This window comes from Notolepis coatsorum (assembly GCF_963971535.1).
Source record: "Notolepis coatsorum genome assembly, chromosome: 6".
NCBI classification, from domain to species: domain Eukaryota; kingdom Metazoa; phylum Chordata; class Actinopteri; order Aulopiformes; family Paralepididae; genus Notolepis; species Notolepis coatsorum.
Window position 1 is genome coordinate 178292477 of NC_140170.1, and position 72089 is coordinate 178364565.

The 72089-nt window shown below is 44.5% G+C and overlaps 2 protein-coding genes across 2 annotated transcripts; both read right to left on the reverse strand.

Moving 5' to 3' along the window:
• Window positions 1-5536: 5536 nt before the first annotated feature.
• Window positions 5537-26633, reverse strand: isy1 (ISY1 splicing factor homolog). Its single transcript, XM_084316677.1, has 11 exons — window positions 26524-26633; window positions 25507-25529; window positions 24710-24761; window positions 23973-24038; window positions 22436-22478; window positions 20670-20782; window positions 19795-19912; window positions 19412-19534; window positions 17397-17512; window positions 14486-14575; window positions 5537-6551 (listed from the first exon to the last, which is right to left on the reverse strand). The coding sequence occupies exons 1-11, from the start codon at window positions 26524-26526 to the stop codon at window positions 6444-6446; spliced, it is 855 nt and encodes a 284-aa protein (XP_084172803.1). The 5' UTR covers window positions 26527-26633; the 3' UTR covers window positions 5537-6443.
• Window positions 26634-42122: 15489 nt separating this feature from the next.
• LOC311231210 (CCHC-type zinc finger nucleic acid binding protein-like) lies at window positions 42123-60172 on the reverse strand. Its single transcript, XM_084317751.1, has 5 exons — window positions 60059-60172; window positions 50692-50838; window positions 50510-50575; window positions 48319-48517; window positions 42123-43413 (listed from the first exon to the last, which is right to left on the reverse strand). Exons 2-5 carry the CDS (start codon window positions 50798-50800, stop codon window positions 43287-43289), a joined length of 501 nt encoding a protein of 166 aa, XP_084173877.1. The 5' UTR covers window positions 50801-50838; window positions 60059-60172; the 3' UTR covers window positions 42123-43286.
• Window positions 60173-72089: the final 11917 nt, after the last annotated feature.

Consider the following 72089-nt stretch of genomic DNA (forward strand, 5'->3'; position numbering starts at 1 on the left):
ACCTTATACAGAAACTCATGTGTCTTATACAGACACATGCACAGTTACAATTTGGCTGCATTTCCATCCGTTTGGTCCCATCGCTCCACCAGCGCAATCTGAGCATGCTCCATACCCCCATCTCCTATTGGCTGGCTGTCTGGTGACTCAGTATACATTTATTAGCCTTGTTTGGAGATGTTTGACAGTGGAACGCAAGTCATTCGGATGTGATTCGGAAATAGAGGCCTTTTAGATTGGGTAATTTGTAGACCAATGAGAAGGCCTGATGAGGCTTGCGCTCCTCCTGTAGACAGGATTTCATTGCATTTTGCCCATTACATTACATCCATTTTTCTCGTTGGAACTGTACATAGCCATTTTGTTATTTATATATGATATAGTGTAATATCTGCATACTGCGCATCCTGTTATCTGCACTGCACACTTTGTTAGAATTGTATATAGTCATCTTGCTGTTATTTAATTTTATATTATATTGGATGCGGGGGACCCTGATGGAAACAAGACAAACGTCTTTCTCAGGTCTGCATCCCCTTAACAATTGTATGTATTGAGCCTTACTGTATTGTACCCATTCTGCAATCTGTTAAATAAAGTTTTCATTCATTCATTCATTCATGCTGCTATGGTCGAGGAACCCCAATAAAGCGAATTTCCCAAAATAATTGCTGTAAAAGGTACTGAATGACGTGACAAAAGGAATCTGAATCTGAGGAATCTGAATCTGTGTTTGCAACATGTCCTGCGTGGCCTGTGATGGGTGATGAGAGAACGAATGGCCACAGCTGTGTAGTGAAACCGAGTGTAAAACATGACCCGTGTGGCTCTATTACCTGAGCGTGTGAAGTAAGTACAACAGCAGACGTACAATCCACCTTTATGGAGGACGGTGCTTTACGCCTTTGTTTGTACAAGTTGCCGTTTGGTATTGAAACTGTGTGTGTAGTACGTGCCGGCATTTTGGCATGGCGACTGTGTGGACGTCTCTGGCTCAGCGCTGGTACTGTAGATCAGGGCACTGCCCCATTCCTCCTGATAGGCTGCTGTGCCCGCATCATGCTTTATGAGAAGGTTGGTTGGTCCTCTCTGACAGAGAGGCGCAACAAACACTGCTGTTTGTTCATCTTTAAGGCCCTTACTGGTAAGCTGCCTCCTACCTCCTTGCAATGGAACGTTGGAACCCTTTCTAGTGATTTTGCTCCGAACAGGGTAAATCTACATTCTGCTACGATGCCCCTCTAGCTCATAGAATGAACTCCAACAGTCCTTAAAGCTAGAGATTCTCCCCTCTGTTGCAGAGTTTAGAACCTTAATTAATATGAATAATTACTTGCATTTATATAGCGCTTTTCTAGACACTCAAAGCGCTTTACAATGTAGGGTGGAAATTGCCTCCTTCGCCACCACTGGTAGCACCCAACCTTGGGCTACGCAGGCTCAATGGCTGCCATACACTGGCACCAGGCACACATCACACTACTACACAATGGCTGAACGGCTCAGGAGACAGGGATTGATATCAGTCAATTAAGGGGAAGGGATGATTAGGTGGCCTTGATGTCAGAGACCTGATTGGGAATTTGGCCAGGAACGTCGGGGAACCCCCTACTCTTTACGATAGACGTCCTGGGTTCTTTTAATGACCAAATTCAGTCAGGACCTCGGTTTAGCGTCTCATCTGAAGGACGACACTCGCAGCTGTTCTAAGCACAGTGGACAGAGTCTGGGGGCGCTTAGTTCTGTTCCTGAGTCTCTCGAAGCACAGAGGAGGACAGAGTCTGGGGGCGCTTAGTTCTGTTCCTGAGTCTCTCTAAGCTCAGTGGAGGACAGAGTCTGGGGGCGCTTAGTTCTGTTCCTGAGTCTCTCGAAGCACAGTGGAGGACAGAGTCTGGGGGCGCTTAGTTCTGTTCCTGAGTCTCTCTAAGCTCAGTGGAGGACAGAGTCTGGGGGCGCTTAGTTCAGTTTGCACGCGTCCGCGAGGTGAAAGGTCACACTCACACGACGCACCATAAATAACAACATAATGTACAACAGGGTTGAAGTCAGAAATACCAGCCATTTTAACAAGGGGTTTCCCAAATCCTTTCACAAAATGCGCCTCAAATAGATACACATTATACAATGAATACCCAAGGTCTGACCTCTGGGACCCCTCTCTCATTTCCTGATCAGCGCGCACACACACACACACACGGGGCAAACACCGATATCTCTGTGAAAATAGATCCGATTACCCCAAGACTGGTAAAATAAATTGCTTACCTCAGATCAGATGTTCTCCAAAAAGATTATTCAAATTCCTGATCGCCATTCCAAATATCGATCGCGTTTATTGATTCAGCGTTGGGTACTGTAAATATGTATTCCACATTGTTTTGCGGCTCTACGATCACTTCGGTCTCTTCAGATGGCTTGACGGAAAAGTTAAATGAGGAGGCTTGAACTGAAAGAGTGACTAGAGAGGGTTTGAACTGAAAGAGTGACTAGAGAGGGCTTGAACTGAAAGAGTGACTAGAGAGGGCTTGAACTGAAAGAGTGACTAGAGAGGGCTTGAACTGAAAGAGTGACTAGAGAGGGTTTGAACTGAAAGAGTGACTAGAGGGTTTGAACTGAAAGAGTGACTAGAGAGGGTTTGAACTGAAAGAGTGACTAGAGGGTTTGAACTGAAAGAGTGACTAGAGAGGGTTTGAACTGAAAGAGTGACTAGAGGGTTTGAACTGAAAGAGTGACTAGAGAGGGTTTGAACTGAAAGAGTGACTAGAGAGGGTTTGAACTGAAAGAGTGACTAGAGAGGGTTTGAACTGAAAGAGTGACTAGAGAGGGTTTGAACTGAAATAGTGACTAGAGAGGGTTTGAACTGAAAGAGTGACTAGAGAGGGTTTGAACTGAAAGAGTGACTAGAGAGGGTTTGAACTGAAAGAGTGACTAAAGAGGGTTTGAACTGAAAGAGTGACTAGAGGGTTTGAACTGAAAGAGTGACTAGAGAGGGTTTGAACTGAAAGAGTGACTAGAGAGGGTTTGAACTGAAAGAGTGACTAGAGGGTTTGAACTGAAAGAGTGACTAGAGGGTTTGAACTGAAAGAGTGACTAGAGGGTTTGAACTGAAAGAGTGACTAGAGAGGGTTTGAACTGAAAGAGTGACTAGAGGGTTTGAACTGAAAGAGTGACTAGAGAGGGTTTGAACTGAAAGAGTGACTAGAGGGTTTGAACTGAAAGAGTGACTAGAGGGGGTTTGAACTGAAAGAGTGACTAGAGGGGGTTTGAACTGAAAGAGTGACTAGAGAGGGTTTGAACTGAAAGAGTGACTAGAGGGTTTGAACTGAAAGAGTGACTAGAGGGGGTTTGAACTGAAAGAGTGACTAGAGAGGGTTTGAACTGAAAGAGTGACTAGAGGGTTTGAACTGAAAGAGTGACTAGAGGGTTTGAACTGAAAGAGTGACTAGAGAGAGTTTGAACTGAAAGAGTGACTAGAGGGTTTGAACTGAAAGAGTGACTAGAGAGGGTTTGAACTGAAAGAGTGACTAGAGGGTTTGAACTGAAAGAGTGACTAGAGAGGGTTTGAACTGAAAGAGTGACTAGAGAGGGTTTGAACTGAAAGAGTGACTAGAGAGGGTTTGAACTGAAAGAGTGACTAGAGGGTTTGAACTGAAAGTGTGACTAGAGAGGGTTTGAACTGAAAGAGTGACTAGAGAGGGTTTGAACTGAAAGAGTGACTAGAGGGTTTGAACTGAAAGAGTGACTAGAGAGGGTTTGAACTGAAAGAGTGACTAGAGAGGGTTTGAACTGAAAGAGTGACTAGAGAGGGTTTGAACTGAAAGAGTGACTAGAGGGTTTGAACTGAAAGAGTGACTAGAGAGGGTTTGAACTGAAAGAGTGACTAGTGAGGGTTTGAACTGAAAGAGTGACTAGAGAGGGTTTGAACTGAAAGAGTGACTAGAGGGGGTTTGAACTGAAAGAGTGACTAGAGGGTTTGAACTGAGAGTGACTAGAGAGGGTTTGAACTGAAAGAGTGACTAGAGAGGGTTTGAACTGAAAGAGTGACTAGAGAGGGTTTGAACTGAAAGAGTGACTAGAGAGGGTTTGAACTGAAAGAGTGACTAGAGAGGGTTTGAACTGAAAGAGTGACTAGAGGGTTTGAACTGAAAGTGTGACTAGAGAGGGTTTGAACTGAAAGAGTGACTAGAGAGGGTTTGAACTGAAAGAGTGACTAGAGAGGGTTTGAACTGAAAGAGTGACTAGAGAGGGTTTGAACTGAAAGAGTGACTAGAGAGTTTGAACTGAAAGAGTGACTAGAGGGTTTGAACTGAAAGAGTGACTAGAGGGTTTGAACTGAAAGAGTGACTAGAGAGGGTTTGAACTGAAAGAGTGACTAGAGAGGGTTTGAACTGAAAGAGTGACTAGAGAGGGTTTGAACTGAAAGAGTGACTAGAGAGGGTTTGAACTGAAAGAGTGACTAGAGGGTTTGAACTGAAAGAGTGACTAGAGGGTTTGAACTGAAAGAGTGACTAGAGAGGGTTTGAACTGAAAGAGTGACTAGAGGGTTTGAACTGAAAGAGTGACTAGAGAGGGTTTGAACTGAAAGAGTGACTAGAGGGTTTGAACTGAAAGAGTGACTAGATGGTTTGAAATGAAAGAGTGACTAGAGAGGGTTTGAACTGAAAGAGTGACTAGAGAGGGTTTGAACTGAAAGAGTGACTAGAGGGTTTGAACTGAAAGAGTGACTAGAGGGGGTTTGAACTGAAAGAGTGACTAGAGGGTTTGAACTGAAAGAGTGACTAGAGGGTTTGAACTGAAAGAGTGACTAGAGAGGGTTTGAGCTGAAAGAGTGACTAGAGAGGGTTTGAACTGAAAGAGTGACTAGAGGGTTTGAACTGAAAGAGTGACTAGAGAGGGTTTGAACTGAAAGAGTGACTAGAGAGGGTTTGAACTGAAAGAGTGACTAGAGAGGGTTTGAACTGAAAGAGTGACTAGAGAGGGTTTGAACTGAAAGAGTGACTAGAGAGGGTTTGAACTGAAAGAGTGACTAGAGGGTTTGAACTGAAAGAGTGACTAGAGAGGGTTTGAACTGAAAGAGTGACTAGAGAGGGTTTGAACTGAAAGAGTGACTAGAGGGTTTGAACTGAAAGAGTGACTAGAGGGTTTGAACTGAAAGAGTGACTAGAGGGTTTGAACTGAAAGAGTGACTAGAGGGTTTGAACTGAAAGAGTGACTAGAGAGGGTTTGAACTGAAAGAGTGACTAGAGGGTTTGAACTGAAAGAGTGACTAGAGAGGGTTTGAACTGAAGGAGTGACTAGAGAGGGTTTGAACTGAAAGAGTGACTAGAGAGGGTTTGAACTGAAAGAGTGACTAGAGAGGGTTTGAACTGAAAGAGTGACTAGAGGGTTTGAACTGAAAGAGTGACTAGAGAGGGTTTGAACTGAAAGAGTGACTAGAGGGTTTGAACTGAAAGAGTGACTAGAGGGTTTGAACTGAAAGAGTGACTAGAGAGGGTTTGAACTGCCAGCTGTTCAGTCACCAAAATCAACGGACAAGTTTGGATGGAAAGTTTTAATATAAAGTTGGGAAACAGATGAAGTTCATGTATAAAAATACAGACATTATTTACATTAACAGAACATAAATCAGACGCTGGGTGTAGGGGGCGCTCACACAGCAGGCCCTGGGGCCTTACAGAGCCAGACATCAAGAGTCTGTCCAGGCTGCGTCTATGCTTTAAGCAACGGGTTCGTGTTTCCGGGTTCCCGTTTTGCGCTCCAATCGTGGGATGGCAAGTTCTGCGCCTATTTCCGGGCCGAACAGCCTGCAAACTACCTAACGCCTAGTTTATCACTGGTTAAGCTTAGGCGACTCTTTCGCAGTTGGTTAAGGTTAGAGTTTGGAATCAGGGCAGGCGGTCTATCGTCACGCTCTAAGACAAACTCTAACCTTAACCAACTTCGAAAGAGCGCCTAAGCTTAACCAGTGTAGAAACTTGCGGTCCCACGATTGGGCGTACATGTCACATGACCTGGCCAATCAGAGACGCGGAAACACGAACGCGTTGGTAAAAGCAATCAGGCGTCCAGGCTGGGACTATGGACACCATGTTGCCATCTCCTCTCTAGAACTAGCAAATATTCACACCCTCTTTAAAGCTGCAACCATTGAAAAGTCAAAACAAGATAATGATGTATCTTTAGGTGCAGCTTTAAGTTTTCCACGAGGATAACAAAGAAAAATCGACTCCAGCCAAGAGACCTACGGCGTAATACTCTTCAGTCCAGATGTGTCCTGCCAGGCCGTGCAGGGAATCTAAGAGAGAGTGAGACTAACAGGCAGACTGGTCAGAGGGTCTCCGCAGACTAGAGAGAGTGCGACTAACAGGCAGACTGGTCAGAGGGTCTCTGCAGACTAGAGAGAGAGAGACTAACAGGCAGACTGGTCAGAGGGTCTCCGCAGACTACAGCCCCAGCAGGGCCTTGGCCTCCTCACTCTGGGCCATCAGAGTCTCACTGGCGTATTTCTGAAGTAACTCCATCTTCTTCCTCCGAACCAACGCTTCCTCCACCTGAGGACACGAGGACACACACACACACACACACACACACACACACACACACATTAATGTCATGTAATTCATTACCAGTGGTTCTAATAAGAGGCACTAGTTGTAAGTTAAGCAGCATCTGGAAGGGATTTTGTGTGTCACCTCTTTCCGAGAGGGTATGGGGATGTGTGTTTAGTGTGTGTTAGCGGTGTAACAATGCATAGATGCATCGCAACGCATCGATCCTAAGGTGACGATTCAACTGCATCGATTTGAAAATGTTAGAATCGCAGTTTGGTGAGCTAGAGTTCCTGTCTCGGGCCCGCCCTGCAAATGTGACGCTGAAGAGAGCACCTTCGGTGCCGACAGCATTGAATGAACGTAATGTATCACGTCGGCTGCTGGCTGCTAAGGCAGCCTGCTAATAATGTTTGCGTTGGTGTATATGCTCCGTTAACGGTTGTCTCGTTGCATTGTGTGGGTGTGTGCGTCTTGTATGTATGGGACTCGTTGTGGGTCGAGTGATGGCTCCTGTGAACGGCACCTAGATGCTACGGACATTGCATGTTGCATTCTGGGAAGTGTAGGTGTTACATCCCAATGTATATATTCCCCAGTGTGTGTCTCCATGTGTGTGTGTTCTCCATTTTGTTTCCTCCCTCCAGCCATTGTTCCCTTCCCCATTGGTCCCTGCCAGGCCAATCCTTCCATTATTGCAACACAGCAGTGATTGGTGGATGGCTTTTCAGACTCCAACACTCAATCCACACCACCCAATCATGGATCACCCCACACCTGTTAAAACATGGCTTCTCACTTCAGTCTTTCTCTCTCTCTGGCATGAGGCTAGGCCTAGTGTTATTTTGTGGCATTGTACTTTGATAATATCCCTTTTTGTTTATAGGCCTTTGTAATAGTGAAAGTGCCTTTGTGATTGTATGGCCGCAGAGAGAGCATTGTTACCTATAGATTGTTTTGTTATGTTTCCATTTTGTTGTATGTATCATTAATGTGTTTTTCTCCTCCTTTCTCAGGAAGCACAGATGGGGTGAGCTGCCATTTCCTTTGGATATTGTTTTCTCCTGTTTTGGTTAGGTAAGAGTAGTTTAGGTAATGTAATTTCTTTTACCATAGATTAGATTGGGTTTATTTGGAGTATAGTGGTGTTTGTTTGTTGTTTTGGCCTGGGCTCACCCCTGAGCTACATGTGCTTCCTTTGCATTTACCAATAAATATCATTGTTGTTTACAAACGTGGTCCATCTTTTCTGTCAACCAACTGTTATGTTACAGCCCTTTACCCTTAGACTCACAGGGGTCGTAACATAAATGGGGGCTCGTCCGGGATTTTGTAACCCGTGTTCAATTGTTGGTTGATGGATTTGGTGAACTGTGTTTGTTTACACTTGTATAGTTATTAATTACTTTGTGTAAAAATGGCATTTGTGTAAGAAAAAAATAATGGCAGTTAGTACTTTTGATCTGGGGAAATTCTTGAGCAATCCTACTTGGGAAGCGCTAGATAGCTGCCGCAAGGCAGACTTAGTGGAGATTGCCACACATTTTCAACTCTCGGTTCAACAAAAGCATCTTAAGCAGGATATCAGGTGTCTTGTGGTAGATAAGCTGTTGGAGCAGGGGACGCTTGTTTTACCTGCGGTCTCTGATGAACATGCAAGTCCTCCTGGTGAACCTACGGAAGCACCGCCTTCTGAGGAGCAAGCCCATGGTGCTGAAAAGGCAGGTGTGAACGTCACATTGCCACATTTTCACTTGACCTCTCCTGTGTCAACTGGGTCTCGAGAAGGGGCCCAGGTCAAGGTTAGAATAGCCCGTCTCCAGATGGAGGCTCAGGAGAAGGCACAAGCACGTGAGGCGGAGTATCGGCTTCGTAGAATGGAGCTTGACGCAGAAAATGAAAGGGCTGTTAACATTCGTAGGTTGGAGCTTGAGCATGAAGTGGAAAAAGAGCTCAGACTGCGGAGGTTGGAGCTGGAAGTCCTAAGGAGTGAATCCAACTATGCTACACCGACTCCTCCACAAGGCCCGGGTATGTCCTCCTCCACAGCTTATTCATCACACACTTTTGATATAAGTAAACACATTGCTTTGGTGCCTCCGTTCCGAGAGACAGAAGTTGATACTTATTTTAATGTGTTTGAGCGTATTGCTGCCTCATTGCGCTGGCCAAGAGAGGTCTGGCCTTTGTTGCTTCAATGCAAATTGACTGGTAAAGCCCAAGAGGTTTGTTTAACACTTTCCCTAGAAGATAGTCTATTGTATGATACTGTGAAGGCTGCCATCCTTCGTGCATATGAGCTTGTGCCCGAAGCTTATAGGCAGAGGTTTCGCAGTCACAAGAGAGCTGTCAACCAGACCTTTGTAGAGTTTGCTAGAGAGAAGGGAACTCTCTTTGATAAATGGTGTGCAGCAAGCAAGGCCTCAGATCTTAACTCTCTCAGAGAACTCATTCTATTAGAAGAGTTTAAGAATCGTTTGCCAGAGCGTATTGTAATTTACCTGAGTGAGCAGAAAGTGTCCACTCTGCAGCAAGCTGCTGTATTAGCTGATGAGTTTGCGCTAACCCATAAAACTGTGTTTGTAGATAGGCGTGACTCGTTTCCCCCCCATGATTTCTCTCAGAGACCTTCTGTCCCCAACCATTCAGAATTCACACACCCCCGACCAAAAATGTCACCTCCACGCTCAAAAGATGAGCGGACATGTTACTACTGTCATAAATCTGGTCATGTTATTTCTGACTGTTTAACATTGAAACGTAAGCAGCAACCGTCCTCTCAGAACTTTAGACAACCCAAAGGGGTTGGTCTGATTAAAATGGCACCTGATTCCGATCAACAGATGCACAATGATCAGGATGTTCTCGATCCTTGTTTCAGGCCATTTACTTCCAAGGGTTTAGTTTCCTTGACAGGGGATCCAAAAGATCAGTGTACAGTTCAGATCTTACGAGATACTGGAGCCTCACAATCCTTTATCCTCTCTGATGTACTACCTCTGTCTGAGAAATCTTCCTGTGGTTCTAGTGTCCTAGTTCAAGGTATTGAGATGGGTTTCGTGCCAGCCCCGTTACACTGTATTCATGTACAATCTGATTTGGTCACTGGTTTCTTTAAAATAGGGGTGAGACCTTCCTTGCCAGTGAAAGGCATTTCCTTTATCATGGGAAATGATTTAGCTGGAGGACAGGTGAACGCTGTGCTGGAAGTGTTGGATCACCCAGACACAGATTCTCTGCCTGATGACTTGTCACAGAACTTCCCTGAAGTTTTTTCTGCAAGTGTTGTCACTCGGGCTCAATTGAAAAAGAGAGGTGATGAAATTAATTTGTCTGACTCTGTTTTTGCTTCAGCCTTTGTCAGGGAGGAGTTGCTGGCTCCAACTTCTGATACCGCTGACAAACCACCGACTCATAGTAAGGTACCCCCACAGACAACTGTAACTAGTTCCGACGCTTTGAAGTTACCCGTTACCCGTGAAATGCTAATTACTGCCCAGAAGGCTGACCCTTCTCTTGCAAAATGTTTCTCTTCTCTTGAAACAGAACAGAGGAGAGAGTTGCATTCTTATTTTGTGGATGAAGGAGTTTTGATGCGTACCTGGAGGTCCCATGGTACTAGACTGGCAGAGCATGCACAATCGGAGATAGGGCTACCAGATCAGGTACCAGACTGGAGCACTGTTTATCAGATTGTTGTCCCTGCAGTTTATCGTCAGCATGTACTGTTCTTGGCCCATGACCACCCTTGGTCTGGACACTTGGGAGTCACTAAAACATACAACAGAATACTTCAACATTTCTTTTGGCCCGGTTTGAAGTCCGATGTAGCACAGTACTGTCGTACCTGTAGTACTTGTCAGATCACCGGAAAGCCAAACCAGGTAATTCCACCTGCTCCCCTCTGTCCTATACCAGCGGTCGGTGAACCATTTGAACATGTCATAGTTGACTGTGTTGGTCCGTTGCCAAGGACCAAAGCCGGCAATCAGTTTTTGTTGACAATAATGTGTACCGCCACCCGTTTCCCTGAGGCTATCCCTCTTCGCAGAATTACAGCGCCTGTAATAATTAAGGCTTTGATGAAGTTCTTCTCCACGTTTGGACTGCCTAAGGTAGTACAAACGGACCAAGGCACCAACTTCCTGTCTAGGTTATTTGAGCAAGTGTTACAGTCCCTGGGTATCCGACATATAGTGTCCAGTGCCTACCACCCTGAAACTCAGGGGGCTCTAGAACGTTGGCATCAAACCTTAAAGTCCATGCTGCGTAAATATTGCTTAGACACAGAGAAAGATTGGGATGAGGGTGTCCCCCTTGTTCTATTTGCTGCGCGAGAGACCATACAGGAGTCTCTTGGTTTCAGTCCTGCTGAGCTCGTTTTTGGGCACACTGTTAGAGGGCCTCTGAAAGTTCTTAAAGAACGGTTCATGTCAAAGGGTGCCAGCACACCCACTAATGTGCTAGATTTTGTTAGCCAGTTTCGAGAGCGACTGCATCAGGCGTGCTCTCTCGCAAAAGAAGCGCTCTCTTCTTCCCAGAGAACTATGAAACGGCACTATGACGAGAAAGCTGTTTCTCGATCTTTCCAGCCAGGTGATAAGGTTCTAGTCCTGTTACCTATCCTTGGTTCTGCTCTTTCCGCTCGTTTTTCCGGACCGTATGCAATAGACAAGAAGATAAGTGATACAGACTATGTGGTTCGCACCCCTGATCGTAAACGTCACTCTCGTGTTTGCCACATCAATATGCTTAAACCATATTTTTCCAGAGATAGCGTGCAGGTGAAGACCTCAGACCAGACAGCCGGACTGGCCGTCTCTGCTGTTGCCTCAACTCCAATAGTTCCGGACTCTCCTGACGTTAGTGGTGAGGACGTAGATGGCTTGGAGTTGCGCAATGCAGCCCATCAGGGTGCTAGATTGTCCAACACTGAGATGTTATTGAACCTGCCCACTCACTTAGCACACTTACCTGAGGAGCAGCGAGAGGACATCACAAATTTGATTCAGGCCTACATGGCTCTGTTTGGTGATGTTCCCTCCTGTACTTCTGTATTGGCCCATGATATTAAAGTTAACAATGCTGTGCCTATCAAGCAACATGCATACCGTGTTAACATCACCAAGAGGGCCATGATGCAACAGGAGGTTGACTATTTGTTAAAACATGGTTTAACCAAGCCAAGTTGCAGTCCCTGGAGTTCACCTTGCTTGTTAGCTCCCAAATCGGATGGAACTCCTAGATTTTGTACTGATTTCCGAAAGGTAAATGCTGTCACCGTGCCTGATTCCTTCCCACTGCCCCGCATGGAAGATTGTATTGACAACCTTGGATCTGCCACCTATGTTAGCAAACTAGATTTGTTAAAGGGTTACTGGCAGGTCCCTTTGACCCCCCGTGCCTCGGAAATCTCGGCGTTTGTTACTCCTGACAATTTTTTGCAATATACTGTAATGCCTTTTGGAATGCGTAATGCCCCGGCCACTTTCCAGCGACTGGTGACCCTAGTCCTGGCTGGTGTTCCAAATTGTAATGCCTATCTCGATGACCTGGTTGTCTATTCGACCAACTGGCGTGACCACATGACAACCTTGCAAACTGTCTTTGACCGCTTAGCTGGAGCCTCCCTGACCCTTAACCTTGCCAAGTGTGAGTTCGGCAAGGCTACGGTTACCTATCTTGGTAAGCAGGTAGGACAAGGCCAAGTGCGTCCGGTGGATGCAAAAATATCTGCAATCACAACTTTTCCAGTGCCTACTACTAGGCGGGAATTGCGTAGATTCCTTGGGATGGCTGGGTATTACCGTGGTTTTTGCCGGAACTTTTCTTCTGTCGTCACTTCTCTCACTAGCCTGTGTAGCCCGTCCAAACCATTCATTTGGACAGCTGATTGTCAAAATGCATTTGATAGTGTTAAAGCTCTCTTATGCAGTTCCCCTGTTCTCTCTGCTCCAGATTTCTCCCTGCCGTTCCAGCTGGAGGTGGATGCCAGCGGGGTGGGAGCTGGAGGGGTGTTATTACAGGAAGATCACGATGGTGTCAGTCACCCGGTTTGTTATTTCTCCCGGAAATTTAACAAACATCAACTAAACTATTCCACTATTGAAAAGGAGACTTTGGCTATGTTGTATGCGTTGCAACATTTTGAGGTGTATGTCGGTTCGAGCGTATTACCAGTGGTAGTATACACCGACCACAACCCATTGGTTTTTCTGTCGCGGATGTACAACCACAATCAGCGCCTCATGCGTTGGGCGCTCATAGTGCAAAATTATAACCTCAGCATAAAGCATAAGAAGGGGTCTGATAATGTGTTGGCGGATGCTCTGTCTCGTAGTTGAAATCTCTGTTGCTGTCGACTCGTTCTACTGTATATTGCTGTCGACTTGTTCTATTTTGCTGTCTACTCGGTCTATGTTGCTGTGGACTCGTTTTATGTTGCTGCTAGTTTTTTTATAGCTCTTTGTTTTGGAGTGCATGTTAACTCGGAGATGTTGAAAAACATGTTTAGTTGGTGTTAAGTGTCAAACATGTTTTTGTCTTATGTATGGGGGTGTTACATCCCAATGTATATATTCCCCAGTGTGTGTCTCCATGTGTGTGTGTTCTCCATTTTGTTTCCTCCCTCCAGCCATTGTTCCCTTCCCCATTGGTCCCTGCCAGGCCAATCCTTCCATTATTGCAACACAGCAGTGATTGGTGGATGGCTTTTCAGACTCCAACACTCAATCCACACCACCCAATCATGGATCACCCCACACCTGTTAAAACATGGCTTCTCACTTCAGTCTTTCTCTCTCTCTGGCATGAGGCTAGGCCTAGTGTTATTTTGTGGCATTGTACTTTGATAATATCCCTTTTTGTTTATAGGCCTTTGTAATAGTGAAAGTGCCTTTGTGATTGTATGGCCGCAGAGAGAGCATTGTTACCTATAGATTGTTTTGTTATGTTTCCATTTTGTTGTATGTATCATTAATGTGTTTTTCTCCTCCTTTCTCAGGAAGCACAGATGGGGTGAGCTGCCATTTCCTTTGGATATTGTTTTCTCCTGTTTTGGTTAGGTAAGAGTAGTTTAGGTAATGTAATTTCTTTTACCATAGATTAGATTGGGTTTATTTGGAGTATAGTGGTGTTTGTTTGTTGTTTTGGCCTGGGCTCACCCCTGAGCTACATGTGCTTCCTTTGCATTTACCAATAAATATCATTGTTGTTTACAAACGTGGTCCATCTTTTCTGTCAACCAACTGTTATGTTACAGCCCTTTACCCTTAGACTCACAGGGGTCGTAACAGTAGGCGATAGCTATTTCTCATTTACCCGTTGGTGGAAGGGACATTACATGCTGCTTTATTGTTTAACATGTATAACATGAATAGTATATTCAATTAATATATACTATTGTACGTTTATGTTCTTTTATTTTGCAGGTTTATGACCCGTGGTCATTTGAAATAAAAACAAACAAACGACTAAACACGAGTCATCCATTGTGTGGTGCCTGTCGAGCCCTTTCAGAGGCTTTCAAATATTAAAATATTGAAAGATCCGAACAGTCACTGATAGAAAATGTATCGAATCGCATCGAATCTTGGTCAAATGAAGAGATTTCATGATGCATTGAATCGTTGCCTGAAGAATCGTAATCGAATCTCTAACTAACCTTACTGTCAGTCATGCACTTGTCCTAATATACTAACCTACACTGTAGCACTCAACACTTTGATGAACATTGTTACTCTGCCATCTTGTTGTTCAAAACTTGTAAGTCGCTTTGGATAAAAGCGTCAGCTAAATGACTAAATGTAAATGAATCTAATCGTTGTGGGGTCAAATATTTACACCCCTAGTGTGTGTGTTTAGTGTTTGTGTGTGTTTAGTGTTTTTGTGTGTGCGTTTAGTGTTTGTGCGTGTGTTTGTGTGTGTGTGTATATTACCTCTTTCTGAGAGGGTACCGGGACGTGTGCGATGAAGGTCTGCGCTCCCTCCTCTCCCTCCATCTGGTCCCTGGACTCATCATCTGACCGCTGGGAGAAACAAACACAACCGGCCAATCAGAGAGCGCCGTGCCTGCAAGGTCCACGGTCCAATCAGAAGGTTAGGGGCGGGACAGTGGCTCGGGAGGTAGAGCATCGTCTGGTAATCCGGAGGTTCCCGGCTTGATTCTCGCTCCTCCCGGGCAGCGTGTCGAAGTGTCCTTGAGCAAGACACTTAACCCCTAACTGCTCCCGATAAGCACGTCGGCACCTTGCATGGTCGCCTCCGCCGTCGGTGTGTGAATGTGTGAGTGAATGGGTCAAATGTGAAGAACAAATTGTAAAGCGCTTTGGATAAAAGTGTTATATTAATGCACCATTTACCATTTTATGTGCCATCTGTCAGTCAGTCAAATTACATTATTAGTCATTACACCGGCCTATTATCAGACACGCCCACTGCTCTCACATGTCCCCCTCAAGACACGCCCACTGCTCTCACATGTCACCCTCAAGACACGCCCACTGCTCTCACATGTCACCCTCAAGACACGCCCACTGCTCTCACATGTCCCCCTCAAGACACGCCCACTGCTCTCACATGTCACCCTCAAGACACGCCCACTGCTCTCACATGTCACCCTCAAGACACGCCCACTGCTCTCACATGTCACCCTCAAGACACGCCCACTGCTCTCACATGTCACCCTCAAGACACGCCCACTGCTCTCACATGTCACCCTCAATACACGCCCACTGCTCTCACATGTCACCCTCAAGACACGCCCACTGCTCTCACATGTCACCCTCCTCAAGACACGCCCACATCAAGACACGCCCACTGCTCACATGTCACCCTCAAGACACATCAAGACACACCCACTGCTCACATCAAGACACGCCCACTGCTCACATCAAGACACGCCCACTGCTCACATGTCACCCTCAAGACACATCAAGACACGCCCACTGCTCACATCAAGACACGCCCACTGCTCACATCAAGACACGCCCACTGCTCACATGTCACCCTCCTTGAGGACAAATATAACTGTTTTGTGATGATAGATATTGTTTACAATGTATCAAATGTGCTCCTCTGAAAACACTTCCTTCTTGGAGGATCTGTGAAATGGCCACCAGGGGGCACCACTGGACAATAGATAAAATACTGAATCCAACTAGTAAATACTGCGTGATTTCGAAACCTAGCCGCATTTCTGGCAGACGCTCTCTGATTGGCACTGGCTGACGCTCTCTGATTGGCCACTGACATGTTTGCCCAATCGCGTGACGAGCTGTGTCTTTGCCCATTTCCGCGTCAAACAGCCTGCAAACTACCTGGCGTTCTATCGCCATGCTCTAAGACAAACTCTAACCTTAACCAACTTCGAAAGAGTGCCTAAGCTTAACCAGTGTAGAAACAGGCGTCGGCCAATCAGAGAGCGTCTTGCCAGAAATGCGGCTAGATTTCGAAATCACACGTAAATACTGCGGCTCAGCAGCCATCTTGCCCCCATCCTACGCTATGGAGCGCTAGCTTTTACTAAAGATCACCACAATACATCACAATTAATTCATCAACACATTAACTCATTGATCGCCACGCTGGGAACGGGATATGACTATGTGCTGCCACGCTATGTGTGTATGGAGTCGCTCACCTTGTTTGCAGGGCTATAAATATTATAGCTATGGATGCAATACTATGGCCCATTTGGCATCGAGTATCTATCGTTCAATATGTGAAAAAGAAATAATTTTTCCATCCATACATTCCCGTTTTTATACCGTGGTGAATAGAAGTATGGTTTTAGAGCGGTTTAGGGTAATTCCTGGGAGGCTAGTAATAGGCCGCGACGCATATTATACTTAATCCATTGGCATTTCGTCCCTATACAAAATCAAATGCATATGATTGGTATATTAAGTTCCATCATGAATGCATGAAGGGGGGGGGGGTCGTTTCTGATTAATTGATTGTCAATAACGGCATTTGTTAGTACAACAGTATACGCTTATCAGAACGTCTCTGCTCACATCGCAGCGACAACCAGAACCTGCAGATTCCTCCTGAGCAACGTCAGAAGGATCCGCCCCTTCCTGACAAAAGAAGCCACCCAACTCCTCGTCCAATCAACAGTCATCTCCTGCAACGCACTGCTCGCTGGCCTCCCGGCCACTGCCACTAAGCCTCTTCAACTCATTCAGAACGCAGCGGCCCGCCTGATCTCAAACCTACCGAAGTCGGCCCATGTCACCCCACTTCTTAGGGACCTGCACTGGCTCCCCATTGCTGCACGAATCCGCTTCAAGGCCCTCGACCTGGCATACCGTGCGGCAAAGGGAACCGCTCCCGCCTACCTCCGGTCAATGGTCTCTAACTACACACCCTCAAGACCCCTACACTCTGCATCTTCTGGCCGCCTCAGACCTACTCCTATCCAAGCTCCGGGAGGGTCATCAAAGAGAAGCCGCCTATTCTCAGTCCTTGCCCCACAATGGTGGAATGAACTACCCACCCCAGTTAGGACAGCCGAAACCCTGTCCAATCTTTCGCCGTCGACTAAAGACATTATCTGAATTAAAAAGAAAAAAGAGAAGAAAAAAATATATCTAACCCTAACTAACCTTACTGTCATGCACTTGTCCTAATAAACTAACCTACACTGTAGCACTCAACACTTTGATGAACATTGTTACTCAGCTGATAGAGTTGTACCCTTCCTGATGACTTGTCGTACAGAACTTGTAAGTCGCTTTGGATAAAAGCGTCAGCTAAATGACTAAATGTAAATGTTAACCGACATACATGGGGGGGCTCATTGTTGTCCATCTGTCCATCTATCTACTGTGTCTATAATGATCTTACCTCTTCATCCTGAACAGCATAAATACTCTCCTCTTCCTCCTCCTCCTCCTTCTCTCCTCCTTCTGCCAGCCGCGCCTCCCTCGCTGCTTTCCACTTCTCCACTGCCTCCGCTATGGCTGCACGCACACACACACAGAATTATGAGTGAATGATAAGCATTGTGCTGTTCTTAATAGGGATGCAGGATATTGATTTTTTTTGACACCGATATCGATACCGATAACTTTATGCTCCCCAAGCCGATATTTATTGTATTATAATTTTTTTTTTAATGTATATATATATTTGGATACATTTTTTTTTTTTTTTTGTATTTATAAGCTCCGACGTCATCGGTACTGCTATCGGTACTCGAGAAATTATGGAGTTTCTTTTTGAGGAATTTAAACGTCGCAAACTAATCTTGTTGGCCGTTTTCTATATCTCTCCTGCCTCGGTGTCTCTGCCTGCGCGAGGAGCGGGCTGTGCTGTGCTGTGCTCACACACACACACACTCACTCACACACACACGGGTGCTGCCGAGTACAGACAGCTCTGCTCTCATAATGGCGGACAGAACGAAACGTTCAAAAGTCTGGGTCTATTTTACTAAAGTCGATGCTGACAACGCTCGTTGCCACAAGTGCAACAAGACATTTGCCAGTAATGTATAAGCGCTGGTACTTGTCAATGTGGCTGGCGGGGAGATAACGTTATTAGCCTGAGCTCCGAGTAGAATAATTGCTGACAATCCAGAAGTAAATAAACGAACGAGAGCTTCCGATTGGTGGTAAGAAGAAGAGGTGGGTGCAAGCGGTGGGACGTAATTGGCAGATCGACTGTCTGCCTCCGAATGTAACGTGACTACGTCACAGCCAAGAAAGGGAGCGCTGGATTTGTGAAAAACTCCCTGTTCCTAAACCACACGCTATCAGTCATACCACAGTACTGGCAAAACGGGAGGAGGCTATAATAAAAACAAGCGCCTTTCATCCAAATCCACCCACACCGGATTTCTTTTAACCAAAAAATTTATTATATATTATCGGAGCTATCAATAACGTTATCGGGTTTATCGGGATGACGTCATAATTGCTGATATCGGCCCGATAATTATCGTGCATCCCTAGTTCTTAACCTGGGTCTCTGAGGTACAGACCCTGTAGTCTTGTACTCCTGTTATATACCTTTAATCTTGTACTCCTGTTATATACCTTTAATCGTATACTCTATTCTATACCTTTAATCTTGTACTCCTGTTATATACCTTTAATCTTGTACTCCTGTTATATACCTTTAATCGTATACTCTATTCTATACCTTTAATCTTGTACTCCTGTTATATACCTTTAATCGTATACTCTATTCTATACCTTTAATCTTGTACTCCTGTTATATACCTTTAATATTGTACTCCTGTTATATACATTTAATCGTGTACTCCTGTTATATACCTTTAATCGTGTACTCCTGTTATATACATTTAATCGTGTATTCCTGTTATATACCTTTAATCTTGTACTCCTGTTATATACCTTTAATCGTGTACTCCTGTTATATACATTTAATCGTGTATTCCTGTTATATACCTTTAATCTTGTACTCCTGTTATATACATTTAATCGTGTACTCCTGTTATATACCTTTAATCTTGTACTCCTGTTATATACATTTAATCTTGTACTCCTGTTATATACCTTTAATCTTGTACTCCTGTTATATACCTTTAATGTGTATTATATGTTGTACCACTGTATTTTTATTGGATTCTATTATATGTTGTACCACTGTATTGCACATCGTCGCGGGCAAGACCACCCGCATTTCATTGTATACTTGTATGCCGTGACAATTAAAACTCTTGACTCTTGACTTGACTAATCTTGTACTCCTGTTATATACATTTAATCTTGTACTCCTGTTATATACATTTAATCGTGTACTCCTGTTATATACATTTAATCGTGTACTCCTGTTATATACATTTAATCGTGTACTCCTGTTATATACCTTTAATCTTGTACTCTGTTATATACCTTTTGCCTCATACTCCTGTTCGAGAGGAACCAACGCCCCGTCATCTTCGTCTCGGTAGCCATAATACTCTGCATCGATGTCCTTCATCAACTCAGCTCGAGTCTTCCTAGGAGGAGGTATTGCTGAGGGGTGAGAGAGAGAGAGAGAGAGAGAGAGAGAGGGGGGGGGGAGTGTAAGTCAGTCCATCCGTTCAAATCCTTGTATTTAGTAATCTCGCCATATATTTTTTTTATGTGAAACGGTCATATTACGGGTATAAGAAGTGAAGGTCAGAGTGAAGGTATAAGAAGTGAAGGTATAAGAAGTGAAGGTCAGAGTGAATGTATAAGAAGTGAAGGTCAGAGTGAATGTATAAGAAGTGAAGGTCAGAGGTCGTACTTACGCTCCTTCTCAAACAGCTCTCTGACTCCAGGCAGGTCTCTGGCAGCTCCAAAATATTTATAACCTCTGTTACCAGGAACCTCTTTACCCTCATGGTCCAACATCTTAGGACCAACACGCTGAGACAGAGAGAGAGAGAGAGAGAGAGAGAGAGAGAGAGAGAGAGAGAGAGAGAGAGAGAGAGAGAGACGGGACAGATAGACAGAACGTTAGATAGACAGTATTTCTCTAACGATTCAGGATCTCTTTTCTTTCCAACATTGTAAGACCTAGTGGAATAATACTATTAATATAGTATAGCCTAGCATCTTAAATACATACTATAGTACAGCCTAGCACCTTAAATACATACTATAGTACAGCCTAGCACCTTAAATAAATACTATAGTACAGCCTAGCACCTTAAATAAATACTATAGTACAGCCTAGCACCTTAAATAAATACTATAGTACAGCCTAGCACCTTAAATAAATACTATAGTATAGCCTATCATCTTAAATAAATACTATAGTATAGCATCTTAAATAAATACTATAGTATAGCATCTTAAATCAATACTATAGTATAGCCCAGCTGCGCATCTTAAATAAATACTATAGTATAGCCTAGCATAAATACTATAGTATAGCCTAGCATAAATACTATAGTATAGCCTAGCATAAATACTATAGTATAGCCTAGCATAAATACTATAGTATAGCCTAGCATAAATACTATAGTATAGCCTAGCATAAATACTATAGTATAGCCTAGCATAGTATAAATACTATAGTATAGCCTAGCATCTTATAAATAATAAATACTATAGTATAGCCTAGCATCTTATAAATAATAAATACTATAGTGGTAATAATCAGTAGTATAGTAGTACTTACTCCATAGTCAGGTCCTCCCAGTTCTTTGATTCTGACCTCCCAGTGACCCTTCTCTCTCAGCAGCTTGTTTATCTCATCATTCAGGTCCCGGATCTTAAACTCCCCCAAACCAGCTACACACAGACAAACACAGACCTCATTATAGCTTAAACTCCCCCAGACCAGCTACACACAGACAAACACAGACCTCATTATAGCTTAAACTCCCCCAGACCAGCTACACACAGACAAACACAGACCTCATTATAGCTTAAACTCCCCCAGACCAGCTACACACAGACAAACACAGACCTCATTATAGCTTAAACTCCCCCAAAACCAGCTACACACAGACAAACAGTCTCATTATATCTTAAACTCCCCCAAAACCAGCTACACACAGACAAACACAGACCTCATTATAGCTTAAACTCCCCCAAACCAGCTACACACAGACAAACACAGACCTCATTATATCTTAAACTCCCCCAAAACCAGCTACACACAGACAAACACAGACCTCATTATAGCTTAAACTCCCCCAAACCAGCTACACACAGACAAACACAGACCTCATTATATCTTAAACTCCCCCAAAACCAGCTACACACAGACAAACACAGACCTCATTATATCTTAAACTCCCCCAAAACCAGCTACACACAGACAAACACAGACCTCATTATATCTTAAACTCCCCCAAAACCAGCTACACACACATAGCCCTTTCACACCGCCAGGGCTCCGGTTCAAGCTCCAGCTCCGTTCTGGAGCCTCTGAACCTTGGTGCTCTCTGGCAAACCAGCCCACGTTTACACCCATTTAAGCAGAACCAACATTCCACCGTGTCCGTCATCAACGGGGGCGTTACTCAGGCGGAGGTAAAAATAATGCGTGGAGAAAGGCTTAGCGAGCCTCAACGGCGCGCGAGCACACACACAAAAGCACACACGTGCACTGTATACGTTTGAAATGAATCGTTCCAGCAAAGTAGGCTTCTATTATTCTAATTACTTAATGGGTATCATAGTAGTAAGTCCTACTGTAGAACATGACATATTAGCATGACATCTGATTTATTAATGCCAATACTGGACGACAAGCGCAATTGGCACTTTTTTTTTTATATTTGATGCGGCCCAGCCTCACCCAGACTCTACCTCCAGCGGCCCCCAGGTAAATTGAGTTTGAGACCCCTGGTTTAAACAGAATGAATAGACAAAAAAAATAAATAAAAAATTTAAATTGAATAAAAAATAAAAGTTTTGAATTTCGATTTAGAATTCGAATGCCAATGTAACAAACAAACGTTCGAACATTGAGGCTCAGCCTTACGCGGTTTACAACGACCAGATTACCACCCATCGACTCCCCTCCCGCTGACTCTGCCAATTGAGTCAGTATGACGGCCGGCCCAAGCCGGAGGCAACGCTGACAGCCGGATTCGATACCGGTGTCTCACGCGTTGGTGACGAGCGCTTAGACCGCTGTGCCACCCAGCCACCTAGACCTCATTATATCTTAAACTCCCACAGACCAGCTACACACAGACCTCATTATATCTTAACTCCCCCAGACCAGCTACACACACCAACATACCTCATTATATCTTTCCCCTTCCCCCGGACCAGCTACAGACACAAAGACAGACAAACCTCATTATATCTTAAACTCCCCCAGACCAGCTAGACACAGACAGACCTCATTATACCTTAAACTCCCCCAGACCAGCTCCTCCTCTCTCATACCCTCCTCTCCTCTCCGCCTCTCTCCCCTCTCCAACTCACCGTTCTGGATCTGAGCCACTTTCTTGGAGATCTCACTGATGATCTGAAACAGACAGAATAATGATTCATGGTCAACAGTGAGTCAATCAACTATGAAGGATTCAAAGTAACACCAGGTCAGGTTAAACGAACAATGAACCTCATTCTCAAAACATTTCTTAAGTGTCTTCTTCGTAAGACCAACCCTAAGAAAGATCCCCGCCGGATTCGTGAACGCATGGAAATGTGTTCTTAAACAGCCCAAGTGTTCTCAGCTGCACAGCTCCATTAGGACAGGTCTTGGGTTTGATTGATTGATTGAACATTTTATTAACAGATTGCAGAATGGGTAATTTAATGGGTAATTTAAATCCCCGCCAAGAACAATCCCAGATAAGAAACCATTCAGGAATGCCAGGATTGTCCTGGGAACTTCGTAAGTGGAGTTAAGTGGAAAGAATGAGGTCCAGTGTGATTCAGGTAGATCCAGATTAAAACCTACCCTAGGAATCACGAATATCTACACAGTAGGGGTGGGGGGGGAAATCGATACGTAGTAGTATCGCGATACTTTACGTGGCAATACTGTATCGATACAGGGACACGAAGTATCGATATTTAAAAAAAAATTGTATAAGGAAGTTGCATTGTTCATTTCAATACCTGTAATAGTACAGTAGTCCACAAACACGCACACATGTGCATTCAGTTAAATTGGAATATGACTGTAATACAAACAGTTCAGTTTGTCAGGTACATGCAACACAGATTACAGTGTTTACATCTGTCTGCTTGAGAAAATACCATGTTCTGCAATAAAAATTATTAGGGATGTCCGATATTATCGGCCGACCGATATTATCGGCCGATATCGGCAGTAAAATGTGATATCGGAAAATATCGGTATCGGTTTAAAAAAACAAAAAAACAATAACAATATTTGTTATATATATATCCAGTGAAATTATTAGTTACCTGAAATTATTCCGTTTTTTGGGGGGGGGGGAAACCCTGCATATATCGGTATCGGTTGATATCGGTTGATATCGGTATCGGAAATTAAGAGTTGGACAATATCGGAATATCGGTATCGGTAAAAAAGCCAATATCGAGCATCCCTAAAAATTATTGAAGTGAGATGAACAGACTGAACTTTATTTTATTAGATAAAACACGTTGACAAAGTTTTACTTTGCAGTTGAAAAAAGGTACTAAATCGCAATATTGATATCGCAATACTCAGCATATCGCAATATATTTAGTATCGCAATACTATCGTATCGTGACTCAAGTATCGTGATAGTATCGTATCGTGAGCCCCTACCACACAGCCTTAAGGCCGCAGTACACAGAAACAGAACCACAGTAGAACACAGTAGACTCCACGTGGCTCCACGCCAGCTGTAGGGGTCGGACTAGTCCAGCTGGCAAGCAGAGACCCACTGTGGTGTTTCTCCAACAAGTAACTGTGGCCTTTAACCGTGTTTCTCCAACAAGTAACTGTGTTTAATCGTGTGTTGCATTGCGTTGTGTTGCATTGCGGCGGTAATTCTCTTACCTGTCTCCTCCACTTCTCAGCTTTGGGAAGCTCACTGCACTCTGAGGCCAGAAACGGCCTGCGCTCCTACAGGAGACACATACTGTACGTTAGACAGACAGAGAAACGGCCTGCGCTCCTACAGGAGACACATACTGTACGTTAGACAGACAGAGACACAGCCTGCGCTCCTACAGGAGACACATACTGTACGTTAGACAGACAGAGACACAGCCTGCGCTCCTACAGGAGACACATACTGTACGTTAGACAGACAGACACGGCCTGCGCTCCTACAGGAGACACATACTGTATGTTAGACAGACAGACACAGCCTGCGCTCCTACAGGAGACACATACTGTATGTTAGACAGACAGACACAGCCTGCGCTCCTACAGGAGACACATACTGTATGTTAGACAGACAGACACAGCCTGCGCTCCTACAGGAGACACATACTGTATGTTAGACAGACAGACAGACACAGCCTGCGCTCCTACAGGAGACACATACGTTAGACAGACAGACACAGCCTGCGCTCCTACAGGAGACACACGGCCATGGAAACATCAAAGTCATGCACTCAATGCCATTCCACGACTGAAAACGCATGGCATGCAGAGTGTAAAACTGCACTAGCATCATATCAGGAATAGAGCAAAGCAGAGTGGAGTGGAATAGACTCAAGCAGAACAAAACAGAATAGATGACAGTAGAATAGCTAGCAGTAGTACTAATGATAGAAGTGATCTCCAACCTTGACTTTGCCCTCCTCCAGCTGAGCCTGTCTGAAGCGGGCTAGAGCCGTCCTGATGGACAGAAAACACACAGTCACTTATTACTATATTTTTAATGACTAAATGACAATAACACTATGTAACAACCATCAAATGCACTCACAGCACACACACACACTCACTTTAGAACACCTAAACACACTTTATATTTATTGGTAAAGAATTTGCACTACAACCCATAGCTCATTACACCTTACTGTAAATTGTACCTAAATTGTACCTCGTCCCATTTCTGCTTTGTACTGTAGTATATAGTATATTATTATATTGTATAGTATATTGTATTGTAACTCAGTTACTTCTACTCTGCATTGTACATTGTATATATGTACATACTGAACACTTTGGTCTACGTACTTGACTTCTATTTTATACTTGCTAATGCTATACTTATTTTGTACTTATCTATTTTGTCTTGCACAGTCTCTGGAGCGTAACAGAAAGAAGCATTTTGTATAAAAGTATTCTGTACTTCTGTATGACAACTAATAAAGAAACTTGAAACTATATACTATACTATCTATTATATATTATTAGAGCAGACAACAGTTTTATACATACTACCCTAATATAATAATATTATAACTGTAATATAACTACTTCTTGTACTAGCACTGATAGGAGTGACAACTTTACACAATTACACCAGCCCCCCCCCCCCCCCCCCCCCCCCACACACACACACTAACTATCTCTCAAGTGCATGATGCACATAAACACACAGACAAACACCAGGACCCTGGACTGAGTCACTTACATGGCTTTCTCTGCATTTCGAGCCTGTTGTGAATAAAAAAAGAAATAATACATGTTAGAGGCTTCTTCTCAGAACCCAGGAAGACAGTAGAGTCTGTCGCTGCTCCCACGGTCCAAATAAACCGCAGGATATCAGGGTGGAAACCTCAGGCAAAACTACGACTTTCCCTCGGCATGATCCATAATAATCTTCATACATTTTTGCCATGTTTTCTATGCTAAATGTTTTTTTCCTTGTATTTATTGTGTATTTATTATGTGTGTATATGCTCAACCCAACGTCATTGGAAATGAGGGCTTGTCCTCAAAGAATTTTCTAGTTAAAATAAAGATTGAATGAAAATCTTTTCCTTCAAAGTAACTAGTGGGCTAACACACTAACTGATAAATGTAGTGGGGTCAAAAGTAGGCCTACAGTATTTCCTTTGAAATGTAGTGGAGTAAAAGTACTAAATAAATTTACTTCAAACGTCAAGTTAGAGCACATTGATTGAATTGAACTTGAATTGATTGAAAAATGTTATTACCAGATTGCAGAATGGGTACAATACAGTACAGCTCAATACACATAATTGTTAAGGGGATGCAGACAGCAGACCAGAGAAAGACTTTCGTCTTGTTTACATCAGGGTCCCCCATTTTCAATTCATCATAACATATAATCATAACATAATATGACATACATGACATACAGATACAGTACTGCTACATCTAGACATTTATGACATACCAGATGTACACATTTACAACAGGTTAAAGCCTAAAGTGCTCTGATTTATGTCGTTCTAGTCATGTTGGCATTGACTGTTTAGATTGTCCGAGACATTGATATAACGTTATTGAATTCAGACAAAACTTGCACTGATCAGGTTTATTGATTTGAATAGTAACTGCTATTTCCATATTGATAATAGGTAGCCATGGTTCACAGCAAGCGCCAATCTAGTAACCTTCTGCTTCTCGCTACGTGTTCGTTAAGCATGTATTTCTCTTGAGCAAACACATTTCTGTTTCTTACCATGTTTGTGTTGAAGAAGTTGTATTTTCAGATTGAAGTCGCCTGGAGGGGAGGTTTCTGCGTAACAATAACGAAATAGAATAGAAACGACACGCTCCGATACAAACAGGAAGTGTTTCACCGGCGGTGGTCAAAGTTGAGAGTTCTTTCTTCTTCTTCTTTTTGGGGTTTTACGGCGGACGGCCACCATAATTGGGCATTTACCGCCACCTACCGACCCGGGGATCGGGACAGTTTTGATTGAATTGATTGACATTTTTATTAACAGATTGCAGAATGGGTACAGACAGTACAGTACAGCGTTAAGGGGATGCAGACCAGAGAAAGACTTTCGTCTTGTTTACATCAGGGTCCCCCATTTTCAATGCATCATAACATATATGACATACATGACATACAGATAGACAGTACTGCTACATCTATACATTTATGACATACCAGATTTGCAAATACAGTACTGTTTGTGATACGAAAAGAGTCCAGAAAAGAGAGTATATACATTTGACATAGAAACTGTACATTGGAGGAGGTTGGGGGGAGGTTGGGTAGGAGGAGTGGGTGGGGGACACTGTACAACTGAACAAGCAAAACTGTACATTGGAATATTGACAAGACCATACTTGGTAATTTACTGTACATTGGTGGGGGTTGTGTTAGGACATTTACAGGGGCCAGTTTAAAATTGCAGTCTACCGTAGGTGTTTTTTGAGAGTGTTTTTGAAAGTGGGTAGTGATTCACATTCCTTTACAGCTTTGGGTAGGGCGTTCCACATTGATGTGGCATAATTGCGAAACGTGTTTAGTCCCTTGTTTGAGCCGAATCTGGGTTTAACATGATTTGTGGAGCTCCCTCTGGTGTTGTGATCGTGGTATTCACTGACCTTTGGGAAGTATTTTGACATGTACATGTGTAACAGGGAAGTCCGTGGGGTCCACAGTCACTGAAACAGGTGTGTTGACGGGTGACTGTGGCAGTGCGGGCTGGTAAGTTAAACTCACTTCCTCATAACAGGGTTAACAGATGCATCGGTACGGTAGTTAGGAGTGAATTCACTTTTTAGTGCAGCGGCCTGTGTCGTCGCCCGCGGACGCGGGAGCCCCCTGTTCGACTCCCCCTCGGGACATTCTCATTTAACATCAAACACAACGCAGACCCAGTATGATCCGTCACACATGGGTACCTTGGTCGTGTAGTGTATCTTGTAGACCAGGCCCATTGCAAGTTGCTGTACTCTGTCGTCTACTCTAAGCCATCCTAGGTTGTCAAAGTGGGCAGGGGTGAGGTGGGTTCTAGGAGTAAGGTCAAGCAGTAGTCTGACCAGTTTGTTTTGAGATGTTTGTAATTTTGTTTTTAGCGCCTTTGAGGTGATTTGGTACCATGAGGTGCATGCATAGTCGTAGTACCCTTGAATGAGTGCTCCTGCCAGAGTCTTCAGGGTATTCTTGATTAACAGTGAGGAGATCCGGTACAAGAATCGTGTTCGTTGGTTGACTTTTTTTATTACATTGGATGCCATTTTGTCACAGGAAAGATTTGCCTCTAGGATGGAACCCAGGTAGGTAATATCTTCTTTCCTTGTGACCATATTGTCACCCACTGTAACTGAGAAGCCGTCGGTCTTGCTGAGTTTGTTATTTGAACCGAAGAGAATGGACTCTGTTTTGCCCATGTGTAATGATAGTTTGTTATCAGCGAGCCATATGCAGATTTTGCCTAGTTCTGAGCTAAGGGTTTTTTCAACCTGTAACTTGTTCTTGTCAGAGACCAGCAGGGCTGAGTCGTCCGCAAACAGGAACAAGTTGCAGTCACAAGCCGACGACATGTCATTTGCATAAATTAGGAACAGTAGCGGACCTAGTATGCTTCCTTGTGGAACACCACAGCTCACTGTGAGGGGGGGGGATAGGGTACCGTTTACCTCCACCATCTGCTCTCTCCCCTCCAGGTAGGATTGCATCCAGCTCACTGATAGACTATCAAAACCAATTGCTTTTAGCTTGTCAATCAGAATGGTGTGATTGACAGTGTCGAAGGCCTTTTGTAGGTCCAGCATGACCATGCCGCAGTATTTGCCCGCGTCCACCTCTTGTTTGATGTGGTCATTTAAATAGAGATGGCATGTGTCAGTGGAGTGGGATGTTCTGAAGCCAGATTGGAATTCGTAGATTTCCAATCTACGAATTCCAGGGGAAGTGCATACACAGGAAATTCTACCCCATAGACACTTTCGGCAGTAGTTCTTTACCAGGCGTTATCTCACAGAGATAAAACTGGGAACGAGGTTATGTTTCAGCAGTCTTGCCTCTATCTAAAGTAATCTACTAGTTAGCTAGTGACCACCGTTGTCCCTATCGTCTGCTGTCAACGCGTGATTTTTTTCGTAGCTGTAGTTTGCGAAGACGCTCTCTGATTGGCTAGCCCGCGTACAGCGAAGACCCTCTCTGATTGGTTTAGCTCCGAAGGGCTCTTCCGCCTTGTCTCTGCTTCGAAGTGGTTATGCTTTGGCCCTCTTTCGAAGTGGGTTATGCTTAGAGTTTATCTTTAGAGCAGGGCGATGGACCACCAGCCCTGATTCCAAACTCTAAGCATAACCAACTTCGAAAAAGGGCCAAAGCATAACCACTTCGAAGCAGAGAATATATATGTACAAGGCGGACATTTCTATCCCAGAGCCCTTCGGAGCTAAACCAATCAGAGAGGGTCTTCGCCGTACGTGGGCTAGCCAATCAGAGAGCGTCTTCGGAAAAAAATCAACCGCTGTCAACACCACCATTCCTCCCAGGTGTCAGGCTCCTCATTCACTTCCATTAATTTTGAGGAGCAAGTCTAAATATTGTAGCGAGTATGGTTTGGAAAAAGACGAGGCAGAGATATCTTCACTCTTTCAGTCTTTTTATTCAACAAGAGTTTTTAAACTCACATCCCCCCAAACAACACGACAACAGAACAACAAGAGAAAGGCATAACCAGTCACTGAACAAAACACACGCAAAGGCTCATGGGATACGAGCGCCCGGAAGCCACGGGATGCTACACAGCCCCCAACAGGTTAGCTGTCCCCAGCAACCCAAGTGTCCAACACAAAGTCCCGGAGGTGCTGTGTCAGCCTCGCTGCCAGTCTGTGTCAAGGGCTGGTAGGGCCACCACCCAGGACCATCCAGACCCGAAACACAACTTCTGACAGTCTCTCAAGCACAGTACATGCCCCCACCCACTGGCACATACGTTCAGGGGACAAACACGCTCAGGGCTGTATACATCCACACCCGGTCTAATTTTTATTAAGTTTAAATCATTTTAATAATTTATAATAAAGTCTGTTTACCCCACAATACGCAATGGGAGTCATAGGCCCGCTTCTGGTGGACCCCGGCGTAAGTGAGGCCTGTCGCGTCAGTGAGGGGACCTCTCACAGCCGCTCTCGGAAGCGATAGAGATAAGCCTAAATCCAGTTCGCCCCCCACCTCTGGCTCCAGTGGGGACCGGCGCACCAGGTCCACTGGAAGTGTGGTCAAGTCTGGTGAGCTTTGAGAGAAATTGAGATCCAGTCAAAAGGATAGTTTATTCTGTGTAGAGTCTCAGTTCAAAGCAGAGTGTACAAGACAATCTGAGAAGTGAGCCCCTAAGAACTCTGTGCTTTATACTGTAAGACACAAGGTTACATACTGTAGGAAATAAAAATGCTGGTCATGTCAGGCATTTCTAAGAGAACCTGTGTAGCTATGTCAGAAGTTCCAAGGTAGCATTTTGACTAGAAAATGTTCTAAAATAATAGTTCATGGTCAAACATGAGGGCTGCGGGGATGCACTTAATCGACTCATGGACCATAGTTCTGTAGGCCCACAGGACCATGGGGAGGTGCAGGTCTCTGTAGGCCCACAGGACCATGGGGAGGTGCAGGTCTCTGTAGGCCCACAGGACCATGGGGAGGTGCAGGTCTCTGTAGGCCCACAGGACCATGGGGCGGTGCAGGTCTCTGTAGGCCCACAGGACCATGGGGAGGTGCAGGTCTCTGTAGGCCCACAGGACCATGGGGCGGTGCAGGTCTCTGTAGGACCACAGGACCATGGGGAGGTGCAGGTCCCAGTCTCTGTAGGCCCACAGGACCATGGGGAGGTGCAGGTCCCAGTCTCTGTAGGACCACAGGACCATGGGGAGGTGCAGGTCCCAGACTCTGTAGGCCCACAGGACCATGGGGAGGTGCAGGTCCAGTCTCTGTAGGCCCACAGGACCATGGGGAGGTGCAGGTGCTGCAGAGGGTGCAGGTGGTGTAGAGGGTGCAGGTGGTGTAGAGGGTGCAGGTGGTGCAGAGGGTGCAGGTGGTGTAGAGGGTGCAGGTGGTGTAGAGGGTGCAGGTGGTGCAGAGGGTGCAGGTGGTGCAGAGGGTGCAGGTGGTGCAGAGGGTGCAGGTGGTGTAGAGGGTGCAGGTGGTGCAGAGGGTGCAGGTGGTGTAGAGGGTGCAGGTGGTGTAGAGGGTGCAGGTGGTGTAGAGGGTGCAGGTGATGCAGGTGGTGTAGAGGGTGCAGGTGATGCAGGTGGCTTGCGCGCCTGTGTAGTTGCGGGTTCTTCTGTGTGAAGGTAAGTCCCACGATCTGCTCAGCCTGTGCGTTTGAGTTGCTAAACCCTCTTCGCACAGTCGGATCCCATTCCCTCCCGTCCCCCTCTAGGGGGGTCCGGGTCCTCCCCGGTTCTGATGGTTGTGGGGGGCCTCAGCGGGTACATTTGTCGAGCTTCCGCTCTGCTCAGCTCCTGTGTTCCACTAGAGTGCAGAGCGTAAGCTATACGATAATATAACATACGGTTATCCTATAACCATAGCTATATGAGTATAGCGAGCGCTCTGCTCGGACTCACTGAGGACCCCGTGGTCTTCGCCTTCGGTGGTGAAAGACTTGGGAAGGAGCTGTTAGTATGGCCACGTCCCCACTTATGTAGAGGAGCGGATGTGGTTGTGGCCAGGTGGATGGGTGTGTACATGTGGAGACATTTAATTCAGAATTAGATTGAAAGGGATAAGGTTCCACTACGAGCAGAGCGCTCACTATACTCATATAACTATGGTTATACGATAACCGTATGTTTCCTCCCCCTCAAATGTATATATTCTCTTTTAGAAACTCTGTCTGTAAATAAACAGTACTGTATGTTGTGTATGTCATAAATGTTATGATATATATCTGTATGTCGTGTATGTCATAAACAGTGATGCCACAGATTACTTGTAAAAATAATCTGATTACTCCTTTAAAAAGTAATCTAGTTACTTGACCAATTACTTAATTAAGTTACTTTGAAAGTAACTAGGTTACGAAGTTGTCGTCGTCCCCCCTGCTGCTGCCACAACATAAGAATGACAACATTATTTTTTCTCTCTCTCTCCACCAAATCCAAATCCATTCTGAGACAACGGGACTCAGTGCGTACTCCGCAAGTCGCGCGGCCCATCTCCGGTCTAGCTGACTGTACCCCTGGCTCTCTTATCATCAGCATTATGAGATAGTAACTAAATAGTAACTCACAGCCATTTGGAAAAGTAACTGTAATCAGATTACTGGCTTGTAAAAAGTAAGTAAATTAGATTATTTACTGAAAAACTAGTTACTGGCATCACTGGTCATAAATGTCATGATATATATATCTGTATATCGTGTATGTCATAAATGTTATGAATTGAAAATGGGGGACCCTGATGTAAACAAGACCAAGTCTTTCTCTGGTCTGCATCCCCTTAACAATCGTGTGTATTGAGCCGTACTGTATTGTACCCATCCTGCAATCTGTTAATAAAATGTTCAATCAATCCCTAGCAATAGAATTCCAGTTAAACTAAACAACACCCAGCTGTGCCAGTATGTGTCGTCTCCATCTAGAGGAGGGAAAGAGAACTGACTGACAAAGGAATGGATCCTAGTTACCGCGGGAACACAGGAGGGAGTGTGGGCCATGGACTGTACTTGGATCTGAGCTCAGTATTTAGTCTACTTGTTGTGGAGCCTGTTTTTCTTGCAGTGCAGTAGAACTTGACATTAGAGCCTGGTCTGATCCAAGCCTCCTGTATTTCTTTTCTAAGGACCTTGTGCAGGAGGTCATAGCTTGTTATGAGGCTAAACTAACATTTCACCCAAAAAAATATTTTCCAACAATTAAAATCCTGGACAACACACATTTCCTTAAAAAAAAAGAAGATATATATATATTATTAAAAGACATGGCATTTCTCACTCTTGTTCTACCGTTGACAACACAGGCTAATAATATTATTAATACTTAGTGTTGTAATCTCTCTAAGGGCAATTCACATTGTAGTGGTGGATCTCGTTTCCTCAGCTGCAGGAAGGGATTTCATGCAACGTGTGTTCTCTTATATGTAACCGGGCGTTTGAAATGGTCAAAATGTACTTTTGTCTTTTCACATTTACCTCTTACCTCACATTTTCCAGACCTACTGTATGTAGCAACTCTGTACCACCTATAGCACCGAACATCCTCCCATTCCTAACTGCAACCATCAACTCAGGGGTGGTCCCCACCTCCCTAAAACAAGCCAGAGTCACGCCCCTCATAAAAAAACCAACCCTGAACCCTACCGTCATAGGCAACTATCGTCCTGTCTCTCTTCTCCTTCCTTTCTAAAACACTTGAACGTGCTGTATCCAACCAACTTACTGCTTATCTCTTACAGAATGACCTCCTAGACCCTAATCAGTCTGGCTTCCGGACTGGCCACTCCACAGAAACGGCCCTCATTGCGGTCACAGAGGCACTTCACTTAGCAAAAGGCCTCTCCTCTGTCCTGATTCTCCTAGATCTATCTGCAGCCTTCGACACAGTCAACCATCAGATCCTCCTCACGGCCCTCGCAGGAATTGGAGTGGCTGGATCTGCGCTGACATGGCTGTCATCATACCTCAATGACCGCTCCTACCAAGTGTCATGGAGAGGGACTCTGTCGGCCACCCGCCCCCTGCGGACGGGTGTCCCCCAGGGCTCGGTCCTAGGACCCCTTCTCTTCTCCCTCTACACTAAATCACTGGGTAACATTATTACGTCTCATATCATTGTTATGCCGATGAAACTCAACTCTTCCTCTCCTTCCCTCCCTCAGATATCCACGTCTCTGAGCGGATCTCGGCCTGTCTGTCCAACATCTCCGCCTGGATGACGACCAACCACCTCAAACTGAACCTAAGCAAAACAGAACAGAATTGCTCCACCTGCTGGCCAAATCCTCCCCCCTGACCGACATCTCCATCACAGTCGAGAATGCAGCTGTGACCGTGTCCCCGACCGCCAAGAACCTTGGTGTTGTCCTCGACGACCAGTCGAACTTCTCTGCTCACATCGCAGCGACAACCAGAACCTGCAGATTCCTCCTGAGCAACGTCAGAAGGATCCGCCCCTTCCTGACAACAGTCATCTCCCGCCTCGACTACTGCAACGCACTGCTAGCTGGCCTCCCGGCCACTGCCACCAAGCCTCTTCAACTCATTCAGAACGCAGCGGCCCGCCTGATCTCAAACCTACCGAAGTCGGCCCATGTCACCCCACTTCTTAGGGACCTGCACTGGCTCCCCATTGCTGCACGTATCCGCTTCAAGGCCCTCGACCTAGCATACCGTGCGGCAAAGGGAACCGCTCCCGCCTACCTCCGGTCAATGGTCTCTAACTACACACCCTCAAGACCCCTACGCTCTGCATCTTCTGGCCGTCTTAGACCTACTCCTATCCATGCTCCGGGAGGGTCATCAAAGAGAAGCCGCCTATTCTCAGTCCTTGCCCCACAATGGTGGAATGAACTACCCACCCCAGTTAGGACAGCCGAATCCCGTCCAATCTTTCACCGTCGACTAAAGACGCACTTCTTCAACCATTATCTAAAAAAATAAATAAAAATCTAACCCTAACTAACCTTACTGTCATGCACTTGTCCTAATAAACTAACCTACACTGTAACACGCAACACTTTGATGAATATTGTTACTCAGCTGATAGTTGTATCCTTCCTGATGACCTGTCGTAAAGAACTTGTAAGTCGCTTTGGATAAAAGCGTTAGCTAAATGACTAAATGTACTGCAGTGGCATGCTCTCTCGTGAGGTAGTCATGAGGTATTCCTGTACTGAATACAGATTAATGAGGTAATCCTGTACTGGATACATTGTTAATGCTAGTCCAGTACTGAATACATTGTTAATGCTAGTCCTGTACCGAATACAGGTTAATGAGGTAGTCCTGGAATAGAGGCTAATGAAGTAGTCCAGTACTGAATACAGGCTAATGAAGTAGTCCAGTACTGAATACAGGTTAATGAGGTAGTCCTGGAATAGAGGCTAATGAAGTAGTCCAGTACTGAATACAGGCTAATGAAGTAGTCCAGTACTGAATACAGGCTAATGAAGTAGTCCAGTACTGAATACAGGTTAATGAGGTAGTCCTGTACTGAATAGACTAATGAATGAACTCTTGTCTGTAGTGGAGGCAATGTTAACCCGAGTCCTGGACAGCGCTGTAGTGGAAAGTTCTAATTTAAAACATTCCTCGGTCACATTCTAATTTAGAACGCTGGCCGCTCAGTTACGTTCTAATTTAGAACATGACATTCTGTCATATTCAATTTTAGAATAAGAGACTGTCCGGTCATGTTCCAATTTAGAACGCTGTTTTAGTGACATCAGAACTTGAAATCCTGTTTGCTTGCAGTCTAATTTGAAGATACCGTCAGGTCACATTCTAACGGTCACGGGAGCCAAGCGCCGGGCCTCAGTAGTAGAATGTGAGACCTAGCGACAGATGTAGATGTGTAACTCTATCTCCATCTACACATCTTGTCCTGGGAGCCTAAATATTAAAGGCAACCAACTTGTGTCTAGCCACGCCCCCGCGGCAGAGCGGAGCGATTATGTAGCAGTAATCCCCCCTCTTTTAACATCGACAACTAGCCTTGCTGTGGATCCTGCGGGCCATTGGTGACAAGTTCGATTCCCTTCAATTTCTTTTTTTAACGTGCATTCTTTCGCCGGTTAAGTTTAGGCATGTTAACTTTAAGCATTGTTTCGGAGTTGGTTAAGGTTAGGCATTGTTTCGGAGTTGGTTAAGGTTAGAAGGGTTAAGTTTAGGCGCTGTTAAGGAGCTGGTTAAGGTTAGAGTTTGTCTTAGAGAATGGCAATAGACAGCCTATTTCCGCGCTGGAGCTCTCTCGCGCTGCCGCGGTCACATGGGCGTAGTGGCCAATCAGAGAAACGTTGGTTGCCTAAAATATTCACGCGTCCTGGGAAGGGGATTCTCACTTTACCACACGCATCTAAATCACAAGTCCATGGAATGCTTGATGTTTCTAATCATTTGTCAAATTAAACTTTGGATGTAGGTTATTATAGACGCCTTGTAGCCATGTCAAGCATGGTCTCTCATTATGACACTTACAATCTCTTACAGTTTGGAGTTATTCCTCTTCTTTATTCGAGTCCTGCTGTCAGCTGTATGAATAGAATTAAAAATAGAATCTCATTCCAAGACTCTTCCAACATTTTGGGAAAAACACTTATTTACAAACGCCCCCCCCCCCAGTCAGACGGGAAGATTGATATCAGTTTCATCTCTGTGTCCAGTAGCCCCGGGGAGAGGTCCAGGCCCCAGGCTAGCATAGCTCCGTCAAAAGTGAAGAAATACACCTTCCAACAACTTCAAAACCATCTTATTTACACATTTTATTGTTTATTTAATTTATGTAATTACCTGCCAGGTGTATTTAACTACCATCTTGAATGTATTTCCATTGCTAGCCATATCACTGAAGAAGGACATTGTCTGAAACATGTCTGCTATTTATTCAGGCTGCCATTCAAAAACATTGAACCTGTGAGTGCTGGTCCGGCTACCCTGCTTTTTGATATACTGAACTTTATGGGATTGCAGCACCCAGTGTGAGAACTTGTGAGCACGGTCTAACTTGACTATATCGTTTATTTAACATGTGTAGAAGTAACAATGGAAGAATTAAACACTTTCAAAGCATGTTGGATACCAGCACAGTATCTCAAACGCCATGTTGTAACTGTTCCGTCAACACAACCAAGGTGACTGACCAGTGACCACTACCTAACCTACTGCTAACCTGTTGCCAACATACTGCTAACCTACTAGTAACATACTGCTAACCTGCTCCTAACATTGCATTATATTGAAGGACTGCTAATATCTTAATACATTACGAGAGGATAATACAGACCAAGATACAGCTACCGCTAACCTACTAGTAACATACTGCTGAGCTGAGTGGGGCAGGGGAGGTTAGAAGCTGAGCGGGGCAGGTTAGGAGCTGAGTGGGGCAGGGGAGGTTAGAAGCTGAGCGGGGCAGGTTAGGAGCTGAGTGGGGCAGGGGAGGTTAGGAGCTGAGCGGGGCAGGTTAGGAGCTGAGTGGGGCAGGGGAGGTTAGAAGCTGAGCGGGGCAGGTTAGGAGCTGAGTGGGGCAGGTTAGGAGCTGAGTGGGGCAGGTTAGGAGCTGAGTGGGGCAGGGGAGGTTAGAAGCTGAGTGGGGCAGGGGAGGTTAGAAGCTGAGCGGGGCAGGTTAGGAGCTGAGTGGGGCAGGGGAGGTTAGAAGCTGAGTGGGGCAGGTTAGGAGCTGAGCGGGGCAGGTTAGGAGCTGAGCGGGGCAGGTTAGGAGCTGAGTGGGGCAGGGGAGGTTAGGAGCTGAGTGGGGCAGGTTAGGAGCTGAGTGGGGCAGGTTAGGAGCTGAGCGGGGCAGGTTAGGAGCTGAGTGGGGCAGGTTAGGAGCTGAGTGGGGCAGGGGAGGTTAGAAGCTGAGCGGGGCAGGGCAGGTTAGAAGCTGAGCGGGGCAGGTTAGGAGCTGAGTGGGGCAGGGGAGGTTAGAAGCTGAGCGGGGCAGGTTAGGAGCTGAGCGGGGCAGGTTAGGAGCTGAGTGGGGCAGGGGAGGTTAGAAGCTGAGCGGGGCAGGTTAGGAGCTGAGCGGGGCAGGTTAGGAGCTGAGTGGGGCAGGTTAGGAGCTGAGTGGGGCAGGGGAGGTTAGAAGCTGAGCGGGGCAGGTTAGGAGCTGAGCGGGGCAGGTTAGGAGCTGAGTGGGGCAGGGGAGGTTAGAAGCTGAGCGGGGCAGGTTAGGAGCTGAGCGGGGCAGGTTAGGAGCTGAGTGGGGCAGGTTAGGAGCTGAGTGGGGCAGGGGAGGTTAGGAGCTGAGTGGGGCAGGTTAGGAGCTGAGTGGGGCAGGTTAGGAGCTGAGTGGGGCAGGTTAGGAGCTGAGTGGGGCAGGTTAGGAGCTGAGTGGGGCAGGTTAGGAGCTGAGTGGGGCAGGGGAGGTTAGGAGCTGAGCGGGGCAGGGGAGGTTAGAAGCTGAGCGGGGCAGGGGAGGTTAGAAGCTGAGCGGGGCAGGTTAGGAGCTGAGCGGGGCAGGTTAGGAGCTGAGCGGGGCAGGGGAGGTTAAAAGCTGAGCGGGGCAGGGGAGGTTAGGAGCTGAGTGGGGCAGGGGAGGTTAGGAGCTGAGTGGGGCAGGGGAGGTTAGAAGTAGGGTGGGGCACCGAAAACCGGTTCTAATAGGAACCGGTTCCTCCGGAAGTAACATATTTGCATTTCGATTCTTAATTTCGATTCAAATTTTTTTTTTAAATAAAACTACATGTCGGGGATGATGGCGGGCGGGTCGGTATTGGATGACCATCAGCAATATCTTCACGCCCAGGCGGCTGGAGCCATCCTGCACCTTACCCAGCTGCAGGTGATAGCCGCCGGGAAGGAGCGCCACCTTTGGCTGGAGCAGGCGCGGGTGCCGGAACAGAAGAGGATTCTCCTGCTCACGGCCCCCCTCTCCGATGCTGGGCTGAGGGTTTTAGAGACTGAGTGGGGGCAGAGGTAAATAAGAGGGTTTTAGAAGCTGGGCAGGGGAGGCAGAGGTAAATAAGAGGGTTTTAGAAGCTGAGTGGGGCAGGGGAGGCTGAGGTAAATAAGAGGGTTTTAGAGGCTGAGTGGGGGCAGGGGAGGCAGAGGTAAATAAGAGGGTTTTAGAAGCTGAGTGGGGCAGGGGAGACAGGTAAATAAGAGGGTTTTAGAAGCTGAGTGGGGCAGGGGAGGCAGAGGTAAATAAGAGGGTTTTAGAAGCTGAGTGGGGCAGGGGAGGCTGAGGTAAATAAGAGGGTTTTAGAGGCTGAGTGGGGGCAGGGGAGGCAGAGGTAAATAAGAGGGTTTTAGAAGCTGAGTGGGGCAGGGGAGACAGGTAAATAAGAGGGTTTTAGAAGCTGAGCAGGGCAGGGGAGACAGGTAAATAAGAGGGTTTGGAGTTGTTGTTGTTGTTGTAAGGTGTATTTCTTCACAGGCTAACTGTTTTCAGTCATTGTGCCGAAGATGATGTGTTATTTAACTAAATGTCTCTTCCTTTAACACTTTGAGTGCCAGCGACGAGATTTCTCGTTAGTTCATGCCAACCGTTGAGTGCCAGCCGACGAGAGATCTCGTTTTTAATCGTTATTTTTTTTATTACCGATTTCTATTCATTTTTCATCAATCTAGCCTCACGTTACCAGTGGGGATGTCTGAACTCGAACAGGGAAAATACCGCCCCCTATCGTCTCTCCGGATGGTACTGCACCCCTTTGGATTGGATTGAATGAAACGCATGGAGAAAAAAAAGTCCTGCTTCTACATTTTACTTGTCGACAAGTAACCGGAGACGATCCAAGTAATCGCCCACCACCAGAACAGCGGAGAATGTGTTTCCAGTACCCAGCATTGGATCAATAAACGTGATTGATATTTGGAATGGCGATCAGGAATTGGAATAATCTTTTTGGAGAACATCTGATCTGAGGTAAGGAATCTATTTGACCAGTATTGGGATAATCAGAGCTATTTTCACCTATATTTCAGCGTGTGCCATATGTGTGTATATCTGTGTGTGTGTAGCTGATCAGGAAATAAGAGAATAGATTTTTCAGCCCGCTTCTATAGCATGCATAAGTACACATATACTATCGATAATCTAGCGTTTATTTGAAAACGATTCATAAATAGGCCGATAAATGACATGTTTTGTGTATTCCAGTAAAGGGCGTTTATCACAATCTTAATTTTTTTCTGAAACTTTCAAAAAACGAGCGTTTTTCAAAATGGCATAAAACGGAAATGAACCGATTTAAAAAATAAAATAAAAATCTGTTTCGACAATGTTGACTGCAAACAAGTCATTGATAAGCGACGGCCATATTAGACACATAGCCATAATTTAAGATATAGTTTATGCGTTCGCAAATATGAGAGCTCTGTCATTGAAGTGGGTGATGGCACGCAACGGGGTTCCGGAGGCGTGGCACTCAAAGTGTTAATAACCTCTGGAGCTTGACAGCAGTCAAGTCAACAGAACAAGCTCCACGTCAAACTGAAATCCCGCTGCCCAGGAGAGCGCACTCACCCCGACATTTCAGGAAAGGCTTCCGTAGCTAAGCCCCTCCCCTTACAGGCTTTCGACTTCCTGCACGGTGAGCAAAGTATGCAACGTTCTCGCACTTTACTCCATTTAAGTGTTTGCGAGTTTCCGAGATGAAAATAGACCAACCATTCATTGGCTGACGGTATTCAACATCATCCCTCCTACCCGCCCAGGTCAAAGATTCATATTTGTCCCATGGTCGCACTGAGCATTCTGGTTTATGCTTCATGGAGTAATCCATTACTCTAGTAACCACTGTTTCAACTGAAATCCAGTGGATTTTGAGGGTGCTCGATTTCTTTTTATTTTATCACCACCAAATACGTCCATCAAAAGCGCTCCTTTCTGCCACTGAAACAGACATCTCACACCAGAAATCAAGGCGTGAGTTGTTGCAAGAAGTCAACACTGGTAGCTGTGGAGAATTGAGAGCATAACGCGAAAAGGTTTGTTGCGTTGGAATACAGCTAGCTTAGTGTTATCTAAAAGATTTCTTTGCGTTTGTGCATTTCCAAATTGTGACAACATGTCGCTCCCACTTTGCGTAGGTCAGGGATCATCAGTGTCTCTGGTATGAGGTCTGATTCTGAACTGGTTTTTAGACATTTAAACCGGCACCCATGTTGGATCATTTGCCGGTTTCAGCACTAAAACGATTCCTAATTTGATATTTAAAACATTGTTGTGCAGAGAATTGGCCCATAGAGGCCTTGCATGGAATGTTCCGTTTGGTTCACATTCTTCCAACATGACTGTAACCAGTGGATGTTTGGTTCTCATTCTTCCAACATGACTGCCTGTAACCAGTGGACGTTTGGTTCTCATTATTCCAACATGATGACTGCCTGTAACCAGTGAATGTTTTGAAAGAAAATCCCAATGTCTGTGCAGTGGTAGAGAGTAGACAAACAAATGGAATATTACTGCTGTGACTCGTTTACAAAATTCTGTAATAAAACACCAAATTATACGATTTTTGTTGATATACTTCTCATATATCAACACATAACAACCGTTGTTTTTGCACATAGCAAATGTATGTCTTTCTATTGTATTTAGATTCTTTGTCCCTTTGTCCCCGTTACCCTCCAAGAGGTCCTTTTGTCCTCTCACCAGGCCGTCACTGTGAATAAGAATTTGTTCTTAATTGACCTGCCTGGTTAAATACAAGTAAATAAATAAAAACATAGCAACCCTTGTCTCTTCCAACATGGGAGGACAGACGGGTGATCGAAGCGCTCTGTGAAAGGCCTCTATCTCGAAGCTCTCTGTGAAAGGCCTCTATCTCGAAGCGCTCTGTGAAAGGCCTCTATCTCGAAGCGCTCTGTGAAAGGCCTCTATCTCGAAGCGCTCTGTGAAAGGCCTCTATCTCGAAGCGCTCTGTGAAAGGCCTCTATCTCGAAGCTCTCTGTGAAAGGCCTCTATCTCGAAGCGCTCTGTGAAAGGCCTCTATCTCGAAGCGTTCTGTGAAAGGCCTCTATCTCGAAGCGCTCTGTGAAAGGCCTCTATCTCGAAGCGCTCTGTGAAAGGCCTCTATCTCGAAGCGCTCTGTGAAAGGCCTCTATCTCAAAGCGTTCTGTGAAAGGCCTCTATCTCGAAGCGCTCTGTGAAAGGCCTCTATCTCAAATCGCTCTGTGAAAGGCCTCTATCTCAAAGCGCTCTGTGAAAGGCCTCTATCTCGAAGCGCTCTGTGAAAGGCCTCTATCTCGAAGCGCTCTGTGAAAGGCCTCTATCTCGAGGCGCTCTGTGAAAGGCCTCTATCTCGAAGCGCTCTGTGAAAGGCCTCTATCTCGCAGCTTCTGATTCCTGTTCCTGTTCTGTGAAAAGCCTTTATCGCAGCTTCTGATTCCTGTTTCTGTTCTGTGAAATGCCTTTATCGCAGCTTCTGATTCCTGTTCCTGTTCTGTGAAAGGCCTTTATCGCAGCTTCTGATTCCTGTTCCTGTTCTGTGAAAGGCCTTTATCGCAGCTTCTGATTCCTGTTCTGTGAAAGGCCTTTATCGCAGCTTCTGATTCCTGTTCTGTGAAAGGCCTTTATCGCAGCCTCCGATTCCTGTTCCTCTCATCAGAGGCAGCAGGGGTGTCGCGGTGCTGCAGAAGTGAACGTCACTGTTCCTTCCCGCCGGCTCCTCCTAGGTGATCAATAAAGACAGCAGTCAGAGACTCGCGCTCCAGTCCACTCCCATCTCCTCCTCCGGCTTTTATTGACAGGTTAAAATTACATCTCTATCATCTAGGAGCTGCAGCGCCGCCCTCTCACTTAAAAACTGAGTACAAGCAAATGATATTTTTACAGTAGTTCTAAGTGATATATTGTACAAAAATAACATTTTAGATTTTTTTTTGTGTGAAAACATTCTCCTTTGCTCCGAAACATAAAATAGTATATTTTTTTAAAGTTTTTTTGTCTTTTCTTGTCAGTCCATGGTTCAGGATCTACCTCTTCCTCGTGGTTAAAAGTAAACTAACTTTACAGCTACTCTCCATTCTCGAGATCAAAACGTTGAAGATTTTTTTGTCTTTTTTGTTTGCATTTTATTTAGCATTTTTTTTATTTATTTTTTATGTGAGCTACGCTGAGCTAACTTGTCAGCTGAAACTGTACAAAAAAGAAAATCCACCTTTGAAATATGAATTCATTATCAATGTTCCATTTATCATCTCTTTTCTCTTTTTTTGAATATAAATATCACCTGTGACCGGCTTATTATTCGTTGGTTCTTTTCGTTCATTCGTTCCTAGTGTAATGACGCTCAGGGACGTCTTCCGATTGGCTAAAGGAGCCTGGAGGCTGGCCAATCACAACTCTCTCTCAAACAAACTCAGTTCTGTCCAGGAAAAAAAAAGCAAAAACAAAAATAAAGTTAATCAACGTAGAGGAAGTTTAAACTTCCATTGCTTTTTTTTTAAGTGCCTCTCCTCTGTAACCCTGCCCCCTTATGGGGCTAGTGGGAGGGGCTCAAATCATGTCACTCTACTCTCTCAGCCAATCAGCTGGGAAGAAAGGGTTCTTTAACAAAGCTTTATACATCATGACAATGCTACCAAACTAAAAACACAACTCTTTTCTTTTTTTCCCGTCTTATAAATGCAGAAGAAAGTGGATGTTTTGTTGTTGTTGTTTTTTTAGTGTCCACCCCTTTTTCCTCCTATCAGCTCTGCTCTGACTGGCTGGTCCCAAGGCTTTGTGAGTGAGTGACTGACACGCCTCTGGACCAATGCAAAAGGAGGATCATAGAAAATTTAAATTAAGAAAAATAAAAAATAAAGAGAAAAGAAACAACACCATCAATCTGAACGGGAGGGGTGTGTGGGGGGTAGCTAGCTAGCGAGGCTAGGCATTGGCGTTGGCGGCTTCAACGGTGCATTCCTTGGCCAGGTGACCGGGCTTGCCACAGTTGTAGCAGTTGACTTCACTGGCCTTGCTGCAGTGCACAGCAACATGGCCAATCTCACCACACCTAGAGGAGAGGAGAGAAGAGAAGAGAGGAGTTACATCTTAGTTCTATAGAAGAGACAGCAACATGGCCAATCTCACCACACCTAGAGGAGAGGGGAGAAGAGAAGAGAGGAGTTACATCTTAGTTCTATAGAAGAGACAGCAACATGGCCAATCTCACCACACCTAGAGGAGAGGGGAGAAGAGAAGAGTTACATCTTAGTTCTATAGAAGAGACAGCAACATGGCCAATCTCACCACACCTAGAGGAGAGGAGAGGAGAGAAGAGAGGAGTTACATCTTAGTTCTATAGAAGAGACAGCAACATGGCCAATCTCACCACACCTAGAGGAGAGGAGAGGAGAGAAGAGAGGAGTTACATCTTAGTTCTATAGAAGAGACAGCAACATGGCCAATCTCACCACACCTAGAGGAGAGGAGAGGAGAGAAGAGAGGAGTTACATCTTAGTTCTATAGAAGAGACAGCAACATGGCCAATCTCACCACAACTAGAGGAGAGGAGAGGAGAGAAGAGAGGAGTTACATCTTAGTTCTATAGAAGAGACGGCAACATGGCCAATCTCACCACACCTAGAGGAGAGGAGAGAGGAGTTACATCTTAGTTCTATAGAAGAGACAGCAACATGGCCAATCTCACCACACCTAGAGGAGAGGAGAGGAGAGGAGAGAAGAGAAGAGAGGAGTTACATCTTAGTTCTATAGAAGAGACAGCAACATGGCCAATCTCACCACACCTAGAGGAGAGAAGAGGAGAGAGGAGTTACATCTTAATTATATTGAAGAGACAGCAACATGACCAATCTCACCACAACTAGAGGAGAGGAGGAGGAGAGGAGGAGAGGAGAGAGGAGTTACATCTTAGTTCTATAGAAGAGACATTGTGTCCACAATGCTGGGTCTATCGGCACTGATTACCAGATTCACCTGCAGTTGTCAAAAGATGTCATTATTTCAACCGAGTCTCTCTAATAGTTCAGCAGAAACTCAAACTAGAGACTAGAGACGTCTGTAGGAGGGAAATACCATTTAGCCAAAATCTTCACACATCCACTGAAAAAAGCGTTATCTTGTTATTAGAGTATCTCTTAACCTGTTAATCGGTAGACCGTTTTCGCCTAAAGGTACATGCCTAAGTAAATGGAAGATTGCTCCACTTCTGCAAGGTCAATTTGCATGTTCTTGGTATCTAGGAACATCTAGGGACCTGGGGGTATGTATTTCCAGTGTCAGAAATATTGTGTCTGTTACTAGGCTGAGTAAATTGTAATGAAGAAAAGGAGAATATAAATTATGATTTATGATTTTTGCATCTTTGATCAAAAATTGATACGGGTAGGAGAAAATGCTCACCACCTTACGTTTCGCAGAGTAAATTTTACTCAAACTGAGTCCATTTTAAGTAAAATGTACTCAGTTTGAGTAAAATTTACTCAGCGAAATTTACTATGAAGATCATGTGTACAAAAAATCTAAGCGAATGAATAAAGGGAAGATGATTAAACAGAAGGATTTGTAGATACAGTAATTAATGATAATCGATTTTAATTATAAATTCATATTTGACCTTGAACTTGACCTTATTATGGCCAAATCATACATCTATGAATAGGGAAAATGCTCCTCTTTCCAATGGCAGGGTTGAATCTGGATTTAGTAATTTCCTTGCGGTTTTTACGATAATTAGCATTTTCCGATAAATTCGTATTTCCGATAAATCGTATAAAACATCGGTAAAATGAAAATATACACTTTGACTACTGTTTCTGATAGGGTTATGGTCTTTACTCTTTGCTACAAAAAAAAATATTTAAAAACATTAACCTCTTAACATCCAAGGGCCCACATGTGGACGATTCTTTGCCGACCTCTAGTGGCTCGGGTGTGCATTTCTTTTAATACTATATAGATAGAATTAAAGCCCTATTTGTTGCCTGTCGATTGCCCTTTGAGGTGACAAAATCCGTTCAGCGGTTCTCGAGTTACATGCCGATATGTGAGGCATGCCCCAAAGTACGCAAAAGTACACATTACCACCCCCGACTCCCGGGGCTCTAGTTCCGTCAATCATTTGGCGATCTCGAAAATATTTGCACAGGGTTGTAGCCAATGAGTGTGGCTTTCCAATGATACCCCATGATATGATAATTGGTGATCTATTACGGTATCTATTGATCGATTTATGATAAAGAAAAGCAGGGGGTCCTATAGGGGGACCTTAAGGCTTATTAATGTTATCTTCTGTTATTAGAGCATCTTTTAACACTTTGAGAGCCCACCACGACATAACACGTGTTATCAGCCCGCCCCCTGAATGCCCACCACGACAATTAGCGTGTTATTTTTTTATTAGCGATCTGAATTCATATTTCATCAACCGAGTCTCTCGTTGGGAAACCAGCCCCATCAGGAGCTCAGATGTGAAAAAAGCGCCCCCTATCGTCTCCCAGATGGTAATGCACCCTTTTGGAATGGACTCAATGAAAATGGATGAGAAAAGAAAAATCCGGAATCCACATTTTACTTCTCAGGCATGTAATCCGAGCCGATTGCAGTCATTCTGGTCCCTCAGAACAGCGTGGAATATGTGTTTCGACCACCCAGCATTGGATCAATAAAAGCGATCGATTTTTGGAATGGCGATCAGGAATTGGAATGATCTTTTTGGAGAACATCTGATCTGAGGTAAGGAATCTATCTAAGTCTTGGGATAATCAGAGTTGTATTCGCTGAGCTCTCAGCGTTCGCCCTATGTGTGTGTGTGTGTGTGATGAGGAAATGAGGTAATCGATTTTGAGCTCGCATATATACACATATACTATCGATAATTCATAAATAGGCCGAAAAATTACAAAGTTTTTGTGCATTCTAGAATATTCCAGTACAGGGCGTTTATTATGGAATCTTTTTATTTCCCTTGAAAACGAGGGCTTTTCAGATGCTATAAAACGGAAATGAACCGATAAAAAAACAATCCGCTTCGACAATGTTGACTGGAAAATTAGTCATTGATAAGCGACGGGCAGATTAGACACATAGCCATAATTTAAAACATAGATCAGGTGATATTAACACTAACATTGAAGTGGATGATGGGCATTCAAGGGGGTAAAAAGGAAAACACGGCCGGCTCTGAAAGTGTTAATGCATTATCTTGTCATTAGAGTATCTTTTAATTAATGCTGTCAGGCGATTAAAAAAATGTATCTAATTAATTACAGGATTTGTAATTAATTAATCTAATTAATCGCATTTTAATCGCATAACCATTTTATGCCTGATATTCTATATTCTATAATCATATTTCAAATTGCATGTGTCCGGATGGCAGAATTCAGTACTGTATCTACAAAACCTTCTGTTTAATCATCTTCCATCTATTAATTTGCTTAGATTTTTCAGGTCTGGTCAATTTGAGCATAGTGTTATTCACAGTCAAAAATAATAAAAAAAATGTAATTGATATTCTCATTTGGTTCATTACAATTTACTCAAGCCTAGTAACAGACACAGTATTTCTGACACTGGGAATACATTCCCTGAGATCCATAGATGTCCCTAGAATCTGATACCAAGAACATGCAAATGGACCATATAAAAAGAAAAGTCTGTAAATGTGTATTCTACGTTCTTATGGAATTAATGAGATAATTTTGAGTACATTTTCATAACGCGATAATTTGCTGTGTAATTAATTAATCAATCTAATTAAAGCGATAAACTGACAGCCCTACTTTTAATGCATTGTTTTCTGTTATTAGAGTATCTTTTAATGTGTTATCTTGTCATTAGAGTATCTTTTTATTATTATCTTTTTCCTCCTTTCTTTTTTTCCCATTTTTCTCCCCTCCCAATGTTAGTCGTTATGCCAATTCCCAATCCCCTTCCTGGTCGTTGCGCACTCTACCCCCTACCGTCGGTCCGGGAGGGCGGAAACTATCACATGCTTCCTCTGACACATGTGTACCCAGCTCACCGCTTCTTTTCACCTGGCAGCGCGGACTCTCACTGGGAGAGTGTAACGTGTGGAAGGTCACACTACCTCTCCTAGATCCTTCCCTTGCTGTGCAGGCGCCCCGAGCGAACTGTAGGAGTCGCTGTTTACAACGACCAGGACCCACCCTTGCCGGGTTTCCCACCCTCTAACACTGCCAATTGTGTTAGTATGGACGGTCGGCCAACCCGGAGGCACCACAGCTGGATTCGATCCCACTGTCTCTGTGGTGGTAGGCAGACGCTTAGTCCGCTGCACTACCTGGCTGCCCTATTAGAGTATCTTTTAATGCATTATCTTCTGTCATTAAAGTATCTTAGAATGCGTCATCTTGTCATTAGAGTATCTTTTAATGCGTCATCTTGTCCTTAGAGTATCTTAGAATTCCCATTGAAGCCGGGAAACACATTTGTGTGTATATGCAGGCTACATAATGCATTCTTAGCAGGCGTTTTAGGTCTAAATGGGTTAATGCATTGTCTTCTGTCATTAGAGTATCTTTAATGCATTGTCTTCTGTCATTAGAGTATCTTTTAATGCATTGTCTTCTGTTAGAGTATCTTTTAATGTATTGTCTTGTCATTAGAGTATCTTTAATGCATTGTCTTCTGTCATTAGAGTATCTTTTAATGCATTGTCTTCTGTTAGAGTATCTTTTAATGTATTGTCTTGTCATTAGAGTATCTTTTAATGTGTTATCTTGTCATTAGAGTATATTTTAATGTATTATCTTGTCATTAGAGTATCTTTGAATGTGTTATCTTGTCATTAGAGTAGCTTTGAATGTGTCATCTTGTCATTAGAGTATCTTTGAATGTGTCATCTTGTCATTAGAGTATCTTTTAATGTGTTATCTTGTCATTAGAGTAGCTTTGAATGTGTCATCTTGTCATCAGTGTCTTTGGTTCTCCTCACCTGTAGCACTTCACCTTCTCGCAGCCCTTCTGGATGTGACCGAAGCCTCCACAGGAGTAGCACTTCTGCTCGTTGGCGTGGTCACAGTCCCGTGCCACGTGGCCTGCCTTACCACAGGTATAACACACCTGCTCCCGCTCCTTCTTAGGCTCCTTACAGTCCCTGGAGATATGACCTCCTCTCCCACAGTTATAACAGGCTGGGAGAGGAGAGGAGGACAGGGGTGGAGAGGAGAAAGGGGTGGAGAGGAAAGGAGAGGGGTGGAGGAGAGGGTAAAGAGGAGAGGAGGGGTGGAGAGGAGGAGAGGGGTGGACAGGAGATGGTGGAGGAGAGGAGGAGAGGAGGATGAGAGGGGTGGAGAGGAGAGGCGAGAGGTGGAGAGGAGAGGAGGAGAGGGGTGGAGAGGAGAGGAGGAGAGGGTGGAGAGGAGAGGAGGAGAGGGGTGGAGAGGAGAGGGGTGGAGAGGAGAGCAGACATGGAGAGAGGGGAGCAGATGTGAAGAGAGGGGAGCAAACATGGAAAGGGGAGCAAACATGGAGAGGGGAGCAAACATGGAGAGGGGAGCAAACATGGAGAGGGGAGCAGAGGTGGAGAGAGGAGCAGAGGTGGAGAGAGAGGAGCAGAGGTGGAGAGAGGGGAGCAGAGGTGGAGAGAGGGGAGCAGAGGTGGAGAGAGGGGAGCAGAGGTGGAGAGAGAGGAGCAGAGGTGGAGAGAGAGGAGCAGATGTGGAGAGAGGGAAGCAGAGGTGGAGAGAGAGGAGCAGAGGTGGAGAGAGAGGAGCAGAGGTGGAGAGAGGGGAGCAGAGGTGGAGAGAGGGGAGCAGAGGTGGAGAGAGGGGAGCAGAGGTGGAGAGAGGAGCAGAGGTGGAGAGAGAGGAGCAGAGGTGGAGAGAGGGGAGCAGAGGTGGAGAGAAAAGAGAAGTGGAGAAGAGATGAAAGAGATAGAGAGGAGACCAGAGAAAAGAGGAGAACATCAGGTTCTGTGTTCTGTATGACATGTCGAATTCTTCATAAGAACTGATGACTGGACCGGACAGTGGAAATGTAGCGCCAGCAATAGTCAGTGAGTCTGGTATATATATTTTTTTATAAGGCCCTGGGCTAAATGTAACATAGTAGGTTAAAGACCCTAGTAGGATATAGTTGACCCTTTAGCCTACTAGCTATTCATAGTATTCGAAGACATCTTGGTCGCAAACAACATACTGCTGCATAGTATCCATCTATCAGCAACAGATACATACTGCTGCATAGTATCCATCTATCAGCACCAGATACATACTGCTACATAGTAGGGCTGACCCCTATTAGTCGAGTAGTCGACTAATCGGTCGAAAGGAGCCGTAGTCGACTAGCCAACCTCAGTCGAATAAAAATATATATTTCTTTAATTATTTTTATAATTTTCTTTATCATTCTTTCCAAAAGAAAAGAGGCCTAGATGCGTGGCTAACACTAATGGCACGCATACCAGAGGCTAACTGCCTAAGAAAACAGGCACAGAGGCACTGAAAGAGGATTTCACCCATCTAATGAACACACTAGACTAGACAAATATCAAGATGTATCCATCAGTGGACCAATTGCATGCTTTTGCAGAGGACAAGAAGCCTCCAGTCGACTCCTTCAGACATTAAGCACCCCCCACAGCCCAAATGGAATGATACAAAAAAATTTAAATAAAAATTTTAAATATTATATATATATTTTTTTGTCGACCAATAGTCGACTAACGGCACATTTTGGCCAATCATAGTCGACCATCCAAATCCTTAGTCGGGGACAGCCCTACTACATACTATCCATCTATCAGCACCAGATACATACTGCTGCATAGTGTCTATCTATCAGCACCAGCCCAGGATGAGCACATCAGGATTGAACAGAGGTTATATAAACACCAATTATAAATCAATCTGAGCTTCCATTCTGCTCAACATGCCCGTCTGGCTGCGCCAGTTAAATTAATGGATCGTGTTTTGATTGGAATTGGGGGGGGGGGGGGGGGGCAGCTTTTAGATCACTCCTTTATCCCTAACGATCAGCGATAGATAGAAATAAATAGATAGATAGATAGAAAAAGAAAGTAAGAAGAGAGATGGAAGAAAAGACAGTGCGAAACAGAGAAAAAGAAAGAGGGACAGAGAGACAGAGGGGGATATACAGTGTATATATATAGAGAGACATCTCACCATCCTCGGTCCTCTCACAGTCTCTGGCTACGTGCCCAGGCTCCCCACAGCGGTAGCAGAACAGATCTGAAGACACAGACACACATTACACTATTTAATCTGAATCCTGTTCCTTCCGGAACAGTCCTTCTGGAACAGTCCTTCTGGAACAGTCCTTCCGGAGGCGTGATGGACAGACTCACCCTTCCCCCGGCCACGCCCCCCCTTGGGCCCCCGGGTCCTGCTCGCGTTGGGACAGTTCTTGATCCAGTGGCCGGTACGGCCGCAGCCAAAACACTCGTTGCTGCTCATCCTCTACGACGACTACTCCAGTCCTGGCCCTACTACACCTGAGAGAAACAGACAGACAGAGAGACAGACAGGTTAAATACCCTACTACACCTGCAGAGAGACAGACAGACAGAGAGACAGACAGGTTAAATACCCTACTACACCTGCAGAGAGACAGACAGACAGAGAGACAGACAGGTTAAATACCCTACTACACCTGCAGAGAGACAGACAGACAGGTTAAATACCCTACTACACCTGCAGAGAGACAGACAGAGAGAGACAGGTTAAATACCCTACTACACCTGGAGATACAGAGACATACAGGTTAAATACCCTACTACACCTGGAGATACAGAGACATACAGGTTAAATACCCTACTACACCTGAGAGAAACAGACAGACAGGTTAAATACCCTACTACACCTGCAGAGAGACAGAGAGAGACAGGTTAAATACCCTACTACACCTGGAGATACAGAGACATACAGGTTAAATACCCTACTACACCTGAGAGAAACAGACAGACAGGTTAAATACCCTACTACACCTGCAGAGACAGGTTAAATACCCTACTACACCTGGAGATACAGAGACAGACAGGTTAAATACCCTACTACACCTGCAGAGAGACAGGTTAAATAACCTACTACACCTGTAGAGTGACAGACAAACAGAGACAGACTGCTATGTAGGGATGGGAATCGAAAACCTAATTGGCCGATGCCTGGAACTGTGTGGCTCCTGTGACTTTCGATTCCCTTATCGCTGCCTACAGTTGCGCAATAATGTTAGCGTTAGCATGTAGCCATGGCAGACTCTATTTGATTCCTTAAGGGCTCGAAATTGCCTGGGTTTTGGTAATATGCTCCCGAAATGCTCCCGCTGTTTGGCTACTTCTATGTGCAGTGAAAACTACTTGAATGCTTTAGAACCTAGTCATTGATTTAGATCAGGGTGAGCTAAAATTTGCCGCGGAGCTAACGTGAGCTAACGCTATTTAATCAAGCTCACAAAGAGAGATAAACAGCTGACAGCGGATAGTACATGTACAAATACAATAAAACAGCAGGTGGGGGCTGTTGTGTAAACCTTGTACTCTTTAGTTCACATATAATGAGAGACAGGAGTGTTTGTTTACAAGTCTGTAAGCCAGGAAGTACAGTGGTGCAACACACAAATGTGTCCGTGTAGCAACACAAGCCAATACCTTATAGGACAGGGGCCCGGGGAGGGAGCTCTCTCTCTCTCTGTGTGTGTGTGTGTGTGTGTGTGTGTGTGTGAGTGAGAGACAGAAGTCAGAGGAATAACGACCTGTTATTCAATAGATTAAATTAGTTTAAGAATAAAAAAATAAATACATTTTAAGAGAATCTCAAATACATTATTTTATTTAAGTGTAGGCTATAGTTAATGTTTTATTTTTTACAGTTTTTGTATTTTTCTGACATGGGGGCTCAACAATAAATGACAATCAGAAATGTCAAGTTGCATGTTGTTATTCTAACCAGCTTAGACCCCTACGCTCTGCATCTTCTGGCCGCCTCAGACCTACTCCTATCCGAGCTCCGGGAGGGTCATCAAAGAGAAGTCGCCTATTCTCAGTCCTTGCCCCACAATGGTGGAATGAACTACCCACCCCAGTTAGGACAGCCGAATCACGTCCAATCTTTCGCCGTCGACTAAAGACGCACTTCTTCAACCATTATCTGAATAAAAAAAAAAATATCTAACCCTAACTAACCGTACTGTCATGCACTTGTCCTAATAAACTAACCTACACTGTAGCACTCAACACTTTGATGAACATTGTTGCTCAGCTGATAGAGTTGTGCCCTTCCTGATGGCTTGTCGTACAGAACTTGTAAGTCGCTTTGGATAAAAGCGTCAGCTAAATGACTAAATGTAGTTCTGTTGCATTTCCAATTTATTTATTTAAATTATAAATTGAGCAGGTATCGATAAGGGAATCGATAAAGAATCGAATCGATAAGCAGAATCGATAATGGAATCGTATCGATAAAAAAACACTCTCATAAACACAGCTTAGCCAAGAGGGAGGGTTTCAAGCAATACTATCTAACGTCTACACACGGAGCTGCGCTGAGCTATGTTGTTGTTCCGGCCGGGCGGATATGCTCACGAGGGGATTTTCAAAATAAGAGTATCGCAATATGAATCGATCTTTTTACGTTGCATCGATCCTATTTGATTATTGATAATAGATCGATATATCGATCTGGATCGATGTATCGTCCCACCCCTAACCGATACCGGTACCTGTAAATCGATACCGGTACCCAACGGTACCTTTTTTCGGTACTTTAGTCTCAGTCGTAAAAAAAAAATCCAAACTTCAAATAACTACAATTTCGACAGTTTTCGGCTTGTCATTGCTCCGACTGCTTTGTTGTTGAATCAAGTCAAATCCTAGGTAAGCATATATTGTGCGTGTGAACGTTGACATGAAAAGAAAAAAGTTAAAAAAAAAAGAAAAAAGAAAAAAAGAAAATTAATAAAAAAATATTTTTTTAAATTTTTTTTCCGGTTTCTCACTTGATTCGATACTCGGTAGTACCGACGTGTTTCGGTTCGGTACCTCAAAAGTACCGAATTCGGTACCCATCCCTACCTCTGGGTAGTAAACAAGGCTGGCTAGGATCATTAGCTTGCACGCCGCTATTTTATAGTTTACGTGCGGAGTGGGTGTGTGGCGTGAATTCTGAGGGTAACGGTTAGAGTAGTGTGGGGTATGCTGCGCCGCGGTGGACGTTGTTGCAATGTATTGGGGCGGAACGGAGTATTTTAGGGTGATAGTTAGTACATTGGAAACAAGGCTGGCTAGGATCATTAGCTTGCACGCCGCTATTTTATAGTTTACGTGCGGAGTGGGTGTGTGGCGTGAATTTTGATGGTAACGGTTAGAGCAGGGCTGTACAGTGCGATGATATCGTCGCGAATTGCCCCTTTAATTGGCCATTGTGATTGGTAAATATTATCTGGGGGCGGGCTTGCGAGTAGTGCTTTCAAGCCTTGGATTCGCATTTCACTCCTAAATTATCCAAGGCGTGTGATGACGCGATGCCGTCACTCACGCAAGCTGAGCAGTGAGCACTCAGCAGGTATGATCAGCGGGAACAATCGACTGAGCACTCACTCTGATAGACTGGCTGATTTAGCTATGAAGAAAAGTAACGTTAGTATTGCTTCATATTTTCGACGCGCGACCTCCTATAGTGAGCCGAACTGAACTGAACTCAGACACACGGAGAGAGCTGCGGCGTCTCCGTGTGGCTGTTGTAAACACTAGTCTCTAGTGGGACACTGGGACCTCGGTGAGCCTGCCAGCCGGCTAGCTACTGATAGCTATCAACAAATGCTCCAGTAAGTCTAGTAGTGCATGATAGCTTGCGTTAGCTTACTGTTCAAAACGAAACATCCCATTAAATTAAATAGTTCAGATAGCTCCGTCCTGATATCAATGTCTTATAACACTGAGTCGATGCGTATTCGAGCTGAGGGCACGCTGAATAGTCAATAGGGACCAGCTGCAGCGCCGGAGAATCCTGGCCGTAGCTGGAGGCTACAGTATAGGGCCCAGCTGCAGCTCTGGAGAATCCTGGCCGTAGCTGGAGGCTACTCAGTACACACAGACAGTGGAGCTGGTTGCATATAGCGAGCATTTAGACTTGTTGCGTGGTGGCGATGTCTCGCAGATAATACAACTACAAGTATGATTATATAATATATATATTTTATTAAAAAAAAATTATATAAAATAATTTTTTTTCTTTTTTTTTTTAAATCAAAAACAATCGATATAAATAATGGTAAAATTGTTATTTAAAAATGTGCCCCTAAAAAATTTCTTTGCCCCTAAATTTCTCATTTAGGGGCAAGTGTGCCCCTAGTGAAAAAGCTTAGCGTACAGCCCTGTAGAGTAGTGTGGGGTATGCGGTGGACGTTGTTGCAATGTATTGGGGCGGAATGGAGTATTTTAGGGTGATAGTTAGTACATTGTTGTGGGATACACCGCTTGCTCTGGCTAACTGTTAGTTCCATTCTTATAATGCATATGATCCAGTGGCGGTAGGTTGCCCCCTGGTGGAATATAATAATCTATGCACTGGTGTTTAGTGGCGCCGGGCATAAGAAGTTAATTAAACTTGACAGAAATTATATCGACGATAATTATCTATATCGAGTGATATGAAAATAATTTTATAATTTTATCGCGATAACGTTTTTGGCCATATCGCCCAGCCCATACAAAGATAATTTGCTGTGAAAGAAAAATAAATAAAATAAAATAAAATAATTAAAATGAATAGGAAGAGGCAAGATGCCGATCAGGTCCTATCCCTTATTACAATAAAACTAGGGCTGGGCGATATGGCCTCTAAAGTATAATATATATATATTTTTTTTAATACTTTTTTTTATCATTCCATTTGGGCTGTGGGGGTGCTTACTGTCTGAAGGAGTCGACTGAAGGCTTCTTGTCCTCTGCAAAAGCATGCAATTAGTCCACTGATGGATACATCTTGATATTTGTCTAGTCTAGTGTGTTCATTAGATGGGTGAAATCCTCTTTCAGTGCCTCTGTGCCTGTTTTCTTAGGCAGTTAGCCTCTGGTATGCGTGCCATTAGCGCTAGCCACGCTTCTAGGCCTCTTTTCTTTTGGAAAGAATGCTATAAAAAAATATATATATATATATTTATAGTGTCAATTGACAATGGACAGATAGCAATAATATAAAGTATAGATTTAGCTCTACAAACAAGCATTTTGACTTGTTGCGCGGTGGCGATGTCTCGCAGATAATACAAGTACAAGTATGATTATATAATATATATATTTTATTAAAAAAAAATTTTTTTTAAATTGGCTGGTAAGAAATATGCTAAAAGTGAATAGTTGACTGGGTCATTTTGTAACGGTAGCTAACGTTAGCTCACGGAGGTCCCACTGACTAGACTAACGTCACGGTGACTGTCCGAGGCAATAGCCTGTTTACATGGGTGAGGGAGGGGCAGGAGGAGTAGGAGGCGCAGTGCGCTGCATGTCTGTGCTGAGACAGCGAGTGAGAACTCAGCTAAGAATTGGATCATGATTTTCAATCGGTTTTCACATGACTATTTGATTGCCCGCCACATGGCGGACAGACCTCTCAGTCTCACTCGCCAAACGTAAAATCTGCCCGCCAATGGCGCTTGGCGGGCTCTAGTTTCGTGCCCTGCCGTCATACCTTCCTGACATCACACCCCGGTATGGGTATTATGACCGGGGGGGGGGGGGAGCGGAGCTAGGTTAACAATATACTCGTTATCCCAATACATAAAGATTTTCCTGGAGTAAATACTTGATATCTTAGTCATAACCATAGTTGCAAGACGTTATAATGAAAGGTCTCGTTATCTTGCATTGTTTCTACATAAGCAATAAGCTAAGCTAGAATGATACAAGACGGGTGCGGCTGAGTAGCGCAGCGGACTAAGCGCCTGCCTACGACTGCAGAGACTCGTCCCTATACTAACACAATTGGCAGTGTTAGCGGGTGGGAAGCCGGTGGGGTATGTATCCTGGTCGTTGTAAACAGCGACTCCTACAGGTCGGTCGGGGCGCCTGCTCAGCGGGGAAGGGAACTGGGGGAGATAGTGTGATCCTCCCACGCGTTACACTCACCCAGTGAGAGTCCTCGCTGTCAGGTGAAAAGAAGCGTATCTGAGGAAGACATGTGGTAGTCTTCACCCTCCCCAGACCGACAGTAGGGGTCAAGAGCGCAACGACCAGGAAGGGAATTGGCATAACGACTAAATTGGGGATGGGAGAAAAATACGGAAAAAGGAGGGAGAAAAACTAATAATAATTAAAAAAAAAATGATACAAGACGCTTATATTAAAACACGTTGACATTAGGGCCGTTCTTTCAACCTAAAAGTGCACTTTCTTCAACCTCAAACCTAAATTCCTTAGCGACCCGTGTAACCAACGTAAACAAATTGCACAGCCCGCACATTCAATACACACAGATATGAAACGAGTCATACGGAACAAATAACGTATAACGGAGGCTGAAATTAGACCAATGTGACTCACAAACTCATGACAGTAGTACACAACTACACATACAGAGACGCACAAAATTGTATCTGCATTGATTAACTGAAATCAAAACCCAGCTTAAGGCGCTCCCATAGTCCAGCAGACTGTACACAGAGCAGACTCCGCGCGGACTCTTGAGCTTTGATCTCAGCGGACAGCAGACCCACAGGTGGGAAGCTCCTATTTTCTGACGCGCCGCTGACTTGGTGTCACACAAAACGCTGCTCTGCGTTTTGGTTGACATCGAACTGCATTTAATGTGACGCCGATCTGCATTTTACTCTGAACACTCGCTCTGTGCCAAGAGAGATGTTTGAATGGCTTTTCTAAATGAAGTGTGTAAAATTGCCAGTTTTATTTCGAAATATTGGAAACGGAGATAACATAGAATGTTATCTCCGTTTCCAATATTTTGAAATAAAACTGGTGCTTTTATTTCATGCAATGCGTGTCTTTTCAGCACCACGCGCTGTCCACCTCAAGCCTATACGGTACATTGCATCTCGCTGCCTATATACCTGTTATTCAAGTGCGTAAAACTGCCCGTTTTATTATCGAAATATTGGAAACGGAGATAACATACTCTTTATTTTGACATCGGATGACGACGACATGACAGAAGTTGAACAGCGTGGGGACAATTGTGTAAACTGCCGCGTGACATGTAGGAAATTGGTCCGCGGAGGTCCGCTCGACTATGAAGGCTCAAAGAGTCCGCGCGGACCTCCGCGGGGTCTGCTCTGTGTACAGTCTGCTGGACTATGGGAGCGCCTTTAAGCCGTTACACCCCTGTAGTGAATCACCGAAGCACACACAGTCGAACTGGAACAGTTTACCAAACATACACTCCCGGCATTCATAACTCGTACGTTCATCTTCCATACGCTTAAGTTAACCATAACATAACTTACTTACCCAAACAACGTGTTCCCGGGTCCACATTCAAGCACAAATCCATACTTTCCAAACGTTAGAAAAACGCTTCGATACCCGAATCCACAATCATCCAATGTCTGGAAGTGGACCCATGGTCCATTCGACCTTAATAAACGGCCACCGGTCCATAACCGCATTCTATAGAAGAATAAGTCTTTATTTTTCGTGCAGATTAACACACACATGGGAGATGAAAGACCCACAGGAACACGCGCGTGAGCTCGGACTGAGAGCGGGAAAGACAGACTGCCCTGCCTTGCCTTGACTGGATTAACCAACGCATGAATTTCCATATCTAGGCAGATATCAAAATAAATTATGACAACAAAAGGTTGTTGTGAACATGTTGATATGCAGCCTCTATTGGCTCAGCCCTGTACCTGGTCAGTTACCGATCCCTGGCCCAGTTGAAGTGATACTGGCCTTAAACAGTTGTCCCTCCCTGTAGTAGAGGAGTAACAGATCAAAACTAAGTGAGAGCAACACCACCCATCAACAAAATACCATCTTCACCACCTCAGATCGGCTGATAAGGGTCTCCTAACCACTCGTAGGTCCAACTTCAAGTCTAGGGGGGGACGTGCTTTTGCGGTCGCAGCCCCTGACCTCTGGAACAGCATCCCCATGTCCATTAAATCTGCCCCCTCCATCGAGTCTTTTAAATCAAAACTCAAAACCCACCTATATCGCCTGGCCTTCCCTGACTCACTTTGACTCTTGCCGTACTTGTTGACGTGTTGTTCTGTTTTTCCTTTGTCTATCCGTTGATTTTATTTTATTTCTCTGTTTATTTTATACTTTTCTTTGTACTTAGCTTAGCCATGTGAAGCACTTTGGTTGACAAGCGTCATGTTTAAACGTGCTATACAAATACATTTGATTGATTGATTGAAACACATACTCAATCCAAATAATGTAATGTATGAACTAATGTTATACATTTTTTCCATTTTCTCATAAAAGTTAAAAGGTAATAAATAAATACATAAATAAAATGTTTTACAAGACAACAAACGGTAAACAAACAACAACAGTCACTTCACCATTATGGGCTGGGGGCTATGGATGGTAACACCAAGATAAAGAAAACTGACAAGCACAAATATATGTTGGTAAACCAGCTACAATACACAGCTTTCATAAACAATAGATAGATAGATAGATAGATAGATAGATAGATAGATAGATAGATAGATAGATAGATAGATAGATAGATAGATAGATAGATAGATTAACCGTTCCACCCCTACCCAGTAGTAATCTATAACATGGTTAATAGTCTAACGCTGGGGTCCCAGTAGTAATCTATAACTTGATTGATTGAAAACTTTAATTAACAGATTGCAGAATGGGTACAATACAGTACGGCTCAATACACACAATTGTTAAGGGGATGCAGACCAGAGAAAGACTTGCGTCTTGTTTACATCAGGGTCCCCCATTTTCAATTCATAATGATACATGGTTATTATTCTAACGCTGGGGTCCCAGTAGTCATCTATAACATGGTTGTTATTCTAACGCTGGGGTCCCAGTGGTCATCTATAACATGGTTGTTGTTATTCTAACCCTGTCCTGCACGCTGGGGTCCCAGTAGTCATCTATAACATGGTTGTTGTTATTATTCTAACCCTGTCCTGCACGCTGGGGTCCCAGTAGTCATCTATAACATGGTTGTTGTTATTATTCTAACCCTGTCCTGCACGCTGGGGTCCCAGTGGTCATCTATAACATGGTTGTTGTTATTCTAACCCTGTCCCTGTCCTGCACGCAGCTCATTCCATGCCATTAAGCAGCGCCGCCCACCCACGCTGCCCGACGGCCCTCATCATGCTTTATAACCAAACACCCCACCAACACCAAACCAGCTCCACCCAGATCCGACATCAACGTGTACTGTACTCGCTCAGGGAGATCGACCACAAATGCAACCTTTCTTTCCCCGTGATGCAATATTTCATTATTTCTGCCAATTAACTCATGAAACGCGGAGCGGGTTTCCCGCGCGCGCGGCCCTGACGCAGTGGGCCTGTCAGGTGGGGTTATAGCCGTTAGCACGCTATAGCTGCTGGTTAGCATCACTTGTTTCACACAATTACACGTTGTTTTGTATGGGTTTTGTTCACGTTTCCCGGTAGCCGGGGGTTGCCGGGACCTACGGGATGTCATGGGTGGTGGTCGTTGCTAGTGGAAATGTTTTTTTTTTTTTTTTTAAGGCTGATGTCGGGGAACTCACCTCGCTAGTCGCTACGTGACTCTGGCTGTTTGTTTTCTCTCCCTCCTCCTCTCTCTCCTCTCTCCTCTCCTCTGCGCCACACGCGGTTTGCACACGACCCTCTCCCCGTCTACACACCTCCCTCTGATGTCTCCAGTCCCCTTCTACACACCTCCCTCTGACCAGCCCCCCTCCTCCTGTCAATAGGGTCCAGCTGCAGCGCCGTAGAATCCTCTCACTGGGCAAGCCTGTGGCAGCGCGCTGATCAGTGGCGGCCGCCCATAGGGAGGGCTAGGGCGCCGCCGCCCCCCCCTGGTAAAGAGAGCAGGAGAAGAAGAAAATGTTTTATTTAAATTTTAATTTTAGACTATGTTTAAAATGAATAATATTTACTCATTTTAAGTATGTTTGTGTTTCAAATGCACAATAATGTTAATATATCAAATATAAATCATTGTTTTGTGATTCACATGACGTCACTGTCTGATATGATAATAGAGTACCTCTAAAGCTGGGCGAGACGTAGCGCGCACACAGTGGGCGTGCACTGGTATCATCGCTGTATCATCGCAGCCAATTAAATAGGTCAAATATGATGGAATCGGAGCGCGTTTTCTAGCGCTCCAAGCAAGCAGGGTCCTTCCTGCTGTGTTGTCACTCCCCCAGTCCGGAGAGTTTGCTAGCTTACTAGTAGCTACCATGGAGCATGAAGGCAGGACATTACAACCTCGAATGCAGGTAAATCCCTCAAAACAATACCTTTTGAGAGATGAACACTGGAGTGAAAGAGTTTCGACCTCATCACCAGCCTGATATCTCCTCAGTTCAGAAACAATCAACAGACAGAAGAAGTATATACTCTGTTGTTTTCTAGCTGGTGGTACTTGTGGTGGCTAACAAGAAGCTATATGGCTAGCTGGATGCAGCTACCAGCTACCCATGGTATGGACTGTTACTGGAGTTTCTTTTTGAGTGGATTAAAAAAAAGGTGGATTATGGCTTGTTGTGGACAGCTGAATATCTCGCCCCATTCAACTCTTGTGATGGTAAATCTATGTAAGTCTTGTAACGATAGCTGGGATTCCACATCATGCTGTGTGTGTGTGAGAGAGAGAGAGAGAAAGAGAGAGATCGAGGGGGATACTAATTAATTTCGCCGCGGAGGGCATAATCACCCGGGACAATATAATGGTAACTTGTTTAAAATGACAAGATATACATCTGTGATTATTATTGGACGGATCTGAATACGGCGTGGAGAGAGAGAGAGAGAGAGAGAGAGAGAGAGAGAGAGAGAGAGAGAGAGAGAGAGATAGAGAGACCTGGGCGTGCGTGTGTAGCCGGTGTGATCTTGTCTGCGTTGTGTTTAGTCTATTTGACCCCTGTTAAGGGATCGCCCTGAGCAGTGGTGCAGTCCTAATATGGGAACTGGTAACACGCCACGCCACGTGCACGCGCGGGTACGTGCATGCGCACATAACTGATTTATACACACACACACGCACGCACACACACGCACACACACACACAAGCGCATATACGCAAGTGCAATCTTTCTATCATACAAGCTCTTCTTGCTCTCTATTTGTGTGAATGTGCGCGTGGAAAGCTGGCGCCCAGCACAGACGCTTGATTCAATATCATAAGCAGGTAGACCCCCATCACGAATTCCGAGCCACATTAGTATTCACCTCCACTGCCTGTGTCACACAGAATGAAGGGGGAGATGCATTCAGATAGCCAACACCCAGACACTTAGTCTACCTGCGCTTTTTGTTATGTAAAACGGTGGCCGGGTACTAGTCACAACGAATGGATACAGCGCATTTTTGTGTGCGCGTACACGCGAGTACACATCCGTGCGCGATCGCGCGTACTTCTGCCTCAGTGATCTGGTAACACGGCGTGTAACCGGGTGTGACCGCGACTGCACCACTGGCCCTGAGTGGGAGTTGAACTCACTTCTTGCTTCCGGGTCTGGATGCCTCTGGGGAGTGAGTTTACTTGCAGTACTGCTTAACGTCCACAGCCAATTCACGACTTGTACCTCGTGACTGTGGATAGACTGCGGTACCTCCGTTACACTCACCCCCCTATTGGAAACGTGGCTGCATTGACTGTGATCATATATTGATTGATGGCAATGGTGATAGTTGTACTCTACCTACTTAAATATTCATACCTTGTGGTTTCGCCGAAGCTCTGACGTGCACAGTAGGCTACTCAGTGTGTGGTTTCGCCCATGCGTGCCTCGGTACATGTTTGCAAAATGTTTGGTATAGCGCCCCCCCCTGGAGAAGAATTCACCAGCCGCCACTGGCGCTGATGTACGTCTGGCGTAAAGTACGAACCTACTTTCTATAGAAGAAGCTGGGAGGTGCGCTGTTTTAAGTGAGCGTGTGTTATTGGATTGATTGATTGAACATTTTATTAAAGTCGCCCTCTTTCGAAGTCGGTTATGCTTAGAGTTTGGAATCAGGGCTGGTGGTCTATCGCCCTGCTCTAAAGATAAACTCTAAGCATAACCGACTTCGAAAGAGGGCCTAAGCATAACCAGTTCAAAACAAGGCGGACATTAATAAAATGTTCAATCAATCAATCAAGCATTCCAATAACACACGCTCACTTCATTCTTAGATGGCATGCACCTCCGAGTACTTCGAGAAACGTCTGTACTTTCCGCCAATCAGCTCGCTCTCTGTGGCTGCCACAGGCTTGCCCCTTGAGAGGATTCTCCGGCGCTGCAGCTGGACCCTACTCCCTCCTGTCTCTCCAGTCCTCTTTTTATTTATTTATTCATATCTTTTTATTTACCCAGGCCATAACGTTAACGTTATTTTTGTATTTCTTTGTTTACCCATATAAAGTTAACGTTATTTGTTTTCGCTTGTTCACCCATATAACGTTAACGTTATTATTAGTTTGTTTACCCATATAACGCTAACGTTATTTAAATTAGTTTTGTTTACAGATAACCACGTTATTTTTTTTTTTTTATTGAGAAAACAAATTATACAACATCAGACATAGATTACACAGATCAACCAAAAAACAAGCAAATAACAGACTACAACTATTATTAAAAGATATATATATATATATATAAAGACATAATTTAGGGTCGTACACTAGACATCGTCAAATAATTGGTTATCATGATGTATGGTAGATACGCTTTTCTTATTATTTACATGTTTCAGAAACTGCATTAAAATAATCAAATATATTAAAATAAAATAAAAACAAGCAGGATCATGAGATTTATCAAAACATTCAATGAGTTAACAACATTGCTTTCAAAATAAACAATAACATCTGTGACCAGTATTTCTTAAAATATATATATTTTCAAATCTGTACAAATTTGTATCGAGTAGGCTTTCAGGTTAATTATTACAAAATGTAAATTCTTCATCCAAGTTTCGCTCTCCCTCTCCCATAGATCTCTCGCGTGTGCACCGGGGCTTGTTGTCATGATGACGTACCCGCGCGAGGTCTCTCCTCTCTGCACACGGCGCTGACGTGACGTCACCAAGCTCGAGAGGGAACCACGTCGGTAGCAGATCTCTCTGGGTAAACTGTAAATGTAAACACACAAATTATAGACTATTTTGAACTCGGTGCGTTAGATTTGTATTTTGCCCCAAACACATGATGAATCAAGTCGGTGTATCCATTTTTACAGGCATGTTTCCATTCTTATTTACCCCGGCTACAGGTCTGCGGTCACCAGTTACATAACTGACCCTGAAACGAGAGAGACCCACCTGCATTTAGTGGGAATGGTTTAGTCCAGTCATACCCACCTGCATTTAGTGGGAATGGTTTAGTCCAGTCATACCAAGTATACTACACTACTCCAGTTATACCAAGTATACTACACTACACTACTCCAGTCATACCTAATATACTACACTCCAGTCATACCTAATATAATACACAACACTGAAACCTGGCGAATAAGGATTTCACAGCTGGTTCCTATTCTGGATGAAAGTTAAAATATATATATTTTTAAACGTTCATATTTCATATTCATAAATATTTGGTCATATACATTTCCATGACCAAAAACTAAAATTACACTAAACATATTGCTCCAACCAGACATCTGTGTACAAAATAGACTGCATACTGGACACCATGGGAGCGAGTGTAACTGCATGTGGGCTGAATGGCAGAAAAGCATTGTTTTCTATCAAATATACCTCTCGTTCTCCAGTAGATGATTGATGCGTTCCATCATTTGATTCATTTATATATCAACAAGTGGAACGTCACCCCCGTGTATTATCTTTACCACAGGGTGGCAATGTTTGTCCATTTTCAACTTCAACGTGGGTCTTCTGTGGAGCTGAGGGTCGCAGCATGTCTGGACTACGGAGGATGCCTGCCTACCCCCGTGGACGTGGGGCTAAATTTGGACAAGTCAAGTATCCGTGGTATTATGATATGACGCGGCATGCATTTGGTGAATGATTTTGACAGTCGGAGGAGCGTATCGTATCAGTCCCCCTCCCCATCATATAGGCTACTATGTCAGGATCTAGGGGTAACAGTACTGTATATTTGAATACCGTTTATGTCACAAATGTATCAGTACTAAATACCTATATGTCCCTATGCCATAAATGTCATGTATGTTGTGTATGTCATACATGTCTATATGAATTGAAAATGGGGGACCCTGATGGAAACAAGACAAACGTCTTTCTCATGTCTGCATCCCCTTAACAATTGTATGTATTGAGCCGTACTGTATTGTACCCATTCTGCAATCTGTTAAATAAAGTTTTCATTCATTCATTCATTCATTCATTCATTCAGTCATTTGTTTCCAAGTTCGCTCAAGGTCTGAGAGGTCAATGTCCTGAGTCCGTGGTGGAGATTTAGATTAAAGCACAATTAGATTAAAGCACAAACCTTGATCCAATAGAAAGTCACTACTGTTGGCACAATGTTGGTATAGACATTGCTGAACCCAGTACTACTAATACTGATACTACTACTACTACTGCTGCTGCTACAACTACTATTATTCCTACTACTACTACTACTACTACTACTACTACTACTACTACTACTACTACTACTACTACTACTACTACTACTACTACTACTACTACTACTACTACTACTACCACTCTAATAATAGTATGAACAACTAATAATAAAGATATTAATAACAATAAACCAACTGTCAAACCTTTTATTTCCAAGGTGAACAGCTTATTTGGCTGCTAAACCAAAAACAGGATACAGGTCAAACCCAAAAGAAGATAGGGGGAAATTAACATTGTGAAGACTGGTTTGACTGACCAATCAGATCCAAGAGAATATTCTACTAATTTATATACACCCTTCAACGTTGGTATTCATATATTTAAACACCAATCTCCAGTGTCACTCAAACAACAAAGTCCAGTCAGGTTGACTGGAGGTTCTCGGATGCTGTGTTTTGTAATCAGATTACAGTAATCCTATAGTCCATTACTCTCCAATCCCTGGATAACTCCCTTTAGTAATCTGGGCCTATATGTCTGAAAGCCCACGCTGGATGCCTGTAGCCTTTCTCCAACGTGTTCGTGTTTCCGCGTCTCTGATTGGCCAGGTCATGTGACATGTACGCCCAATCGTGGGTTTCTACACTGGTTAAGCTTAGGCGCTCTTTCGAAGTTGGTTAAGGTTAGAGTTTGCCTTAGAGCATGGCGATAGAACGCCTGCCCTGATTCCAAACTCTAACCTTAACCAACTTCGAAAGAGTCGCCTAAGCTTAACCAGTGATAAACTAGGCGTTAGGTAGTTTTCAGGCTGTTCGACCCGGAAATAGGCGCAGAACTTGCCGTCCCACGATTGGCGCACATGTCACATGACCTGGCCAATCAGAGCGCAAAACGGGAACCCGGAAACACGGACGCGTTGGAGAAAAGCTACACGCATCCTGGATATACCATGCTATGAAACAGTAAGCAGTGTAAATACACAGAAACGCATATCCTTGATATGAAGAACCATAATAGGTGTCGTGTGACTTTTTGTGGAACCCTATTGTCTTTTTAGTTGCGTGAAGTCACTCCAAAGCACCTGGGAGCGTGAACGTGAAGTCACTCCAAAGCACCTGGGAGCGTGAACGCAATCCAAACCACCTGGGAGCGTGAACGTGAACGTGAAGTCAATCCAAACCACCTGGGAGCGTGAACGTGAACGCAATCCAAACCCCCTGGGAGCGTGAAGTCAATCCAAACCACCTGGGAGCGTGAACGTGAAGTCAATCCAAAGCACCTGGGAGCGTGAACGTGAAGTCAATCCAAACCACCTGGGAGCGTGAACGTGAAGTCAATCCAAACCACCTGGGAGCGTGAACGTGAAGTCACTCCAAACCACCTGGGAGCGTGAACGTGAAGTCAATCCAAACCACCTGGGAGCGTGAACGTGAAGTCAATCCAAACCACCTGGGAGTGTGAACGTGCTCGACTGTCTTTAAAGGTCGAATCTGTAACAGCGACCTCTATAGGCAAGAGTCCCGCTCTAACCTTGCCTGTACTGCCTGTTATTATCTGACCTCACCTGCCTGTTATTATCTGACCTCTGACCTCCCCTGTTATTATCTGACCTCACCTGTTATTATCTGACCTCACCTGTTATTATCTGACCTCACCTGATATTATCTGACCTCACCTGCCTTCCGGTGATTTTACATCTATCCTGTGGTGGACACTCACATGCACTCACATGCATACACACGTAGGCCCACTGTACATTATATTTAAAGGTCTGTAACGCCGTCGAACAGCAACCTCTAGGCAAAAGAACCCTGCTTGGTATTGCACTTTGTTTACATATTTAGTTTTGGTCTGATGTGTGGGTTAGAGTTTATTCACCAAAAAATGGGAGTAGGGACCGCACTCAAGGAATATCGTTATTTTATTTTAATACGCACCATTTATATACGCACAAAACGTTTTTGACCATCCGGCCTTCATCAGTGTGTTAGAGTTTATTAACTTATTCTAATAGTGTGAATTTCTCCAGACCTCTCTTGGCAGAGCAGCAGCACTCCCCTCCTCTATCCACACTCTACGCCACCCCACACATCAAAATAAAAGGTTTAAGCAAACTGCACTCCCCTTAAAGTGTGTTGTTATAGCGCCACCATCTGGCCAAAGTGCACCACATTTTATACTGGACCCCCCTCCCCTGGGTCCTCAGCAATACACCCGCTGAACGTAACGCTTACAGGCCAAAACGTAAAGTGTGTTGTTATAGCGCCACCATCTGGCCAAATGGCACCAAATTGGATACCAGACCCCTCTCCCCCTCTTATGATGAATTGAAAATGGGGGACCCTGATGTAAACAAGACGAAAGTCTTTCTCTGGTCTGCATCCCCTTAACAATTGTATGTATTGAGCTGTACTATACTGTACCCATTCTGCAATCTGTTAATAAACTTTTCAATCAATCAATCTCCCCTGGGTCATCAGCAATACACCTGCTGAGGTGAAGCTGAAGGATAGACACGGAAACAAGACATTCCTTTATAGTTAGATTGTCCTAGTCTGCCTCTCAATAGAATACTACAATATCATGCCTCTCTCTATATATATAGAACTATTGCCTTACAACCCCATCCATCCATTATCTATTTTCTTCCCCCTCTCTCCTACCAGTTCTTTAACAGCGGGACTCCTTATCAGTAAACAGAAACATGCACCATCTAGATTGTTTGTGGTACAGTATTTCTCAAGATCTTAGAGAGCTGCACTGGCATTGTCGCAAAAAATCCGCTTCAAGGTCCTTGACCTGCATATCGTGCAGCGAGGGGAACGGCTCCCTCCTACCTCCGGTCAATGGTCTCTAACTACACTCCCTCAAGAGCGGGTAATCAAAGAGAAACACACTTCTTCAATCAATATCTGATTTTTTTTTATTATAATAAAATAACTAACCTTCATACTGTATTTTACTATCATGCACTTTGCATGATCCATCCATCCAGGAGAGGGCAGTGATGGCCTACAGGTTAGATAAGTGGGCTTCTGACCAGAAGGTTGCTGGTTTGATCCGCTAGTCTGGTAGGGAAAATATTTTCATTTAATACCATAGGCAGGGGTGTCAAACTCATTTTCACAGAGGGCCACATCAGCATTATGGTTGCCCTCAAAGGGCCAAAGACCGTATACATGTTAATGTAATGTAAAATAAATGTAGCTACTCATTTACATATTGTTAAACATGTTGTTTCTGTATTTATTAATTATTCAAGTTATACATATTGCATATGCATTTGCATAGATGTAAAAATATATGTTAGCTTATGTTATTTTAACAAATAATTTTTGTTTATCAGAACCCCATATTACTCCATCAATCAATGATCAAACCATTCAAGTAAATAACAAAGAAGAATATCATCAAATACAAGCTATGACATTAAGTTGGTTCAAAACCTTTTTGTCACAGTCAAGAGGGGCAGAACTAACAACTGTGAGCTGCAAAGAACACGTGGGACAGATGTAGCAGATGTTACAAAAACAAATGGCTGCACACAACCTTGCAGAGGCCATACATCCAACTAATGGAAGATAGTTTAATTAACTTTAATTAACAGATTGCAGAATGGGTACAGTACAGTACAGCTCAATACACACAATTGTTAAGGGGATGCAGACCAGAGAAAGACTTTCGACTTGTTTATATCTGACATTTCAGACAATATTTCTTCAACCCTTTGTTACCTATTCCACATGGATATTTTTTGTATTTTGGGCTGTAAAATTGTCAAAGAATGTCTGAGGAATAAGTGCTTTTGGCTTTTTTCCTTTGTTACTTCATCAATACCTCAGATGTTCAGAATGTGTAATAACCAAGGCTGTCAAAGTTAAAGCTTTATTAACGCATTAACCCACAATTATTTTAACACCGCTATTTTTTAACCCAAGATTAATGTTTACATTTTTTTTTATTTTTTTTTTACCAGAGCTCTCCTCTTGGGGGCCACATCAAATGACGTGGCGGGCCACATTTGGCCCATGGGCCATGAGTTTGACACCTATGCCATAGGGTTACGCTAGCATAATACATATTATAATCAGATGATAATGTAATACAGTAAAGTCACACTAGCATAGTAAATATTATAATCAGATGATAATGTAATACAGTACGGTCACACTTGTGAGAATGGGTTTTAAGCAGAGCCCAATCGCTGAACACAGGAGAAGAGAGAATGGAGCGTTTCAGGTTGTTTAATAGTATTCCCAAGTAGGCAAGAGTTACATCCAGAAATGTACAACAGATATGAATTGGGAATGTTCTTGGGGTAAAGGGAGCAGGTGCACTCCAGTGCTACTGCGGACGGAAGACACGGGTCCGTGTCGAGAGAGTGAGCAGGAACTCCTTGGTAAGCTCCAGGGGGTCCAGACAGGGGCACGCTGGCACGGAGGTCCTGGGCACAAGAGAAGGAAAATTAGAACAGGGAATAATCACACGGGGGTGTCTAGCAGGTCTTCGGACTGAGGCGTCGTACCTAGGAAATGATACTAACACCACAACGACTTCTGGTCAGCGTCGTTCCGGTAGAAGTAGGGTCTTCATCAACAGGGGATGGGATACAGCTGTGAGGAGTGAGGTGCCTGGCAGCGTGCGAATCAGGGGATGAGGTGCAGCTGAGTTGAGTGACAGGGGGTGAAGGGGTGCTGACCATATATGGGCGTGAGGCTTCCGTGGTGGATGGAAGGGAGGATGCAGAGGAGTGAGGAGGGCATGTGGTGAATGTGAGGGGGGAATGAGGAGGAGTGAAGAACGCTCTTGCTGTGATTATGACAGGACCCCCCCCTCTACGGGCGAAAGGTTATCCTATAACCTAGTTATATGAATACTGGCTGAGCCTCTCGCTCTTAGCGCCCTGAGGTCCCTTGGATAGGTTTTCAGTGTTGGAAATCTTTCTGAGGAAGGTAGAGTGTGACCATGTCCGGTGTCATATAGTGGGACGCGGGGGCCTGGTCACGTGCATGTGAGTGCATTTGTTTGTTCGTGAGCACATTATGTGCTATAGGAGATAAGAGATATCTCATAATGGCGAAGAGCGAGACGCTCAGCCAGTATTCATATTCAACTAGGTTATAGGATAACCTTTCGTCCTCGATTCAGTATTTGGAATGGGTGGGGGTTGGGAGAAGGAGCTGCAGATGTTCTTCACTTTTTCCTCAAAGAAGATCGCGAAGTCTTCGGCAGAGAAAGATGAGCGAGGAGGGGGTGGGGGGGTGAGGAGGGAGGACATGGTAGCATGCAGTTTGCGAAGGTTCTTGGCAGAGGCCTCGATCCTATGGTGAAAGAAAGAAGCTTTGGCATTAGTAATGGTTTTGGAGAATGTTAACAAGAGGTTGTGATATGTGGTGATGTCAACAGTGAGGCGTGACTTTCTATACTTCCGTATGAAGCACACTCTCATGGGGCTCATACAGAACCAAGCATTTCACCGTAAAGTACATGTATTTTATATGTGACAAATAATAAACAAACTTGAAACTTGAACAAACAAAAAAAAGATATATAATAATAATTATAATTTAGGACCTGCTCCGAGGTCATCAATCGGCACACATGCGATGCATGCATGCAATTCGTATCTGCGATTAACCCATCCCGTCGTCCTTCCCCCCCAAGGGCAGCCGGGAGCAGACAGGCGTCAACGTGAGCCGCGCCAGGGGACCAATCCAAGTGCTCCTGTCCGTCTTCGTCAAGGACGCCACAGCGCTAGCGATCTATTGTTGTGCATGTTTTTCCATTGGGTTTATCTTATCGGGGGGGGAAACCCTTGCGAGCACGGGGAGAACATGCAAACTCCACACAGAAAGGCCTGGGAGATACCCCACCTGGGTAACTGGCATCATGGAAACCTGGTCCCCAAGCGGGAATCGAACCCTGGACCTTCTTGCTGTGAGGCGACAGTGTTAACCACTACACCACCGTGCCGCTATCAAAATCTCAAAGTCTCTCTCTCTCTCTCTCTCCCTCTTTCTCTCTAAGGCTACGTTTAGACAAGCGTTTTGGGATGGAAGTCTGAACAGAAACCGCAAAAGTCGTCTTGCGGTTTCACTTTTAATTTTGCGTTTAGACGAGCGTTTTGGGGTGGAATTCTCCGAGGCTGTAACAACTCGAGACAACGGAGCCCCGCTGTCACACGATTGGCGCATATGTCACATGACGTGCTGTGAAGACCCGCCCTACTCTGCCTCTGATTCGCAGAGTGTGGGTGGGGAATGTGATTGGACCAAAGCAGAGTCACTCACAGACAGTGGGTCCAGTCATAATAGTTGTGATAGTCGCGGGACAGATTCTTGTGTATTTAAAAGTACTGCCAATGTAGCCTTCAGGTGATCGCCATGGATAGAATCAGACATGCTTTGTTTACGCTTCTAGGCTACTGGCGCATGCCTGTGATGTAAGCAGTAGGTGCGACGAGAGCCTTGACGACCCTTTCGTCATCGTTTTATGCGGTTTGACAGTTTAGACGAGAGCGCAAAGGTTTACCGTTTCTAGGAATTCCACCCTGGAAGGTGGTCTCACTTTTTTACGGTTTCACCCCGTAAAAACGCCGTTTCCGTATAAACGAAAGGCACATCTGAAAAAATATTTTTGCGGATTCACCTGCTAGCGTTTCCGTCTAAACGGGGCCTAAGTCCTTTGCTCTCTCTCTATCTCTCTCTCTAACTCCTGCTCAGCCTCCGGAAAGAGTTTTATGATGACATTTCTATCTTTATGGCCAATTATTAGCACAATACGATTAACAGAAACATATTTCTACACCCAGACAATAGAATTCCGGACCAGAGATGCTACTGGGATGTGTTTGTGTCTAAGTTATGAACGTGCATTTATTCTTGCCTGTAATTATGTGTGTGTGTGTGTGTGTGTGTGTGTGTGTGTGTGTGTGTGTGTGTGTGTGTGTGTGAATCCGCACAATATCTGCAAACCTGATGAGTGTGGAGGAATATGTTTCACATCAGGCAACAGGACGTTTTTTGGGGGAAATTAATTTCCAGCATTTT

Excerpts from the sequence above, each read along its gene's own strand:
- LOC311231210 (XM_084317751.1), bottom strand. The coding sequence starts at position 50,800 with ATGAGCAGCAACGAGTGTTTTGGCTGCGGCCGTACCGGCCACTGGATC. Across the intron at positions 50,576-50,691 it reads GGGGCGTGGCCGGGGGAAGG|ATCTGTTCTGCTACCGCTGT; the intron begins GTGAGTCTGTCC and ends CTGTGTCTTCAG. Across the intron at positions 48,518-50,509 it reads CTGTGAGAGGACCGAGGATG|CCTGTTATAACTGTGGGAGA; the intron begins GTGAGATGTCTC and ends CTCCTCTCCCAG.
- isy1 (XM_084316677.1), bottom strand. Across the intron at positions 24,762-25,506 it reads CGAAATGCAGAGAAAGCCAT|GACGGCTCTAGCCCGCTTCA; the intron begins GTAAGTGACTCA and ends TCTGTCCATCAG. Across the intron at positions 19,535-19,794 it reads AGAGCTGTTTGAGAAGGAGC|CAATACCTCCTCCTAGGAAG; the intron begins GTAAGTACGACC and ends CTCACCCCTCAG.